Here is a 72089-nt window from a genome sequence, read left to right on the forward strand (position 1 = left end):
ATATTAATAACTAACCTTGTATTGTGGATGAATGATCTCAGTTGTTCTCCTGACTGAAGTTTGCCCTGTGTATAGCATCCTGCTATGCGATTGCATTTGTCCCTGACCACCAGGATCCCTCACGTTAACTTTTATCGAGTGGGAAAAAAAGTTGGCGTTCATCCTCCAGCTTCACTGTGCTAATGTTATGCTAACATTGCTGTGTCGCTAGCAATCACATAGCACAACATTATATACCAGGTAGTCCAACTTCAGTAACCCTGCAAACACCACTGCTGTTTAGTTTCCTGTATGGCCTAAAATTCATATATATATATATATATATATATATATATATATATATATATGAATATATATATTTGAAGCATGTGCGGTAACGATATATATCGTGATATATTATTTTCTTCTGTATAATGTATTTTCCACACTATAAGGCACACTTAAAATCCTTTGATTTTCTCAAAAATCGAGAGTGTGCCTTATGTATGAATTCTGGTTGTGCTTACTGACCTCGAACCGATTTGGGCGTGCAGAAATCTGTTAAAAAATGTTTTAGTACAACTTTGTTAAGCCGCACTGCTTGATGGATTGTCAGAGCATTACGGCTGCCGTAGTGAGGAGCTTCGCGGAGTACTCTGGGTCCAAAACTCTGTCAACTTCAGGTCCCAAAGTCAAATGAACACACGAGTTAAAAACTTACTAAATTCTTTAATCTTTAATAAAATCATCAGCGTTGCTGCTTTACCAGGTGTAACAATTAAGTTTAACATCAAGGCATCCATGAAAACAGAAGTTATTAAATTTAATGGAGTTAGAAGTTAGCAGGAAGTTAGCTCGCTAGTTTACACCTAAACATGACATACCATATCCTGACTGAGAGATTTTTGAAACTAATTAAAACATACAGCTCTGCTACCACTTCCGACATAAATGAAGACAGAAAACTAAACAGCAGTAGCGTTTGCAGGGTTACTGAAGTTGGACTACCTGGTATATAATGTGCTACGTGATTACTAGCGACACAGTTATGTTAGCATAACAGCACAGTGAAGCTGGAGGATGAACGCCAACTTTTTTTTCCCACTCGATAAAAGTTAACGTGAGGGATTCTGGTGGTCAGGGACAAATGCAATCACATAGCAGGATGCTATACACAGGGCAAACTTCAGTCAGGAGAACAACTGAGATCATTCATCCATAATACGAGGTTAGTTATTAATATACTGCAACAACATGGGAATAGAGCAGCTGCGAGAAAATTCACCATTAATGTATCAATGTTACGGAAGTGGAGGAAGCGCAGTTTTTGGCTTTCCCCATATTTCAAAAGTGCTTCAACTCTTTGCTATGACTGTCAGCATAATTTACAGATGATAACGGTTGTAGCCACTGCGACGCTTTCGACCAAAACAGGCGCAGCTTGATGACATCATCAACATGCGCTATCGCGATAGAGCGCTAAAATCTCTATCGTTGGCCAAATTTATATCGTTTCTATCGTATATCGGTCATATCGCCCACCCCTAGTTAATAGATCTCTCTGCGTTGAATCATACCTGTTATTAATCTCTGTCTCTCTTCCACAGCATGTATTTATCCTGTTTTCCTTCTCTCACCCCAACCGGTAGCAGCAGAGGGCCGCCCCTCCCTGAGTCCAGAGTAACCGCACATAGCAGCTATAGCATCACACCTAGCATCGGCAGTAACATCTGTAGCTTAGAACATTCAACACTTATACCACACTGTAAGGAACAACAAGATAAGTAAAACAACACACTACATTCTCACAGTTCCCGACTGTATTGGTGTTTTGTTCAGTTTTTTTCAAATGTTTCTGAGCTTAATCGGCGGGAAAAATACATTGTCTAAACTTAACAGGTAGCTAACGAAAGCGAGTGACTCACCGGGACAAACTCCAACACAAATAACTCGACAGACATTATTCCCTTTGTGGTCAGACTTCGTGGCCTAATAAAAGAGTAGCTTATTAGCATTGATATGTAAAAAAACAATTTGGTCTCATTATCTAGTTTGCAGCACTACTTTGTTGAAAAAACACTTCACCGCCATTATTGCGAAGCTCTCATAGGAAGAGACAGCCAATGCTTCCTGCGCACGAGACGCAAGGTCGTAACGCAGCAAGACTGCATCAAAGCGCCCCCTTGTGACAATAATAGGCAATAGTTTTAGATGACAAGAGGGGAATCTGCAGCCCTGTATTTCGCATGGGTTAGACCAGGGGTCGGCAATCTCCTCCTGCCACACAGCTGGCACGCGAAGGGTTAACTGATGGCACGACACCCAGTGAATTCATCTGAGAAGGTGTATTAAAAAATTAATGGCCGTGCCAGCGGAGCACATCGCAAATTAACTCGTATAGACACATTAGTTGTGCTGCTTCTTAATGTCGGTATCTAAGCTAACAACCCCATGTACCAGATTCAACTTGTAATTGGTTAAAAATAACGTAGCCTACCAGTGAGAGGGACGTTGCTAGCTGGTAGTTTTTTCAAGCGATGTTGAAATTTCCACATTCCGACTCTTCAGGAGCTGTCCGCTCAGCGCAGCATACACGGATACATCCGTAGACTCGAGACAGAATTCACAATGCGTTTTCGGGACTTTTAGGTGTATGGACCAATGTTTTCTTTTATGATCAAACCAGAAAGCTTTAATGAGCAAGTGGATTTGGATATGGAATCTGGCTGGACACAGCATCGAAATGCAGCTGACTGAACTGAAAAGCTCGACTCTGTGGGGGTGAAAGTTTGCAGAACTACGAACACAGCTGGAACCCACAGCTGTGCGTGTTCATGGAGCTTGCATTTTCACCTGCTGGACATCCCTACCTGACAAGTTTAACTGTCTTCAGAATATTGCAGAGGCCTTATTGACAGTATTTGGCTCTACATATCTGTGTGAGCAGATTTTCTCTCACACGAAGAGTGTCCTCAGGTAGCCGTCTGAATGCTGGACACTCTAAGACCTGTGTCTCTTATCATTGTTTTGAGGAGACCATAAATGGCATTTGCATTTTCTGTTGTACAGTTCATTTGCTGTTATGGAGTTCTTGTTATTAATAAAAAGTGTCTTTTTTTTTTTTTTCAAAATAGCTGATCTGTTCAAATATAATTCTGTAAAGTTGGTCTATATAGTGTGTAACTGTTAATAATATAGAGCGTTATTTAATTTATTGCTAATGCAATCATATGGCACACTGACTTCTGAGGAAATTTTAGATGGCACTCATCATCAGAAAGGTTGCCGACTCCTGGCATAGGCTGTTTATAAAAGTTGGATGTAAACCAGTATAAAAGGGGCCTTAATGGTTTGATACCACACAGTAAAACACTCCTGAGTTCACAGCCTAGTTTGAAGTGTTATTTAATGCAAAATGATGTTCACTGTGTAAATTATAGACAGTGAAGCCGAGTATACTGTAGGGTGAGTATACCTCGACAGCTTGCTTCCCTGCCTGAGTTTCTTAGTAAGATGCCTCTCTCATCACATCCAGTTCCACAGCTCCAATGTTTGTGGCATCAAAACAGGGTGTCATAAACTATTTCCGAGATATTTCCATCTACATATCCACCCTTAAATGTTTATTTATTTAAAATTTGACAAAAAAAGTTGGTTTCCTTCATCAGGAGATCTCGAGTATATAATGGTACATGGTGAATCACAAGTGGACTACATGGATCCGGCCATAGATCACCTTTCTGGAGCTTTTATTCTAGGCTTCCTCCTTGGACTGTCACTCAAATGCTTTCAGGGCCTGAACTCAATAACTATCTTCAACTGAAATGTATGGACTCTGTTTCACCAGTGAATAGAAAGCTTCCAGTAGCCATTTTATGTGCAATATGAAGTGGTTCTGTCGTCTGTTTGAAGGGAAAACATTTCTCAGAAAACCTTTTTGTAATCCTAGTTGTGCTGCTGAGTACTGCAGCGGCATGCCTCGAGTGTATTGATCATATGAAACACCCAGTCTCTATTGAGATGAGATGAGATAGCCTTTATTTGTCAGTTGCAGGTCTTTTGCCCACAATCGAGATGACAGACCTTGCCGACCGTACATACAATACACAAACATCACATTGGGGAGACAGGTCAGGCTAGGTAGCGAGGAAAAAAAACATCAAAATGTGTAACATAAAAGGATAATACAGGAATGCACAGATATCAACACACCATAGCACAATAAACACAGACAGCAACATGGGAAAGAATTCCAGTGTGTACATCTGATCTGGGACCACTGCAATCTTTTGACTGCGCCTCTATGGGCTCAAAATGTGGTCATAAATATTTTGTACTTGTAAATCGGTTTTGTACTTGTAAATCAGGATTTGTATGTGTAAAAAAAATTTGTGTGTGTGTAAAAAAGATTTGTATGTGTAAAAAAAATTTGTGTGTGCGTATAAAAGATTTGTATGTGTAAAAAAAATTTGTGTGTGCGTAAAAAAGATTTGTATGTGTAAAAAAGATTTGTGCGTGTGTAAAAAAGATTTGTGTGTGGACTTAGCCAAAAAAACCCTGCAAGTTACAAGTACGAATTTTGACCCTATTTTTCTTCCTTTCATCTGATTGGTCAATGTCATGTCAATCACAAATGTAACAATCCAACCAGAGAACAGATGGGTTTGGCTGTCGGAGGGGCGCTTTTTTGAACTGCAGGTCCTTGAAGGGTAATACAGGTTGAAGCTGGAGCTGGAGGATTTCTATATAAATATCCGATAGCAGCTAGGTCCCCTAACTTTCAGTTGTTGTTGAAAGGATAAAGTTGTGGTATATCAGTGGTTAGAAATACCATTATTACTTTAGGATTAGTTTAACATAAAGTCAGGGCTGACCCGGGACCATTGCTGTGAGTCACAGTGCGCAGCATAAAAGTCCTTTCACATCCGACGCAGGATGTGCTGCTAATGCTAACTGCTAACTAAAAGCAAAGGATCCAGAATTTGTTGCTGGCTGCTGAGCTCTGTGGGTTTTTGCAGCAGCTCTACCTGTACTAGCTGCACCTGCTCCTTGTCTTTTCTATCTCTGACTTTATGTCCTCTACAAGAGTTTCTGGTTTTTTTTGCTAGTTCTTCAAATGTTCAATAAAAACATCTATGCTAATTCATAACGAAGAAAGCTTTGTAATGAAGACTGTCATTTCCAAAACACTGCCCGCCCTCACCCCGCGGTCCGCAGCGCTGTTGAAAAGGCTGTGGAAGTCCCTATATTAAACACGTAGACCTGTGACACAAAAATCACCAAACTCGGACGACCACAGACTGTTTTCCTTCGTGGTGATGAAGGAAAACGCTGGGTTGGCATGTAAAAGGGCATTTATTCCCTTCAAAGACCTGCAGTTCAAAAAAGCGCCCCTCCGACAGCCAAACCCATCTGTTCTCTGGTTGGATTGTTACATTTGTGATTGACATGACATTGACTAATCAGATGAAAGGAAGAAAAATAGGGTCAAAATTCGTACTTGTAACTTGCAGGGTTTTTTTGGCTAAGTCCACACACAAATCTTTTTTACACACGCACAAATCTTTTTTACACATACAAATCTTTTTTACGCACACACAAATTTTTTTTACACATACAAATCTTTTTTACGCACACACAAATCTTTTTTACACACACACAAAATTTTTTTACACATACAAATCCTGATTTACAAGTACAAATCCTGATTTACAAGTACAAAACCGATTTACAAGTACAAAATATTTATGACCACATTTTGAGCCCATACCGCCTCCAACTGACCCGATGTCCACATCAGAGGGGAGGTAAGCGTTGGAGGTGGCGTTGGATCCGGGGTAGGGAGGGTGATGCGTCAGTGCACTGTAATCCCTAACAGTTGTTCTAGCTCATAACTAATAAGCTCATAACACTCAAATGTCGTTTTGTAGTTGAGCAAACTATAAAGTATTGAGCTCTGTTGGCTTTTATGCAACTTTAATTGAATAGGGCTCAATATTTTTTAGCTAATTTGTTTGGAACGCTCAAAAAGTTTAAGAAGCATATATTAGTGACGTTCTGGTGGGTGGAGTCTTGTCGCTCCCTCAGGAAAGCTGAGTCAGCCATCTTGAATTTACCTTGATGCGGGGAAGATTTGGCCAGCCCGTGTGGATTAAGAGTCCGCAACTTCAACCCACCACGACCACCACCTTATTTTTTTTCATCAACTGCCCTAAATTTGGTAAGTCTAACGTGTTTTTGTTTTGTTTAAACTTAATTTCGATAAACATTCTTTTTTATTTTTTACTGGAAATATATTCGTACTTTGTGCACAGTGAATGTTTGTTATAAATAAATTCGAATCCAAGTAATTGTAATTTTATAAGTTTTCGAATGTGACAAATACGTAATGTTATTTCAAATTAGTACGGTGTAACGTTTTGGCGGTTTTCCGTGGGGGGCAACATTTCCCATAATGCATTGTATTCTTGCCCGGGAAGTTGACGGTGGCAGTTCTAGCTCCATGCGTTTGAACTTTCTACTGTCCGTTTCTACCGGTTGTCGTATCCGCCGGTAATGCACGTGCGTATTGTGAGTATACTTATTTCAATAAGTGTCCCTGTTACACAGTCAGTAGTTTACGCTGTTGAGCTATGTGTGTGTGCTAGCATGAAGCGAACAATAATAAACAACATGAGTGTGTTAGCATGATGGTAATTAGGCACATGTTTATATTTTTTCGTAGTCTCAAATGTGTGGTTGTGAGATAATCTCGAAATCCCTTTAACAGTTTAGAGGGGTATTCCACTAAGCGAGCTCTACAAGTCAAGGCTTGCTGAAAAATGCATCGCCTGATTCAGCCTAACATTACACACTCGTCGAACTCGGTGCTACGAACGAAGTTCAGCTAAATTGTTCGCGCTAATTCGACAAGGCTCAACCAGCCAGACTGAGGCGCCTCCTTGACACCTTTAAGCCAGACCCTATCGATCTTTGCTAGATAAATTGAAATGAAATGAAAATAAAGAGCCGCGTTCTGCTCCCAGGCTAAGAAAGAATCATTGATGCAGACTGTGCGGATCACAAATACTCCCTAACCTGTAATGAGGATTTCAAACCTGTTTGAAATCCTCGCGGCCGTCGTGAGGGTGTCACCGCAGTTTCTCACACTGCGCACGCGCAAACACAAAGCACAGAGAAAAAACAAAGGGGAAAATAGGACGGGTAAATTTCAAGTTTTTTAGTTAAGTTAGTAAGCTTAGCAACACACCTATTAACATTAGTTTGAAACGGTTAACATTAACAGACTGAACTGGACTTAATAACAGGAGTGCATATAATCTTAGTAAATTATTGTGGTGAGTATCAGCTGTGCTGGGTATGTAAATCGGGCCATCCAGCTGCGGTGCTGATTCGACGTCACTGGTGCCAAAAATCCGGACAAATGTCACTTGATCAAGGAGCAGATCTGCATCAGATGAGATCAGCTGACTACGTGTGTGCTGTGCAAAAAATGTTTTTGAACATTAATAAGTCGTCTTTGTGCACATATTGTTTACAGATATCAGACTGCAAAGAGCGCTACAGAGAGTCAACATTTCACCAGTTGTCAGTGGGTGAGTTTTATAATTTGTGTCCTAATTTAAATAAAAAATAAATACAAAGAAACTAGAGAATTTTGCCCTGAATTATTCAAAATTTTTAGATTTTTTTTGCAACAGAACAGACAAAATTAAATTACTGTGTGAACTTGTTGGCATAATTATGTTCCACCTAATTAAAAAATTTACACGCATTTTAAGTACAATGCGTGTAAACAGTGCATTTTGAAAAGCCAAAAGTGCAAACAGGGGTGAAATGGTTTTGACTTTAATTGCAAATATTTTAATTGCAGGGGTGAAGTTGGGCCAATGGAGTGGAAATGCAAGTTGTGTTCTGCAACTTCAAATACTCGGGGACAATTATTTTGGCACTACACTGTATTGCATACCCAATATTCACGAGTGTCCCCCCTGCCATGTCTCTATGACAGTTGCATTTGTACTTTTCCATCATTCGAGGCAATGAAAGCTCATCTGTCAAGATCACATAATGATTCACATAGAGTTGATGCAACTAAAGGAGCATGTGGTTGTTTTATATGTCCTTTGTGTAACTTCACACAGCCAACACACATGGTAAATAACAAAAACAAATATCTTGGCATATATTTATTATTGAAAACATTTATTTAAACATATGTTTTGAAACCAAACCCAAAATAAGAATATTGTAATGCATCATGATGTATCGCCATATCAAATTAAATCGTTGACATTATAATCCTAAAAGAAACGTGCAACTTATGAAGATTCACACCTCTAATCAATAGCATGATTGTGGGGCTGAACTCATTCTTGTATTATTTTTGTTTTGCAGTCAGCAGATGGTCCAGACCTCACTGACACTCCTGTGGCTCTGCTGACAATTGTCACGGATGACACTACTGATTCGGCCCTCTTCAGTCTCGAAAGCATCTGCATTGTCGTTGAGGATGAAATACTTGTGAATGGTCCCACAAATCTGGCTGAGTCATTTCTCCTGCTCTTTGGGTACATCTATGCACTAGACCTACAATACCCAAAGAAACTTGAGCTTACATTCACATTTATCCAGAAGGTTGTGATGTGCCTTGAGGACAACAAACCACTGAAAGGGCGTCTACTGACGCTGAAGAATGATTTGTTCAATGAGTGAATCACTCAGAATGGACTACTTGTTGAGCTGAGTATTGAGGAAGCTTTTTTTGTTTGTTTTTTTCCTAATCATTTGGCTTTTCTACCTCACATTTAAGATGAATGACTGTTCAGTTCATGCATAATTCATGTTTAATGTTCTGTTGCCTAATACATAAATGCACTGCCTTGATGTTTGTTCCCTATAAGTACAGCAGTGGAAACCAGTACTGTTTTTTATGTATTTTTAAACAAGAAAGTGAGCTGCAGCTGTCAAGGTACAGTAAGTGTTAAATGCCTCAATGTTCTAATAGCTGCAATTGCTGTTAATACTGAAAATGTTATTGAATTTTAGAATTGAGATGGAGACCCTTGAAGTCTTTTTCTCTTGTTTTATTTATGAAGCACTTTTTTATGAGTGAGCTCTGTTGTTTGTGCCTTTTTAAAAGCACATTGTGTTTAATAAAAAGTTGTTAAATTGTTAGTGTTGTTACTTTCATGTTTTCTAACACTTTTAGCTGATTATAATTTACTGGGCAAACAGTTTAAAATTATTTGTAAGTGTATTTCCCACAGTATTTTAAAAATATTGAAGATTTTAAGTGTTATTTCGCATATTATAAGTTAGAAAATATGAAAAAGTTTGAGTTTATTTCCCACATCGTATGAGTTGCAATATGTAAAATATTTTGAGTGTATTTCACACCTTAATTAAGTTGAATAATATTGAACATTTTGAGTTTATTACTCCCTAATTATAAGTTGAGGAATATCAACATTTATGAGTTAACATTGAGGTAATTTAAGGCAACTGCAAATATAATTTTTATTTTAGTTAAACTTAAAACTTTTAAAAACATCACTCAAAAATTGTTGTGTAATCTGTTACACAACAATTTTTGAGTTCTGTGAACTTATTAGGTTTTACAGTGTGAGTGCTTATCAGTATCAGTATATGTATGTGTTTGCGTGTCCATAGTTCAGCTGAGACAGTGTCCTTTGTCCTGCCAGGCTAAGTAAACAGTCTTCCAGCCAACCCATGTGGCCTTGCATGGAATGGGAAGGAACAGACTCAACACAGTCGTTATCAGGGAGTTTTTGTTCAGCTCCGGCCTTGAGCCCACAGCTGTCGCCGAAGGGGTAGCCGGATTATGATGGTAATCTTTCTTTCTTTGCCAACTCATGAGAATTTCAAAGCTGTTCTTTAAAACTCCGACACTGGTCTCTCAATCTCCTGTTGGAGAACCGCGAGCTTCCCGATGATGGTATCAAACTGGTGTTTTCATTCTTTTGCCCAAACAGCCGATTCTGAGAACTGCAGTGAGCCGTTCCGCGATGCAATCCAACTTTCACCCAAGGGTGTTATTTTGAGCAGGCCTCTCCTTGATGTATCCCAATATACGTTCAGAAGTGTTATTCTGAGTATTTACGGCAGCTGTAAGCATCTCCAAGGTCTTAACCATTCTGCTTTCGAGCCCGTTCTGAGAAGTCGCGCCTCGTCCCATCGTTTCAATCCCAGCGAACAGCCGGTTCCGCTGTCTTAATTCTCAGATAAGTCAGGGTCAAGCCAGCTCCGATCAGCAAGAACCCTGTTATCATGGTTCCAAATAGGTAGATATCTTTAGCGTCCTCGATCGACAGTCCCACCAGGCACACGACCCTCCATTTCTGCCACCCGTCCATCGTGTATCCGGCAGGGAAAGTCCCTCCAGGGCACTCGGGCTCTCCCGAGCCCAGACTTCTCGTTGAGAAAAGGGTGTCAATAGCATTCAGAGACCAGTTGATCAAATCCATAATTCTCTTTAGGTTTTAGAAACAGACTGTGAGAGTGTGTTTCAGGGAAAAGTAATACAAAAAAAAACACGAGACTAGACAAGGACATAAGCAGGGAAGATAAGGGAGAGGAGAAAAAGTGTGTCCGCCTCCTCCGAGAGCCAAAGAAGAGAGGCTCTCGGATTATTATTTTTGAAGATGCATTTTATCTAAATTGCCTTTTTCCGACACTGCATGCAATACAATCATAATCCGAGCCGCTGTTTTATTAAACGGAGGACCCAAATGAAGGAAACAGGAGGCTGGAACACTGAATGCTTTAATGCTGAGCTGATGAAACTCGTAAATCCAGGGAAAACACGAAAAACTGAAAGGTAAAGGTGGGAGGGAGACACAATAACAAACAAGCAAGGAATAAACAGAGCAATAAAACACAGATAGTGATGTCAAAACATAAAAATAAGAACCAATACTGTGAAAAACAAAAGCCATGACAGTTTTTCTTGCCTTTTTCCAAAAATGAAAACAAGAACACCCAGAGAGCACAACACAAAGTGCAAGCGCTATCCTAAAGCTTTGATGTTTTGTGCTGATTTTAGCACTGGTAATATGGAAATGTAGTATATATTCATCTTTTTGTGTCATTATAAAGTTGTATTGAAAACATAATGTTTTCAAGAGCTCAAACGCAGAAAGTGCTCATTTTCTCTTAATGACTAATATATTATTTTAAAGTTTGGAGATGATAGACTGGAAACTAAAGCTTTTACCTAACTCCTGTGACTGTGATCTGTGATCTATGATCATGAAGCATTACATACTAAATTTGTGTATTTTATTATCTTTACCCATATGACTGGAGAAGAATTAGTTGAAATCTTTGGCTTCTATAAGTTGTGAAAAGTTGAGATTTTAAGATACATTCATGCAGTGTTTTAATTTTAAAAACTTTAAGGTGTCAATGTGACATCAGTGAGACATACTGAGACATAAAGTGTTGCACAGCTCTCTGCATGCCCTTTCATATGATATCTTGCATGATTTTTCAAGGTTAACTTTGACCATGGATGCTAACAATGAAAGTCAATGTCAAACGCTTAGCCAAACTAGTAGGTACCCATGTCCCTCAAGTGAAGATGGTCCAAATTTTTACTGATCTTCACATTTGGCTTAGCCTTGACCTGATTTTCACCTAAATTCACCTCAGTTCAAACCGTTATTGATATCTACCATCACTCAAATGTTTAAAAATGATATCTTGAAAACGGCGAATGGACAGACAGACGAACAAATGGAAACGATTACACAGAACCTCCCTTCCGGGATAGAAAAAAATCAATCTGAATCTTCAGTGTCAAGTTTAATTGTGCGTGTTTAATATACAGTATTTTATGTCATGGAGGCCACACTTTTACAGAGGACAGCCAAATAAACAGCAAATCCATGCCCCACGTTCCTGAAACATTCGGACAAAATAACAAAACATTATTAATACAGACAGAATACAGTGGCTTGCAAAAGTATTCGGCCCCCTTGAACTTTCCCACAATTTGTCACATTACAACCACAAACATGAATTAATTTTATTGGAATTCCACGTGAAAGACCAATACAAAGTGGTGTACACGTGAGAAGTGGAACGAAAATCATACATGATTCCAAACATTTTGTACAAATAAATAACTGCAAAGTGGGGTGTGCGTAATTATTCAGCCCCCTTTGGTCTGAGTGCAGTCAGTTTCCCATAGACATTGCCTGATGAGTGCTAATGACTAAATAGAGTGCACCTGTGTGTAATCTAATGTCAGTACAAATAGAAGAGGTTGTCAGAGGTTGTCTAAGAGAATACTGGGAGCAACAACACCATGAAGTCCAAAGAACACACCAGACAGGTCAGGGATAAAGTTATTGAGAAATTTAAAGCAGGCTTAGGCTACAAGAAGATTTCCCAAGCCTTGAACATCCCACGGAGCACTGTTCAAGCGATCATTTAGAAACGGAAGGAGCATGGCACACCTGTAAACCTACCAAGACAAGGCCGTCCACCTAAACTCACAGGCCGAACAAGGAGAGCACTGATCAGAAATGCAGCCAAGAGGCCCATGGTGACTCTAGACGAGCTGCAGAGATCTACAGCTCAGGTGGGGGAATCTGTCCAAAGGACAACTATTAGTCGTGCACTGCACAAAGTTGGCCTTTATGGAAGAGTGGCAAGAAGAAAGCCATTGTTAACAGAAAACCATAAGAAGTCCTGTTTGCAGTTTGCCACAAGCTATGTGGGGGACACAGCAAACGTGTGGAAGAAGCTGCTTTGGTCAGATGAGACCAAAATGGAACTTTTTGGCCAAAATGCAAAACGCTATGTGTGGTGGAAAACTAACACTGCACATCACTCTGAACACACCATCCCCACTGTCAAATATGGTGGTGGCGGCAGCATCATGCTCTGGGGGGGGCTTCTCTTCAGCAGGGACAGGGAAGCTGGTCAGAGTTGATGGGAAGATGGATGGAGACAAATACAGGGCAATCTTGGAAGAAAACCTCTTGGAGTCTGCAAAAGACTTGAGACTGGGGCGGAGGTTCACCTTCCAGCAGGACAACGACTCTAAACATAAAGCCAGGGCAACAATGGATTCGTTTAAAACAAAACATATCCATGTGTTAGAATGGCCCAGTCAAAGTCCACATCTAAATCCAATCGAGAATCTGTGGCAAGATCTGAAAACTACTGTTCACAAACGCTGTCCATCTAATCTGACTGAGCTGGAGCTGTTTTGCAAAGAAGAATGGGCAACAATTTCAGTCTCTAGATGTGCAAAGCTGGTAGAGACATACCCTAAAAGACTGGCAGCTGTAATTGCAGCAAAATGTGGTTCTACAAAGTATTGACTCAGGGGGCTGAATAATTATGCACAGCCCACTTTTCAGTTATTTATTTGTAAAAAATGTTTGGAATCATGTATGATTTTCGTTCCACTTCTCACGTGTAAGCTACTTTGTATTGGTCTTTCACGTGGAATTCCAATAAAACTGATTCATGTTTGTGGCTTTAATGTGACAAAATGTGGAAAAGTTCAAGGGGGCCGAATACTTTTGCAAGCCACTGTACATTTCTGCCTGCGAGGCAGCAAACAAACCACAACAAAGCTCATTCAAATCAAGCAACAGGCCACAGTTTTTCTTTTGCATACAATAACACCCAACATCAACTGTACACACGTTACTATTTTCACCTACTGGAACATTAAAAAAACGAGGGAGCACAATATTTATGTTAACGCTGAACACAAAGGTTTTTTGGCCGCCTGTGCTGACGCCGAAATGTCACATCAGGCAGAGTCTCAGAGTGCCCGAGAGTAACACTAAACCGTTTCACTCAGCAACGCTGGTGCACAATGTTATACCATTCAAAGCTGAAAGCATGACACATATAATCTCACTCAAAATACTTTGTTTCACCTGTGATTGCCATGACAACATAGCACAAAATGTCTATGCAATGTTGTGGTGCTGCAATAACATGCTCTCAGCATGTGTGTAGATGATGGAGATTAGGTTTAATAGGAGACGATGAATCTAAATACAAAGCTGAACAGCTGGTGAGGATGCGTGACCACCACATATTATAATTAATGTGCACAGTTTGCCTCCTTTCATTGCCAGAGTAACGCTAATACCTACCAAAGGTGCAGACATGAATTATGGCTGTGAATGCATCAGAAAGTAAGTATATGGGTAAGTTCAATACAACATTGAGAATATTCAAGGTTGATGTGAGTTTTTCAGATTGTATGACTGTCTTTGAATGTGCATCACTGAGATTATTGGTGTCTTTTAACCTAGTCTCCATACTTTCTACCTGTCTACCTGAGATTAGCAAGTGATTTCTTTCTCTTTTTTCACAATTTCAGTGCATATGTTGACTTAAACATGTAAGCAATACAAAAGGAAGGAGATTTCTTGTTTAGACAAAAGTGGGTATAAATATTGGCAGGGAAAATGGCGAGCTTTAAAGAAGACGGCTGACACAAAAACACATCAAGATAAAATCAAGTTAAAAATAAATCCAAAGCACAACCAAAGGAGCAAAAACTAAAGGGAACACAGAACAAAAAAAACAGGTAAGAATCACAGGAGAGAAATGAAGTCAGGGACCACAGAAAAGAACGAGGGAGAGGCTGTGGTTGCATTTGAATGATCACTTTTGCTTCTGAAAGTTCCTGAGTTTAGTGGCCCAAAAACATCTAAATGCCATCTATAAAAAGAGCTGATCCAATTCTCTACTAACCAAAGGCTGTCCAGTGCTTTTTTGTTAGCTATTTTAGCATACGATCCACTGGACCTACTTTTGTTTACATGACTCATGTAAACAAATGATCAGTGTGATCAATTAGGAATGCCCATTATCATGTAAACTGGCTGCGTGTTTTCCATCTTGTGCCAAAACTTGCTGATATGCTGATACAGTTATCTGTGTGTTCACAGGACTCTATGCAGTGCTGTGAAAAATTAAGTACAGCCTCACTGCTTCCATAAGAATTAGAAGGGTAAGAACAGCCAGGCATCGCTAGCAAGTGTGATCACCTTTATTAAAGCAGCAGTTTTGGCAGTTTGTTTTTCTGGAGGATTCAGGTGAGGTCAGACAGTGCAATGCTTAAGGAAAAAACAAAAACAAGAACTACATCTCATGTTGATAGGTTAAATGTACAATTGTACAAGTGCAATCAGAAAAAGACTTTTAGAGAGAAGAGGTTTAAAATGAACATGACAGCACAGCTTAGGTTTACAAAATTGCATCTGAACAAACCATAAAACGTTTGTTCAGATGCATAAAAGAACATAAAAGAACAATGTCTTTGGATAGATGAGACCAAAGTGGAGATATTTGACTATGGTGTGCAGCACCATGTTTGGAGAAAGCCAAACACAGCATAACAACTAGAAGAGTAATGTTTTAGGCTTCTTCTGCAACCACAGGACCTGGGAGTATTGCAGTCACTGAGATAAACCATGGAGCAAAGTAAAGCTAACTTGATAATATATTTATTATAATGTCTAAATGAACAATGAAAACGTCTGAAATTGTTACCATTTGTTCCAGAAGAGTGTTTCGTACACACAAATGATTTGTTTGTGTTCCTCGACCTGATTGAAACGCTTATATATGAGGTATTGGATCCGAGGAACAACAAAGATGAGAAAAAGACATAAAGTAAAGGCAACGTGAAAGAACCCATTAACAAAAAGACGGGAAATTGAATAAACCAAGAGAAAGAGAAGCAAAGACAGACAGAAGAACACACACATGTAAGAAAACACAGATGAGAAGCATTAACAACATCCTGCAAAGTGTTTTGCTTGTGCTGTTCACAACTGTCACCCTATTGGGACGACCGTGGCTCAGGGGGGTGGGGAGCAAATCTGTAACCGGAAGGTCGCCGGTTCAATCCCTGGTCATTGTGTCCTTGGGCAAGACACTTTACCCAAGACACTTTACCCTACCGCCTACTGGTGTTGGCCAGAGGGGCCGATGGCGCGATGTGGCAGCCTCGCTTCTGTCAGTCTGCCCCAGGGCAGCTGTGGCTACAACTGTAGCTTGCCTCCACCAGTGTGTGAATGTGAGAGTGAATGAATAGTGGAATTGTAAAGCGCTTTGGGTGCCTTGAAAAGCACTATATAAATCCAATCCATTATTATTATTGCACAACATTTTTTATACGAAAAGCATGAAAAATGCCAACAAAAAGTGATGTCGCAATTTCCATATTTCAGTTCGCCTGCGCCCCCCCTGCTTTCAGTCCAAATAGATAGTTGGTGTCTAGTGGACATCCCAGGCTCCGGTTGCATAGATAACCCTCACGTGCATGCATCTCTTCTCATCAGTCTGTGGCATCCTTCAATTTCTACAAGGCTTTGTCAGCATTAACTGTTACAGTTGTTTCCCAGCCATCGCTTCAATTCGCCCATGGTTTCTGGTCACCGCGCCGCTGCCATATTCATCATTATTTGTCCCCACCCCGACCCCCCACCTACACTGAATACACCTCCTGCTGCATGAGATGGATTTAATCATCGTCATCATCGGCCTCACACTGTGCGGTGTCTACTGGAGCATTGCAGTGAATATGAAAGAAAAAGAAATATGGGATGAGAAGTCTTCTAGTTTGAAAATTTAAGAAATCAATCAAAAGGTTATTAATGATAACTTTTTTCATTTCCTGTTTTGACCTGTGTATGCATGAGACAAACATAACATCAATTTCTCGTCATGTCACAGTGCTATTTAGATCTTTGATAGTTTGTTTTTAATGTTTTCACCTCTCACAACCCAAAATCACTTTTGGATTAATTCAATTTCGGGTGTAAGAAAGATAAAAATTGTTTATTTTTTCCCCTCTGTGCATATTCTACAAATGCTCTGGCTAGATGACAGCAAATCAAAGGAAAACCAAGGAAAAATACTGCAGCAGGATGGATTTCAGGTGGTCTGCGGATAAATATGAGGATATTTTCACGCTAAGGTGGGTTCGGTTTCCCTCTGAGAATCCATCCTTGTGTCCTGAATGGTAAACCAAGATTGTTAAGACATATCTTACAGCAACTGATCCTGTTAAACTTGAACATTGTTTTTCTTTTTTCACAGAGACTGAACTTCATTGCTACCCTGCCAGCCAGTCTGTGAAGGTTTTCTTGTTTTTTTCCATCACAATACAATATAAAAAGACGTTTAAGTAACGTGATGAATGTTTTATCCATTTGTCAAGGCTCGGGGACATTGTTTTTTAACAAACATCAGGAAGGGAAATTTTCACTGGCGTGAAAAGAGAAAAAGCGTGTGTGAATGTGGAGCGGTTGCTTTATAAGCTTCAGGGGAGAAAAAGGGTCACATCTTTCAGCAATTCACAGTCACCACAAAAGCCTCTCCACACCCTGCTGCTTTTGAAATTACTGGCCCAGACATACAGATCTGAGATTACCAGATGTTCTGCCCTATTTGATGAAGCCCTAGAAGAGATTTAACCTCAAAAGGCAGGACATCAGTTAGGCTTGGGGCTTAAGAGGTTAAACAACTCAGTTCAGTCCAGGATTGTCTCCAGTCAGCTCACAGCAACAATGGGCTCCACTGAGAGGATGTCGGTCCTCCCTGTGAGCGCCTGCCGGGCAGTGAAAAGCACATGTGCATCTTTCAGGTTGTGGGACTGACTTGAAGAAGGGTGACTCTGCTGTGAGGAAGCTTGGACCGGGTGTGACCAAACGTTCCTTGGCCTCGAGGAGTCCTGGTTGTCGGGCCAGGCAGTTCTGTGACATGGAGCGTGAGGTACTGCAGGGCGAAGCTCCGGGTCCAAGCCGACCACTGCCCGTCGTCTCTTCCTGCACCTGTCAACGAGGAGCTGGAGCTCCTGGCGGAAAGTGGGGTTCAGACAGCAGTAGATGAAAGGGTTGTAGCAGGTGGAGCTCATAGCTAGCCAGTGAAAGCAGAAGTAAAGGGCATTAGAAGAATGGATGGCCTGGCTGGACAGCAGCACCACATAGCAGTTGAGGGGAAACCAGCAAACGGCAAACACTCCGACCACCAGAAGCAGCATCGCCAGTGTTCTCCGGCGCTTCCTTCTCTGTGTGGCATGCTGAGCAGTTGTGGTGTCACCGATGGCATTGTGGCGCCACAGTCTACGGGCCACTATGGTGTAGGAGGCAGTGATGATGAGGAGGGGCAGCAAGTAAAGCAATATGAAGGTCAACAGGTCAATGTACTGCCAATAGACATCTGATGGCTCTGGGAAGTCTGGGACACACAGGCTTCGCTCTTTCTCCTTACTGTCAGGAGAAAGACAGAAAAGACAGAAAATACTACAGTACTGTGCAGAAATCTTTATATTTTGTCAGGAAAAATGGGAAATAAGTACAATGATTTATCAACATGTGCAAACATAAATGGAAATACAGATTATATATGGCAAAAAAAAACCCTGAAGCTGTAAAATTCTAACCAGCTTCTAAGTCAATGATTGACTGTATGACCACCTTTCATTAACCCAGCCTGAACTCTCTGGGCAAGGTTTTTCTCATTTCAATAAGTAGTCTTCAGGAATAGTTCTCTGGGCTTCTTGAAGGACATTCAAAACACCTCTTTGGATGTTGGCTGTTCTGTCACCGTGATCCCACCCTGCTTCAATAATGTGGATGCCTGGGCTCTGGAGAGGCCAATCCATGACTTACAGTGTTTTTCTATAAGTCATCGATTTGAACCCAACATTTCTGATTGGGTTTCTTGATTTTCAGTCCAGGTCTGGTGTAATGTGGCATACCAAATCACCCTTATCCTTTCAGTAAGAATGGCTTCTTGACAGCCACCCTTCCATTTTCTTATGAGGTTTCAGTGAACTTCAGTGAAACTGAAAGGGACACATGCATCTCTCTGGTCATGAACAGTAAAGCAGCAGGTCTTTGTTAGAGATTTTCCTATTTCTTAAGGACTTGACACTCATCTGCTGTAGATGGGTTTTTTTTTAGGCCTGCCACTTTTATTTTTAACTCTTATCCAGTTTCCACATTTTTTTAAGGACACACCATGAATCACATTACTAGTTCAAAAATAGTCGTTTATGTCTGTCAAATATTATTATTTTTGCCATTTTTAACTAATTCAATTAAAGAAAATAAAACACACGATGCACTTATGTGACAGGGTGCTGGTTAAAATAAAATAAAATAAAGTTCCTAAAATTTCAATTGAAAATTGGTTCTTTGTTTTTAATGTCTCTCATGTATAGATACACTTCTGGGTCATCTGTTGAGTAAGGTTCCTTTATATGTTTGAATGATTCATAGTACAGTGTTAAGTAACAAGTACAAAAACATTCCTCTGAAAATGGTCAGGTTCAAGGACTGGACTGAGTGAAAAATCAGCCAGAGTCAGAACCAGACACGGAGAAGCTGCATTCAGCTTTTATGCTCCATATATCTGGAACAAACTCCTGGAAAGCCTCAGATCAGCTGAAACACTCGGTTTATTTAAATCCAGGTTGAAGACTCACCTGTTCTCAGCTGCATTTGAATAAAAATAATAATAATAATAATTTTTTGTTTGTTTTTGTTTTTTAATGTCTCTGTAAAGCACTTTGAATCACCTTGCTGTTGAATTGTGCTATATAAATAAACTTGCCTTGCCAATATCCAAATAAAAACTCTGAAGGACCTTCAGAAACCCTGGAGAGCTATTGCTCAAAACCACTTTAAATTTACAAGAAAGTCTGACTGGTGGTGCAGCTCGAGCCTTTACCCAGTACTGTATATTAATAATCATTGGCTATTGTTATTTCATAGAGAAGTATGAATTTTAAAAAAACAACAACATTTGTCTCTGATCCACTGAGTTTATTAGTTCATAGTTATTTTAAAGTTATTCTAGTTCTTCATTTTTCATTGTAATCTGATGTTTTTTTAAACCAAAGAGTTATTCATCATATTGTGTATGACTTTTTAATTTTATACTATAATTATGGATGAACATTAATCAGAGCAGGAAATATAGGGTACAAGTGCATATATTAGTAATACTTAAGCCACTTCCTCCCCTTTAATCAGACATGAGTGCAGGGGGAAGGGACCTCTGACAAATATCTGCAAACATTTCTTTGGTTTTATCCACATTAATTTGGAGGAAAAACTGGTCACACCAGTTAATGAATTCATTAAGAACTCAGCCGTGATCTTGCTTCACACCCTACAGAAGGCTCACAACCACAAAGTATTTGGTATATTTAAGGGCAAATCTTCATCTATGTTTGCTCTGAATCTCACTAGTATGTAACTCAAAGCCCAGTGGAATTTGATGCTCTTTGTTAAAAGGTCAGAGAGCAACCACACTGTGTGTAAAATGCATATAAAAATTCGATAAGAGCCTAAAACTGGGTGAAAAGGGAAAGTGCACAGATAAATACATTTTCACAGAGTAAAATACTAAGAGATAAAAAAAGAAATTCTTTGTATACGATTAATTTCTGCTTGTACACACTTTGAATTCTGAACTCTGGGAACGTGTGACTTGTTCTCAATTAACTAATCAGTCTCCTTTGTAGATATGACTCCTGTGTAGCTCTTCCAATTTGCCAGACTGCTTTTGTGCTACCAAGTTGAGCATTTCAGTTTTCATTTTGCTTCTTTGACTTTGTTGTGTCGACTTTTGGCCACTGTTTTCGCCTACTTTCTGTAACTCTTGTGACTAAGTTCGTTCTTTTTAAATCGTTTTTGGGTTTTTTCCCTTTAAATCTGACACAGAGCAAACCTGTTCCACATCCATCAGCATATAAAGTAAAGAACCTCCATCTCCATAGCTAACCTCACTGAATTGTGCCTCTACATAATGACTGTGATTCATTTTACCTGTATGTAAAGGTCAGGAGTTTTTGGTAGATTGCATGTGGGAGGGAGAAGCAGCTGGCCATTATCCAGATGACGGCGACCCAAACACCACCTTGTGTAGGAGACATGCGAGGCCTCAAAGGATGCAAGATCACCTGAGAATCACCACACACAGATCAAAGTCAGTGCAAATGCATACACTCCAGATCAATATCAATCACCAGTCTGTGCCCAGGGAAGTAGAAAGAAAGATTAGAGTATGTTTTTTTACAAGCGTGGCTCCAACTAGTCGAAAACAGCGTAGTATTGCAGTATAACCAACTGCTGTTTCTCAGCCTCTGGCTGTTTTTGTTTGTGCCATACTACAAGCCAACTACAGTGTGGAACATAATAAAATGTCACAAGAGGAAGGTCTCGGTGTGTATTTAGTGATGAGTGATGTGTGAGTGAGGAGGCAAAATGTCCCTGATACACAGATTAGTCAGGAGAGCAAGGGAAAAGGGAAGGAAACAAAAGCTTTTTGTTCACTTCAGTTCAATATTAAAAATACTGGCCAGAGACTGTGCCTTCTCCACAACAAAAAGCATGACATAACTGTTGAAATACACTTTTTTTCCTCCTTGAATTAAAGTTTTATTTTGGTCAAGTTAGGCAGTCACACTGCCTCTTGGTCAAAAAGTCCTTGCAAAGTGTACAGAGATGGTTTGGCTCATTAAGCTGCTGCAAACACAAATACAGTCCCACTCAAAATAAGGATCGTGTCCTTCTTGCTTTATCTTGGGACCCATATTATGGAGATTCAATGTGTTTCATAAAGACATGCCAGCTGGGAGCAAATCTCTAATTTTGGCTCATCAAACTAAAGTTGTTCGTGTTTCTCGGCCCGAGCAGTTATAATTGTCCTGTTCTCCCCCGGCGCTGGTTTCCGTGCGGCAATTCAACAATGAAGGCCTGATTTTTACAATCGCCTCTGAACACCTTACGTTTGGATGTGCCAGCTAATTAAACTCTGGGAAGTATTTATGTGAGCTCTACTCTGTGGTGATTGGCAATTTCTGAGCCTGGTAGCTCTGATGAAGTCCTTCTCTGCAGCAGAGGTAATTGTTGGTATTCGTATCTCTAATATCACTCCCTTTTATTTGATGTTTTTTCGGACCACACCCAAAGAAACTTTCATAACTGACTTTTTCCACACTCACTGACTGTTACGTCTTAAAATACCAATCAACTGTCTATAGTCTTTGCATATTTTAAAGGCTCTTTTTAACTACTGTGGTTAAGCAGAGCTTAAATGTGCTGTATACCCAGGAGTTATGGCATAACTAATGGATCCTCTGCACCACTTACTGGACATACAACTGAACACTTTCTCTAATATATGCTTCAGCTCCACTGCTGCAAGGATACATAGAGAAAATCTACACCATCTAACACAATAATGCCTGTATTCATTTTAGACCCAAGCTCTTCATTATGTCATATTTAAATTTCGGTTTGTTTTGTCACTTTTTCAACAAATGATTTTTTACCCAATTACACCATCCTTCCTCTTATCCAATTCCATTGAAGCCTTTCCCCGCTGTCATAGGGCGAGATGAGAGGTACACCAATCTGCCAGGGCTAACTCAGAGACATGCAACCATTCACACTCACATTCACGCCTACGGCCAATTTAGAATTGCTGATTAAGCTAAACCCCACTCTCCAGTTTCTCCAGCTCCAACTGTGCAAGCAGCAAGTGCACAGTACCGTGCAAACTGGATTTGAACCTAAGACCTTGCTGTGAGGCAAAAAGGTCTTCTTACCCCCAAACTACATCTTCAGTGTAATTTGTTTACCTTTCTTAGCTTTTTTTACTCTGCGATGCATTAATTTTTTATTGCCACAGTAACTTTCTAGATTTTTGGATAAATAAGCCATTTTAGTATCATTAATGTGGACTGAGACCTTCTGAAATAGTATTCAAACACCTTCAGTTTTTGACTAATAAAATCTTACAGGCAGTTTAATACAATAAAAAATGCCGTCAGTCAGTTCACTTTTCATCTACTGCTGCCTGCTAGTCCTTCCAGATGATTCATCAGTGAAAGTAAAGTCATCCCATGGTGCCACCTGCAGACTCTGCAAGCATCCTTTTTTTTTTGTCATCACTCTCATGCATACAGATGTCAATAAAGTTGCAGTATTTGTACTTCAGCATTTAGCGAGTACCACTGAAGGGGTGTGAGTAAAGACTTATGTAACGAATGCAAACGTGCATGGGACAGTAAGCACAGGTCTTACTGGCTGTTGTGCAGCATTGTGGTAACGTTGACACAGATGTGGTTACTTAAAGATGAGGTCATGAGTAGCAGTAGAGACATAAGAAGTAGAAAAAAAGTTTAAAACTATATTTTGGGCAAAGTCTGCATTTAATATTATATTTTTTTAAATCAGGTTTTACTGGGTAGTCTGTACACGTGTTTCCACTTTCTTTTGACCACTGAAATTAAAGTTAATTTAGATAATGTCTCAAAATAGCTTCCAGAATAAGTGCCTATTTCATCATGGCTAATGAGTGCCAGGACAAATTCTACCTTTGCACTAATTTTATTAGTGCTTGAAAAGATGGCAACTTCTTTAGGTTCACCAAGGCATTTCACCTTTCATCCATGAGCCAGAGCAATAACTGTTGGAGAGTCCTGGGTATTTGAAGCCCAGTGAGGATTATCCCCCCATCTTATTAACACAGGGGACAGACTCAAAATACAGTCTTAGCTCACAAAGGTTTATTGGACAAATCACTAAGCTGTTCTGATTCTCTTAAGAATCTTTTGTCTTTAGAGTGAAGGTAAGATAAATAAGTCTTCGGATTTTTGAGATGTGAATTGTGGATGGTCTGATGGAACAGCAAGCAGGCACCCAGAGAGGCAAGGTGAGCAGCATGGAGCATGGCTATGCAGGTGAGTGTGGCTGGGGTCTTGAGTGAAACTTGGAGGGGATGCAGGTAAGTAAGAAATCAGGTTCACGGAGTTAACTCCAAACAGGCAACCAGAAGGCAGAGGGAGAAATGAAATTAATAAATGTAAATAACTCTGATGGAAAGCAAACATGGATAGCCTAATTATCACCATGGGAGGTGTAATGATCTGACAAAGATCTGCCATACTTCCAGCTATTAAATACTCTGGATGATGAGGAGACTCAGAACAAGGAATCAGAGAGAGGACCATGCCTGATGACCCATGGAAGCATTTTCCCACCACTTCGCCTGTGTGGAGAAAAAAAACTAAAAAAATCAAGTGAGAGGAAAAGGAAGACAAACATAAAAACCCTGAGGCTTCCCAGACAATGACACTCTCTGGAGGTGGTCCATCACACGAGCCGAGGTTTCACTAGGGCTAAAGTGTACAGCCTCATTAGGAAACTTGCCTCATTCGACAATCATTTTAGCTACCGAGGTCAACCGAGGCAGATGTGAGTAAGGGTTGAAATGCCTGGAAACAGATCTCAAAACTGCACTGTAGGTGTCAGAAGTCACCAGTTCAACTATGATCATTCACAGTGGTCATAGATTGCCACCTTAACTCCTCTCTGTCATCGTGGTCCAAAATTTGAGCACTGACATCCTTGAAAGAGTATCCTTTCTCCTTTGAACTGAAGAAGCCTCTTGGATGAGAGGAGAAATGTCTATATGGACATACAGAGGTCCAGTCTTTTTAAGCACTGACTTAATAGCACTCAGCCATGACAGTTTATGTAACATACAACATGATGCAACTGACTAAACCCACAAAATGCAGTAAACCTTAGAACCAGTAGCAGCACAGGTCAGTCAGTGGAAAACTAATTTACCAGAGTTCACAATATAAAAATATTATGTCACTTATTTCCAAGTGAGTCATTCCCCCTCTCCACTGTAAAACCGGGACTTCACACACCTGCCACGTCTCACTGCTGGTTATATGCCACTGTATCCCAGCAGTACCACTGAACTCACTTGTTAACTGAAAGTAAATACTAGTCACAGTCTTATAAAACTGGTTGAGACATTGTCACATGGTGGCTATTTTAGGCAATCCAAAAATATTTTGCGTTGTTTAAAGAGAACCTGTTACATCGAACTCCACATGTTTATTCTCACGCTGTACTGCAGTAGCGCTGCATGATTCACAGGTCAAGATAATCTTTATTTATGTCATACTGGGCCTTCATTCAGCTGCCCTCCATCTAAGTCAGCAATCTCCTGATTTGACGAACATCAGAAATAGAAACAGCATTTGAACAGCAGGCGTATAGGGCACATAGCTTTCAAGTCTTTAGTACTGCTCTACCATGTGGGTACTAAATTAAAAAGTCTGAATAACCCTTGAACTAACAGGCATACTCAAACTTATGACTGCACAGCTCCTATCTTTCCACAGCTGGGAGCAAAGTTGGTGACAAAGAGAATGGCATATAAATTAATGATTGAATTGGGCAGCACGGTGGCACGGTGGTTAGCACTGTTGCCGCACAGCAAGAAGGTCCTGAGTTCAATTCCACCATCAGGCCGGGGTCGTTCTGTGTGGAGTTTGCATGTTCTCCCCGTGTTTGCGTGGGTTCCCTCCGGGTACTCCGGCTTCCTCCCACCGTCCAAAGACATGCAGCTTGTGGGGATAGGTTAATTGGATAATCCAAATTGCCACTAGGTGTGAATGTGCGAGTGAATGACAGTGCGAATGGTTGTCTGTCCCTGTGTGTTAGCCCTGCGACAGACTGGCGACCTGTCCAGGGTGTACCCCGCCTCTCGCTCTATGACAGCTGGGATAGGCTCCAGCGCCCCCCGCGACCCTGAAAAGGATAAGCGGAAGCGAATGGATGGATGGAATATTGCAATTAGAATGATAAAGCACTGTTGAGATCTAATAAAAGTTGAAATACTACATTCATTTAAGTGCATTTAAAGCAAAAACAAGAACCACAAGAAGCTTGTGGTTTTGTTAATTAAGAAGAATATTACAGAGGGTAATTTTTAGACTCCCTCAGCTTCATCAGTGAGATATATAGAGTCACGATTCAGAGAAAAAATATACTTCAGAATCATTTCACTAGCAGCATATGTCACATTTTTTATCAGAGCTGTTTTTAATAATGTGCCCTAAAGTTACTAAGATGCTGTTTATACTTTTCATGATGTAGAGGGTCAATATACATGTCCAGTGGTTGTTATGGAAGCTTAACTGGATTTCAGGTGGTAAAAGTCCATAAACAAAATGTATATAAACAGATAACTCCAAGTTTTAGCACTGTGATGATTCACTGCATCGTAAGCAGGTCTGTTGGCCCTGTATACACACTTTTAGGGGTCCATTAGCGGAGCTGATCAGGTTTTCAGGTATGCAAGTGTGATCCTTGAATGACTCAGTGACCACAGATGTTAGAACTGCTGGTTTGAAGTCATTAATGCAGGGTCACATGTATGTTAATGGATTCTTTGAGGCAGTAAGCTGCAGAGCACAGAGACAGAGAGAAGCTGAATATGTTAAATAACTCATGAGCCAGTTCAGCAGCACAGTCTGATCTGCTGCTTTGTTTTTAGACAGTAGTCCAAAAGTGGCCCTTGCTGTCACGTTCCTGGGTCTGTTGACCCAGCGTTTTGAGTTTTAGTTTATTTGGATGATATGTTTGAGTTCTTTAGGGTAGCTAAGTTGTTTATTAGTTTCCCTTTGTGTTTTCTACCGCTGTATTTAAGTTTCCCTCTCCCTTTGCCCTTTATGTGTTTCATGCTGCGTGTCTTATGTTGTCAAGGTTATATTGTCTTGTCTGTGTCTCATGTTTCCTGTTATATTTTGAAGGTCTGTGTCCTATGTCAGTGTAGTCAGCTTTGCTTCCTTTGTCTCGTTATGTCAGACCAGTGCCAGCTGTTTCCCCATGTGTTTCCACTTCCCCTAATCACCCTTGTGTGTATTTAGTCTGTGTGTTTCTGTTCATTCCTTGTCAGGTCGTCTGTTGTTCACGCCAAGGTTTCCATGTCATGTTTCATGTCTAGGTTTTTCTTCTTGTTTATTTAGTTCTCCCAGTTTAGGTTGATGTTAGTTTACTTCAGTTTGCCTTGCCCTTTCTTTGTACCCTTTTACCAGCCTTATTAAACGGCTCGCTTTTTGTTAATACTCAAGCTTTGGTCCAAGTTCCTTCGTGTCTGCATTTTGGGTCCACTCTTCACAATTAATACAGTCTGCCACCGCCAGACTGTGACACCTTGCTGTCTCTTCATGCCTAAAAATAAGAGACAGAGTGAGCATGGAGTGTGTTATCTTTGTCCTGGATTGGTGAGTGAACATTGGTCCTTTAGATCTTTTCTCTCCAAGTTATTCTTGTGCCGACTGCTGCAATAAATAAAAAGCACGAAGACATGTCTCTATTCTGTGTTAACATAAAAATTCAAGGCTAACACTGCTCTTAGACATACTCCAGTCACAGCCTTGTCCTTTGCAGGTTTTTTTAAAAAAAAATGTCTTAGAATTGGCCCAAAGTGTAAGGAAAAACGCTTTAACCATTTAAAGCTATGACACTTCTACTGGCTGTAATCAACAGGTATACACACTTCTGTGATTTCACAGAATGCTTGATGTCTCTGCCATCAAATTCTAACAGGCCTTTAGTATGATACCTACCAATAAATCACGTTTCCCTGAAAAGAACAGGTAAAGCGGATAGTGTGTTTTCACCTCTCGCCTCTGCCAAGTCTTTCTTTATTCACATTCATGTGTTCCAAATGTACAGAAAGTGCCTCTTGGAGTTAATCTTTCACATTACCAAAATCCGAATGAAGTGGAATATAAACTCAAATAATATAAACAACAATTTGTTACTCAGAGCCAATAACTAAACATTTTCCACATAGGTTGACAGGATTACAGTAATGCTGATTTGCACTTTGATAAAAGCACATTTGTGTCGTGGGAAACCCTGCAGAAATATGGCAGAGATAGTCACTGTAATCTTATTTCTGCTAACTTTAAATAATTATTGGAGACACCTGCAAAATAGTCTGAACTCGTCAACTTATTTATATGTACAGGATTGGTGCTGTAGAAACAAAACTGCTATTGCCTACTAGCACTGCTACTATTGACAAGTCAAGCATAGAGTGGGTCTGGGAGATGCCAAGGCAAAAACTAGATCCAGGTTCAGCAGGTTCAGACTTCCCTCTCACTGGCTACCTCCAAGGCATTTCCAAGCCAGCCGAGAGATGTACGCTCTTTAGCTTATCCTGGGTGTGCCCCAGGGCTTCCTTGCAGCATAACATGATGAAAACAACTCAAATAGGAGGCACCTTGGAGGCATCCTTGTCAGATGCCCAAACCACTTAAACTGACTCCTTTCAATGTAGAGGAATAGAGGCTCCACTCTGACTTGTTCACAAATACCAAGCTCCTCGGCCTATATTTTGCCATTTCAGTTTGTCAATCTTGCGCTCATCTCTCTCTTCACTCATGAACAAAACCTCAAACGGTCCACCTGGGATACCATGACCTCAGAATTTGAGATGCTAACTCTCATCCCATTTGATTCACCTCCAGCTTGCAAACCTCCCCAGTGTGACCTGGAGTTTGCTGCTTATTGAAGCCAGCAAAACCACACCCCCAACAGGATACCAAGAATGACACGGTCAAATGCCTTCTCCTTGATGTGGCAGTGACAAGTGTGAAAAGTGACTCTACATTTACACTTGACTCAGTAAGTAGGATTTTGAGACTGAACAACCTCATTGATAATATCTTATACCTCTAGCATACCTCTAGAAAGTTTTTGCTGTACATGAAAGTGTGTGGATATGATCAAAGCACCCCTTAACATCTCCACCAATAAGCTGTGCAGTATTACTGACAGAAACAGGCACAATATTGGAAGGAATCTGGAAAAGCCTGTTAGATGACGGGGGAAGCGGGCTCTTCCTCTTGCAGTCTGCCATGACAACAACTTCCTCGCTCCTTTGCAGCCGTTTACTTTCAGGTACATCTCGTCTTCTTTGTTTAGTCCCAGCTTGCTTCCCACAAACAGCTCATCTCCTCATGCTACACTGCACCACCAATTCTATTAGTCGCATGTCTTGTAGACTGTGGATTAGCTCATGACCAACAAGGAGAGCAGATCCTGGACAAGTCCAAAAGAATCTGTACCAGGCCCCTAACGTAAGGTCTGCGAACAGGTTACATTTTGCCCCGAAAAGAACAAGTAAGGTATATAGTGTGCTTTCCTTTTTTGGCTTCTGCCAAAGTCTGAAGACAAAAGCTAATACCACACTAAACTGTTGTACTCAGGAGGAGGTGGTGCCCCCTTGTGGTGTAACTTGGGATATCACTCCATGAAGGATCTGTGAGTACAAGAAAATAATTATTAGAATATAATGTGTTAAATTTGCTTAGATGAGAGGGTCCAGCAATAGATCAGAGGAATAGGAAAGGATTTGTTTGTGTGTTTTAGTTTGGTTTAGCTGTAGGCTTGAGTGTGTGTGTAATTGTGTACAGGGAAAGGAATTTATGGACACTGGGGGTCTGCCTGTCATAAAAGGAGACAGGAAGCTACAGTTGGGGATTGCTGATGCTGATGCTTGTACCTTTAATAAAAACTCAGAATTGTTATAACTTAGAAGCAGGTTTGCAGGAGACTCTCCGCATGCTTATCTGTAAATTTAAGACAATAAGAGGCCAATGACCCAGTGGATGCAGAGTGGGGGTCTCAGTGTTTGTAATATGTTAACTCTGTTTTGTATGTTGTCTAAAGGAATTTGGTGTAGCTTGGGTGAGGAGATTACTTTTATGACCGGCAGGAAGTCACGTACACACACACACACACACACACACACACACACACACACACACAGTGCTTTGACTATTACACTCACACACCCACATGCACACTCACTCACGTGCACTCACACATACACACGGGTACGCGCACACAGTCACTCACGTGCACTCACATAGACACACGGTACGCACACACACAGGCACTCACGTGCTCGTGCATACACACACAAACACAGAGTTTGCAGTACACCATGGGGGTTTTATGATGGGGTCGCTTCTATAAAGCTGATTGTAACAAACAAAGAAGTGGAAGATTTGCAGAGGGACACCGGCCTTGCACATCTCCCCTTCTAGAAGATGCATGCTTAACTGAAGATGAATAAAGGTTTTGTGAAAATGACTACTGAGTCCGGTGCCGTCTCTGGATGCCTCGAGGAATAAAAAAGAACCGGGGTGAAACTGATTTTGTAACAGATCTATCACTGAATCCAGGAGTTAGGACCCTTATTTAACAACATTACAAATGAAAAAAATTTAAAGCATTTAAAAAATAAGTAAAGCGCATAATGTGACCACATATTACTCTGAGTTATAAAATTCACCAGCACTGACAGCACACTGAGAGACGCACACTGTAGCTGTGTCCCACCCTCATATTTAATATTCATTCTAATCAGGTTTTGAATGTTTGATGTGTTCACACAGGAAAATGAAAAAAATAAAATGTCCTTAGGGCACTCACTGTGCGTGCATGCTAAGTACTCTTTTAATTTAACTTTTTGAGATGGCTTTGATGGACACTAGGCTCCCATAATGCACTACATAAAGGAAACTAGATGTCTGATGTTTGAAAAGCTCCAGTAACAAACATTGCAGCCATTGCCCATTTTTACAGGGAGTGACATTTTAAATCCTATCTGACAGTGAAAGCAGACATTTTTATTTCATTCTTCCTTTTTTCAAGAATAAACAGAATAAGAAACCTGTTGGTTGTGCCTCAGGACACACACTCAGCAAATTGTTTATTTGTTTGCATTCATTTCGCATTCATGGACACGAACTGTCACATTTTTCGGTGAGAGTGGGCACAAGTTTGTAAGTATGCATTTCCACAGGAAGCAGAAAAAGCAGGGGCCATCACCATGGAAACTAAGACAGCAGAGCTTTAAAAAAAAAAAAAAAAAAAAAAAAAAAAAAAAAAGCAACAACTGTTTTTTAATCCAAACCATGATCTTTTAACTAATAATTTGTTTTTATTGCTTAACTCTTTAAAGCATGAATCATGACATAATTGTCAGAAAATTTTAATATTTTGAACCATCTGAGAAATTTCCATGAATGACTTTTCATTTGCATTGTATTTGCTACATCTGGATTATTTTTTTTTAATTCTTTAAAAATGTATTACGCAATTTATTTTGGTTTTTCAGGAGGGGGAAAAAAAAAATCACACTGATGATGAAGTCTCAAAAACTCACGAAAAAAACTGTATGTATCAAATATGGTACACTAAGTGTTAAGGAGTTAAATCAAACAAGTCAACAAAAAACAGTATGTCTTTTGTTTATTTACCACTTAATAAAAATATAGGTAACATCTAATCATGAATCTTGAACTACTGACCTCAGATTTAATTAGAGGGCTACTTATTAGTCTAGTCAGCATCATGGCTGAACTTCACTGTACTTCTTAATGAAAGCAAATATGTAACCCCTGCAGCAGTTCTGTCAGGGCTCTGTGTGCGGGCAGCGTAGATGAGGACCCAAACGCAGGACTCGGAGACTGAATTGTAACTGAAAACCTCAGCTTTATTGCTGGCGAAGAAACAAAACATGAACTGAAACAATGAACACGAGGAACAGAAATACACAGGCACAATCTGAGGGTACGACACAACAGAGAGCAAAGGCAAACACAGGGGAGTAATCAGGGAATGGAAAACAGGAGGGAGACACAGCTGGGAGAGATTAGGGCTAATGAGACAGGGGGAGCGAACCTAGACACACTGACATAAGACATAATCCCTCAAAATAAAACAAGAAATAATTCACAAAGATGCAGACTAAGAAACACGGGCAGAGTTAAACCTAAACGAGAATAAGCTGGAACATACTAAATCATCATCATCGCCTGACAATAGATTAAGAAAATAACCAAAAATACAAAATCAAACCAAAACATGAGAACTCAAAATGCTGGATCAAAATGACCCAGAACCATGACAAGTTCCTTGTCATTTGACCACTGGGCTTTTTAGGCTGGGGTTTGTCCAATATAGCTTGAAATGCATTTCCTGAAAGTGACTCGTGACAAGCCTTTGAATGTCGGGTCCTTATTCTTCTGTGTTTGTATGAATGAAGTCTTCAGCAGGGTCTCTCTGATATTTCACTTTTGACAGCTTTCCTTTTGTTTCTAGAAAAAATTGGCATTTGTTGTTGTTCTTGTTGTTGGTTTTGCCTTGGAGACCCCTAGGGTTTTTTGTTATGCCTTTTCTTGTTTTTTTTTGTTTTCATATTTGTTCATGATCATTTTCTTACATGTTTTTGTTAATTGGCATTTTCTGAAATAAAACAATAACAGAGTTGGTGGTGAATTAGGATCTGTTATGTTACTTCCTGCAACACACTGGAATCCAAGTTAAGGACTTAATAGTCTGCTATACGGTGTCCTGTATGGGCCAGCTTTGACCCATGAGCCACAGTTGATACACTATTGATTTAAATTTGACTGAGCTGCGAGTAAATATTGTAGTAGGTAAGTTTGACTAATTGACTAATTGGTTGTTGTTTAAAATACCAGGATTTGCTGGAGAATTTTCAAGGTTCAGTCTGCGCTATAGAAACTAACAACGCTTATTGTGCTTAAAATTCCCAGAAATTACAGTTCAGTTTGTTCATTTCGACCTTTTGCAGCTATTTTGAGTCAACTGTGTAAACATTTTTAGTTACAAATGTTAAATGCTTGAGCACTATCATTAGGGATGCAACGATACCAATTTTTTCAAACTGATACGATACCGATCCTTGGATGTGAGTACTTGTCGATACCGAGTACAAAAAACGATACGTCTACCACACACACACAGAAAAATGCAATGAATTGGAAGACAGATTTTATTTTATTCTCTGTCAATAAAAAATATTAATAAAAATGACCACAAAAATTAAATTTCAAGCGAAAAATAAACACTTCTCTTAAATTATCGCAGTGTCCACATTGAAAACAAACAAAATAACAAAAGTGTTTTGGAGTCTCCAGCTTTCAGACATAACATTAATGAACCTATTGCAGAGTATCCACATTGTAATTAAAAAAAATAAAATAACTGAACTCTTTGGGTCTCTTTCCCGCTTTCAGATTGAAAAATAAACACTTTTCAGAATTCACTGTTCAGAATAAAACAAATAAAACTTAGGTTTCAGAATAAAATAAACACTTTTGTTAAATTATTGCACAATGTCCATATTATATCCAAACAAAAATAACAGTGAACTATGTGGCACTGTCTACAGCTTTCAGATTCACATAACATTAATGAACCACCTATTGCAGAGTGTCCACATTTTCATCAAACAAAAAAACCTCAGTCAGCAAGCAATGGTGTGACCTCCGAACTAAACTGTTTTTGGGAAAGTGAGAGGCAGGTTCTTTTTGATGAAAAGAATCATCTCTGCATGATCAGCTGTGAGCCTGCTGCTTTCATTCATGTGTGACACTGAGCTGAACAGCCTTTCACTATCTACACTTGTGCATGGTGCTGAAAGGTATCTGCCCGCCACTTTAGCCAGGTTTGGGAACCGCACTTTATTAACCATCCAGTATTGTAGAGGTTTGTCTTCTCGTAAAATTGCGGCCTCTCCAAGATATGTCTCTAACTCTACACTAGAACCTACCGCAGCTCTGCCCACCAATGCTGATTGCTGCTCATCTGCAATTTCATCAAACATGCTGTCCAGACTAGTTGTGGGCTGGTCACTGCGTGCTTTTCTTGAAGGTAGTTCATTCAGGTCATGATCCTCCTCTCCAGGCAACCTTAGCAGCTCAAGTTTTAGCATCTCCTTGGCATTTGCAGCAGTTGTGCTGCTGGAGAAGAAACGATTTTTATATCTAAAACAGAGAAAGAAAAAAGTTAGCTGACAATAGGTTTGCTTACCATTTTTTTTTTTTTGCAGTAACACAGTTACATACACAGTCACATTCACATACAGTCAAACAGTTACACACACAGGCACAACACTCACCTGGGATCGAGTAGCGTGGCGATGCTATAGAGTGGGTTTTCCTCCACGTCAGTGAACCGCATCCTGACAGTTGCAGCCAAGGTTCCCTTCATTACTTTGATCTCATAGTCCTCGTCAGTCTCCCTTGTTAGAAATCTGTGGAGCACAGTGACGGCTGGAATGACATCTGCAGCCGTGGCATCTGAAGAGCTGACTTTTCGAGTTAACTCCTCGAATGGACCCAGAACAGATATCACCTTCTCCAGCAGTGTCCACTGGTGAGTCGTGAGCATATCAGGGAGTCCATGTTCAGACACAAATATTCCCAGAGCCCGTTTCTGCTCGATCAATGACTGTATCATATAAAAGGAGCTGGAAGCCGCTTCGCGGGCTGGTTGATCTGTAATTGAATGTCCTCCAGACGGGAGCTGGCCAGAGCAGAATGTTTAAAATGTCCAACTATTTTGCAGCCAACTGCCACCGCATCAGCAACACTCTTCTGTGACAGAAGGCCCTCATGAACAACCAGCTGGAGAGTATGAGCAGTACAAGGTAGGCTGGGCAGCTCAGCATAACTCATGGCCTTTATCATATTTCTTGCGTTGTCCCGGAGCACTACGTGGACGGACGTCTTTGGTATGTCCCAGGTTTGAAGCATACTATCGAAAGCAGTTGCGATGGTTTGGCTGGTGTGCGAGCCCCTGAGTGACTGTTACTTGATGACAAACAAACTTCTCATCAATCCACTGCGCCGTTAAACTGAGGAGCGACATCGGGGACACACTGCTTGTCCAAATGTCGGTAGTGAAACTTAAGGCTGAAACCTCCTGCAAGAGGTTATGCACGTGTTTTTTTACCTCAAAAAGTTTTGGTAGCATTACGTCTGTGATGTATGGGCGGCTGGGAATCTCATATCGCGGCTCGAGTATGCTGAGAAGACGGCGAAATCCTACGTTTTCCACGACCAACAGTGGCTGGTCATCCAGAGCGATAAAATGAGTCAGAGCCTCTGTTATTTTAACTGCTCGTGGATTTTCTCTTGACTTTTTTCATTGCTTTTCCAAAACCTGAGTTAAAGTGGGCTGTTCTGGTCTTGCGTTAGCCTTAGCAAACTCTGTGTACTCCAGAGCATGATGTGTCCTCAGGTGTTTTATTAAATTGCTTTTATCGAACGATGTACTCTCCTTCCCTCCCCTGGACATCTTACTGGTACACAGTTTGCACTCGGCCTTGCTTCTGTCATCTTCACAAATTTTGAAGTAAGTCCACACTGATGACATTTTGTTTAGCGTAGCTACAAGAGCCGCCAGTCTCACTCGCCTAACCCCCTGGCGACACGTCCCCCTAGCGGCCAATCTAAAAAATTACAACAGAAAGTACAGGCCACCCTCTGATTCATGAAGTAAGTTGGTATCGATTCATGGTATCGGTTAACTTTTGCGAGTATGAGTACACGCACATTTTATGGTATCGGCCCCGATACCATAAAATGTGCATCAGTATTGCTGCATCCCTAACTATCATACATTTTCTTATGAAACAGCGAAGAGGTAGACTTAAAAATCTAAGAACTATTCCTCCAACGCTGGAAAATACTCAATCAAAATAGAGAAGGGAGGCAGAAAACACAGTTGTGAATCAGACTCCCATGGTACATCAGTAAGCTTAAGGTACAAGGTACTAAATCATGATTATCCAACACTAAAGCTGCAATATGTAAAATAACGATTGTTTTTGTTTTTGTTCTGGGAGCTGTTCAAGGTGTGTACTTTTTCTTGTTTTGAGTCGTGCAAGGTAATGTCAAGAAAGTTTGAAGCAATTCCAGACACATCTGTAAAGATTACAGTATAGAAGCTGCAAGGTTGTTGGATATATCAACTTCTTCATAGAAGTGTGTGGCAGCGTGTGGTTGGTGGCCCGGCTGCATGGGAGGAGTGGAGCAGCAGGTTCAGGGCGTGGTGTCAGGTGAGGCTGATCTTCATAGCCACCTGCACGACCCCACAGCCAGGTAACTACAGCCTGGCCCCACGCTGGGGGAGACTCGGCTGCTCAACACAGTGGTCCTTGAACAGTTTGTTGAGTGACTCCCGGTCAGGACAGTGGAATGGTTCCAATGTCACAAGCCGGCAAGCCTCAAAGTTGTATTGACACTGGCAGATGACCACCTGGTGGAGTGGCCACCAGCGGGTTACCGATTAGTCCTGGCTCCAGGACCAGAGCACTTGTGCTGAAAGTGCCTGTAAATGGAGCTGGGAAAGGTGTGGCGACTTGAATGTTCCAAGTCGCTAGACCTCCGAAACCCTTGCAAAGTCCAGGACACGCATAATGCATACCGGTAAGGTGCAAAGGGGGTGCACGTCAAGCTATGGTGGATTCAAGCTGTATGCAAACCCTGGTCCACCAAACCCTGCTTCATCCAGGGGCATTGCTGTAGGCAGAGTAGGTAGAGGTTTGATGCGTGCATGGGAACATCCACAAATATCTCTTGGTTCCACTGGAAATTAGGTGCATAGAGTGAAGGCTCTGGTTAGTTTGCGCCTGATACACCTCTTAATTTTGGGAACAGAATGGCCCAGGTATAGTAGGTTAATGGGACAGTGTGTCAGGGTGTGTTTACAGTGGGTAGGGACATGCAGGGTTGCTTTGTGTTATTTCTGGTGGATTATGCAACATGATATCCTGAAGAGGTGCCGCTGCACACCAGTTTTGGAAAGAGTGTGGCGCAGACACTGTTTCAGGCCATCTCCTGAGTCGGCATCCCGAAAGAGATACTGACTAACCAGGGCACATCGTTCATGTCTCACACAGTAAGGGAAATCAACAGTTACTGGGAATTAAATCTATTTGGACTGCCCTCAGACTGACAGGCTGGTAGAGCGGCTGAATAAGACGTTAAAATCCATGATTCGTAAGTTCAAGAAAGAGATTCAATATAAGTCCTGGACCTGAGAGCAAAGCTGCACACGTTGGGAAGGTTATCACAAGAAAGTTTTTGTTCCAGGCCCAGGAATGTCAGCAGCACCTGTACAATAGAGGGGCTAAAGTCACACAAATTTCACAGGGAGAAAAAGTGCTTGTATTACTCCCTTCTTCTAGCTCAAAGTTGCTCACCAAGTGGCAAGGACCCTTCGTGGTCACACGGCTAGTGGGGGATGTTGACTATGAAGTCGTACAGTGAGATAGGAAGGAGTCACACAAATATATCACCTCAACCTCCTTAAAGTATGTAGTGAGCCTGAAACTACTTCTTCAGTGAGCCTGGTTAAGGACGGTATGCTCACGGCCCAACATGTTAAGCAGGTTCTCTAGAGAAGCAGTTTCAGGCTTTCTCTATGTTTTAAGGAGGTTGAGGTGATATATCTGTGTGATTTGGGGCCGAAGGTGCCAAATTCCACCATTCCTGCCTCCCTCCATTGTGATGATCATTTCGTACAGGCCCAGAGAGTGGATGTTTCTGCATTACAACAGCGGTTTGCAGATGTGTTCTCCCCCTTGCCTTCTCTGTACAAATCACATAGAGCACCATTTTTAAACGCAAACCCTGGTGTGACAGTGCGTTCTCGGCACAACAGGTTACCTGAGCACAAAAGACAAATTGTGCAAAAGGAATTGGCTGAAATTCTAAAGCTAGGAGTAATAGAAGAGACACACAGTGCTTGGTGTAGCCCCATAGTTCTTGTGGTGAAGAAAGATGGGCCTATATGGTTCTGTGTTGACACTGCAAGGTGAACAAAGTGTCACAGCCGGCCTTCTCTACTCTGTATGGTTTGTACCAGTTCGACACACTTCCATTTGCCTTGCTCAGAGGTCCTGCCACCTTTCAGCGCCTCATGGACAGAGTCCTGTATCCACAGGCTACATATGCTGCTCCCTACCTGGATGACGTTACCATCCACAGTGACACCTGGGCGGAGCATATGAAGCGGTGGCTGCCGTCCTGGAGTTCCTGAGGCAGGCGGGGCTCACGGCCAAACCAAACAAGTGTGCAGTGGTACAGTATCTGGGGTACCACTTGGGGAGCGAGGAGGTGCGTCCACAGATGGAAAAAACAGGAACCATTGCATCCTGTCTGTGTCCCAAGACCAAAAAAGAGGTGATGCAGTTCCTAGGACTGGTTGGTTATGGTTTGTGCCCAGCTTTGTGGAGCTGACCAGCCCCTTGACCAACTTCACCTGGAAAGGTGCCCCAGATCTGGTCCAGCAGACGGAGCAGTCCCAGGCGGTGTTTGTGCAGGTGAAGAGGCCTGTCCATGGGGATCCTCTGCTCCACACACCTAACTTTTTCCTCCCTTTAATTCTGCTGAGCAACACCTCGAACAGAGGGCTCGGGGCCATTTTGTCCCAGCGTGTAAATGGGGTTGACCACCCAGTGGAGTACATCAGCTGGAAGACTGTCAGACTGGAAGGCCAGGTACAGCTCTGTGGAGAAGGAGTGCCTGGCCATCCGTTATTACCTCCGGTGCTGGCCTTCCAGCTCTGTTTGGATCACTCCCCACTGCAATGGATGACAATGCCTGGATCACACAGTGGCATCTGGCTCACCAGCCTTTTAAGTTCAAAGTGGTCCATAGGCCAGGGGCAGAGGTGGTCGTTTCCTCTCTCGCTGGTGGAGGGGGAGAATAGGCTAGGCCGGATCGGTCCGCAGCCTAAGTCAGGAAGTGGGGGGTGTGGTTGGTGGCTCGGCTGCAGGGAAGGAGTGGAGCAGTGGGTTCAGGGTATGGTGTCAGGGGAGGCTGATCTTTGTAGCTGGTGAGCTTCTTCAAATCATGCCTTTCCTATTTCGGTAGCAGCCAGGCTAGAGCCGGGCTTGGTTTGTGCAAAAAAAAAAAAAAGCTGCACAAACATCTGGGTCTGTCCGGGTCCTTTTTTTCCACAAGAAGCTCATAGCTTCTTTGAGTATTTCATAACGGTGAAAGGAGTAGCGGAGGGACATCGCAAGTGATTAAGCTAAGAAAACCGCCTACTGGTGTTGGCCAGAAGGGCCGATGGCGCAATATGGCAGCCTCGCTTCTGTCAGTCTGCCCCAGGGCAGCTGTGGCTACAACCGTAGCTGCCTCCACCAGTGTGTGAATGCGAGAGTGAATGAATAGTGGCATTGTAAAGCGCTTTGGGTGCCTTGAAAAGCGCTATATAAATCCAATCCATTATTATTATTATTATAAAACCTTTTTACTTCAGTCTCTCAGCAGACACCAACTTTCTGTTCATATCTGTATGCTCACAGAGTTTTTTAAGGTTTACTTTGCTTCTAAGTTATAATTCATATTTTCATATTTTGTAAGATGAAAAAAGATTACATTTTTAAATCAGTGTCTGTATGCTACTAATGAAACAACACCACAAAAAATAACTGGGCAGTAAAATCTCTGGTGAGCTTCAGACTAAAATCCTGGCATGAGAACTGCAGACTATTTTGTTGGATGAGGTTAATGTTCTGTCCTCTGTTCAGATATAGGTTTGAAAAAACGAGGGAGAAAAGTTGTAATAATAAGCAAACCAAATTCGATTGTATCCTTGGTTCCTTGGTTCCTCTGTCACAAAGCACTTGGATTTAGTCTTTTTTTCTGCAGTTTTCACTTAATAAGCTTTGCCTGGGGTGCTACACACTTCTTTTTTTCCTGTTTGTATTTGCACCGCCAATAGGACTGATAGCTAAACGCGACAGAGGAGGACATGGCAGGAACTGTGTGTTTGCTGTGTGTCATGGGTTTGCGTTTCTGACAGAAAAATTCAAAAAGTTAAGCCCAGTTGTTTCCTGCTGTCACAAGCCTGTCATATGTAAAATTATGGTTATTGCACTAACTTTGAGGCACTGACAGAGCAGTTGAGCTGATAATACACAAAATCAGAGTGGTATGACCATATTTAGTCTATTCCAGTAGTCATTGGGCAAGAGGCATGTACATACTGGACGAGTCACCAATCTTTTGCAGGAAAGACAGACAGCCATTCACACCTATAGTCAGCCAAACCCATGTGTGTCTCTGAACTGTGGCAGGAAGCTAAAGTACCAACCCACAGAGAAATGGGAGAACATGTAAACTCCGCACTGAAAGGTTTCAGACTGGATTTAAACCAAGGACCTTCTTGCTGTGCTAACCGCTCCACAACAACTAGTCACTTTGTGAATATTCTTCTCTCCTAGATATTCCACAATATCAATGTTTGTTTCCACAAACAAAAAGTGCCGTTATCAGCGTTTAGGAACCACAGAACGTCAGGTATGAATATCAGTAGATTTTTTTTTCTTTAGGACACACAAATAATAAACAGCTTTCTCTAATATTTGGCATGTGCAGTTATTTATGAATCCATAATAAAATGATATGACGGTGCAGTTTAAAAATAATCTAGTTGTAATGCCACAACAAGTTGTGAATGGCTTATTCGCGCTCCGCCCTCTCAGATCAGCTGGTTGTTGGTTCCAAACACCTGTTGCCAACAGGTTGCAGAGTGCTCTCTGCTGGACAAACTATGCAACCTTAACACTCCTGAGATGGTTAAAAGGTGTTTCTTCCACATCCTTACTTTTTTCAGTTTTTATTTGCGTCTGTTATAAATTCAGATACCTACTGAGCAGCTCCTGTAGGTGTAATGTGTAGGTGGCTAAGAACAATGGTAGTTTCTACAATTACAGATAAAAGAACTATATAAAAAAAAAGGCCTTGCTTGTTCTGTCTTCTGTATGATAGTTCTTATTGCTTATAAGCAACCTCGATGCTATATTCATTTAATTTTAAAGACTTCGCACTCATCATCCCTTTTCCTCCTCTTCTCCCACTGATGGCTCCGAATGTTGCAGCGGATCATTTTTGGTCAAGGGTGCCAATTTTAATCCTAATAAAAACTGCATTAAGAAAAACTTATTTCCGTCCTCGTGCTGCTGGTGAGAAAGCCACATTTAATTTTAACTTTCAACAGTCCATGTCACTGTTGAATAATCACACCGTGTAAAGCAGTTTGTCTAATGCAGGTCAGATGACGTCATTTATTTGACTGATTTCCCAGGTAAGCACCAAGAGGTGGCCAAAGCAACTGGACCTTTGAGAAACTGCATTATTGAAAATTGTGAGTCTTCAGAAGAAAAGATATGAACTCCCCTGTAGCCTGACATTTTCAAAAAGCTCCTCTCTGCATGTCTACTGCGTTACTGTGTTATTTATGACTAATCCAACAGTTTACAAGCGGGGCAGATGTATATAGGTGTCCACTGAGCAAAATTAACCAGGCAATTTAGATGTTTTCTTTGTCTTCATTGAGACATTCCTCTAAAACAAGAGGCTTGTTTTGCTTTCTTTAAATAAATTGACTAAATTCACTGCCTTATTGAAATTCAAACAAAACAAACCCCCTCTTAACACCAATGCTGCTATCAACAATGTATGCTCTTGCACAGCAACACCTCACTTTTCTTTTATTTTACTTCTGAAATACATTCTTTTAAATATGTTCTGAATATCAGAGATTTAACAACTTGCATCAAACTAAAAAAAATATTGATTTTTCTGCTCATGGCATCTCCACTCCCCCTTGCCTTTCTACCACAGTCAGTTGCTGAGGAGCTGAGATTCTCATTAATGCTGCTGCGCTGCCTGAGTATATGTCATTTTGCCGTGGATGCTTTACTTTATTTATGCCTTTGAATGCATAGTAGTATTTGGGATATTAAAAGTTTGGATAAAATCTTGTGTTGGGTCAAATACCAACCCAATCAAAAACTTGTGACTTGGAACAACAAAGAAAAAAAATTTGCATATCTGTAATTCAAATCAACACTGAATTGCATGATCACACCGACAACACAACATGTAACAATGCTGCGAACCTTCCCAGACCATAGAAAGTTGAAAAACTTCAAGTTACAAAGGGCAAAAGAACTACTAGTGACACAATGTGGGCAGGGCACAAGATAAACTTTTCCAGCTCCCAGGCAAGTGATTGAAACATCCACCAATGAGAGCACAGAATGCTGTTGAAATTTGACCTGGTAGTAAACACATTTGACTCACCTGGGCATTGTAAAGCCTTTGGATCACATCTGTCCATTTGGTTGTCCCATTGAGTGGAGGTCAATGGGAAATTAAAATTCAAATATAAATAAATATACACGTAAGAGTCTTTGATAAACTTCCCATCAGAGAATTACTATTTTTGCAATTTTTGTGGGAAATCATAAAACAGTTTATGTACGTACATGCGTGCAAATTAATTCAGCCTCACTATAAATGTGTTGGAACTGACATTTATGAGAGATGTGAGTTTGCTGGTCCTGAAAGATCTCAGCTCAGATTTAAAAAAATAAATATAGAGTTTTTAACAAGATATGGATTGTAATATATTTAAGCACTTAAGTCAGGAAGAGTGAGTGCCTACTTTGTAAAGAGCAGAGTGCTGTGTTTAAGCATTACAGTTTGAATTTGACTCTGATGCAGAGCGAAAACGCACATCTGACCATTTGCTAGCAATGCTGCAAGTGCAGCAAGGACTTTTCACCAAGCTTTACAAATCCAGGAATGGAGGAGTGGAGACCAGCTTTGTGATTTCCCACAAACCCACCGTAAGCCACAGTAAGACAAAAGAAGCATTTGATAATGTGCCCCTCTCCAGGTGAAACGTAACAAGTTTGATTGAGGATTTTATGGGAAATGTGGAGTGACTGTTGAAAAACAAAACGAACATTTTTTACTCTTTTTATACTGGGCTGTGACACAGTCCAGTTACTCGTCTTTGTACTTGGGATAACAGAAGAGTTTGGGATTATGGAAGAGCTGGCAGCAATGCATTGAATGTAAGGCACTAAAATCTGACAGGAAAAATAGCAGTAGCACTTTGTATAACAATAACCCTGCCAAGTACAGTGGGGCAAAAAAGTATTTAGTCAGCCACCGATTGTGCAAGTTCCCCCACTTAAAATGATGACAGAGGTCAGTAATTTGCACCAGAGGTACACTTCAACTGTGAGAGACAGAATGTGAAAAAAAAAATCCATGAATTCACATGGTAGGATTTGTAAAGAATTTATTCGTAAATCAGGGTGGAAAATAAGTATTTGGTCAATAACAAAAATACAACTCAATACTTTGTAACATAACCTTTGTTGCCAATAACAGAGGTCAAACGTTTACTATAGGTCTTTACCAGGTTTGCACACACAGTAGCTGGTATTTTGGCCCATTCCTCCATGCAGATCTTCTCAAGAGCAGTGATGTTTTGGGGCTGTCGCCGAGCAACACGGACTTTCAACTCCCGCCACAGATTTTCTATGGGGTTGAGGTCTGGAGACTGGCTAGGCCACTCCAGGACTTTCAAATGCTTCTTATGGAGCCACTCCTTTGTTGCCCGGGCGGTGTGTTTTGGATCATTGTCATGTTGGAAGACCCAGCCTCGTTTCATCTTCAAAGTTCTCACTGATGGAAGGAGGTTTTGGCTCAAAATCTCACGATACTTGGCCCCATTCATTCTGTCCTTAACACGGATCAGTCGTCCTGTCCCCTTGGCAGAAAAACAGCCCCATAGCATGATGTTTCCACCCCCATGCTTCACAGTAGGTATGGTGTTCTTGGGATGCAACTCAGTATTCTTCTTCCTCCAAACACGACGAGTTGAGTTTATACCAAAAAGTTCTACTTTGGTTTCATCTGACCACATGACATTCTCCCAATCCTCTGCTGTATCATCCATGTGCTCTCTGGCAAACTTCAGACGGGCCTGGACATGCACTGGCTTCAGCAGCGGAACACGTCTGGCACTGCGGGATTTGATTCCCTGCCGTTGTAGTGTGTTACTGATGGTGACCTTTGTTACTTTGGTCCCAGCTCTCTGCAGGTCATTCACCAGGTCCCCCCGTGTGGTTCTGGGATCTTTGCTCACCGTTCTCATGATCATTTTGACCCCACGGGATGAGATCTTGCGTGGAGCCCCAGATCGAGGGAGATTATCAGTGGTCTTGTATGTCTTCCATTTTCTGATGATTGCTCCCACAGTTGATTTTTTCACACCAAGCTGCTTGCCTATTGTAGATTCACTCTTCCCAGTCTGGTGCAGGTCTACAATTCTTTTCCTGGTGTCCTTCGAAAGCTCTTTGGTCTTGGCCATGGCGGAGTTTGGAGTCTGACTGGTTGAGGCTGTGGACAGGTGTCTTTTATACAGATGATGAGGTCAAACAGGTGCCATTCATACAGGTAACGAGTGGGGGACAGAAAAGCTTCTTACAGAAGACGTTACAGGTCTGTGAGAGCCAGGGATTTTCCTTGTTTGAGGTGACCAAATACTTATTTTCCACCCTGATTTACGAATAAATTCTTTACAAATCCTACCATGTGAATTCATGGATTTTTTTTTCACATTCTGTCTCTCACAGTTGAAGTGTACCTCTGGTGCAAATTACTGACCTCTGTCATCATTTTAAGTGGGGGAACTTGCACAATCGGTGGCTGACTAAATACTTTTTTGCCCCACTGTATATAAAATTTGATACATTTCTTTTTGTAAGCTTTCAAGACCTCTATATCGTCAGTGTGATTTTTTTTCCCCCAAAAAAACCTTAATAATTGCACCAAAATTCCAAACATAGCAAGGACAGTACAAAATAAAAATCATATATGTAAAATGACTTTTTTTATTCAGAAAGTTCAATAAACATTACAGTTTGAAAAAATAGAAATACCACACACACACACACACACACACACAAATTGCCCTTTATAGATAAACCTTATTGTCTGCTTCTTTGATTTATTATAGCAAGTAAAATAAAAATAAAATAAAAACAAATAAAAATAAAGACTGAGACACAAACTGAGCCTCATGGGGTCACAAACTAGTGTACTCTTAGTGTTGATTCCAGAAACATTTGAAGGTTTTGTGAAGAAGGCCATTCAGCAGGAAGTCTGTTCCAAATCAAATATGCAAATCCATCGACTGTGGTTACCACTTGGGGAATAGGGGAGCACCCTAAAGTACCATTCATAATAAAAGTGGAGTAATTATCTCATGTGCTGACAATATGAAAATGGTGACTTCCCAGCATATCCTTTTCTGTCTTTACTATGCTTTATACTCAAATACTTTTCACCAACTGCTGCTGTTTTACCATTGCTTTTGTGCATCATAGAACTCACACAGACTCTCTGAAGCTCCTAAGTATCCTTAAAATTTGAAAAATTGCACAGATTCATCCCCCCAACTCCCTTATAGACAAACCTGTCGTCGGTCCAGTGCGATGGCAGTGAGCGTGAGGGTGGAGACGTGCAGTGAGCAGTACTGTACAAAGCGACTGATGTGGCACATAGTTCTTCCAAACACCCAGGTGCTGTTCACAAAGCGGACCTAAAGGAGTGCACAAACACAGGGCAGGCCAAAATGAGAAATGTCAACGGTTACCCACTCTCATCAGGTAGACACACTGGGAGGAACGTCAACTTTTAAAACTGCAAAAATGAGAAGTACTCTAAGAGCAGCCATGTTATATGATTATAATGATTAGCAGCCACTAAACAGACATGAGCTAACTATGTTCATACTCTAGTTCCCACAGCAACAATAAGCCTTAACTCTAAGTAACAGCTCTGCAATACTAGTGCACCAAGGAGACAAATCAGAATTATTAGTAATTTGCTTGCAGTTCAGTGTAGACCCCTAAAAATAGTGTATGTCATGTGGGGAACATTTTGCTTTGTTATAGATTTTTTCCATTGGAGGTTTTCATAGCATAGCAACCCTTTACACTGTTCTGATTCAGGTGAGGAAATGTCAGCAAAGATGAGAGAAATTTTAGACGCAGCTGTAACACAAGATTACAGTTATAGCCTGCACTGTCAGACATCCCCACTTGAGGTGTGCTCCTGCTTCTTCTAGTCTTTATTATCACAGTTACAGTGACACATGCTGTGCAGGTCATGCAGGATACAGCCATCGTGTTAGATTTTTCGGCACACATGATCAAATGTTCTAAATAGCCTAAGTGCTCTATTTCAAAAAGTGCTGAAAGAAACTCTGTCTGAAAGAGAGAGAGAGAGAAGGTGGGGTGAGGGTGTGTGAGGCAGGAGTTGTTTAGTGATCCTTGGGGTAGGTAAGAATGGAGAGTGATATTAAGTTGCCTGGCATGCCACAGAGGGCTCTTTCAAGGTGAAGCTTTTTTTTTTTCTTTTTTTTTTTTAAATCTCCGTAATAACACATGCCAGTCCTCAAACTGGAGCTTCTGGCTCCAGCCCCACTAATGTACAAACACCAAGCTTTCTCTTTCTCTGTCATTTGCAGCTACAGTGCCTTGAAAGATTATTTGTCCCATTCGTGATCTCTTTGATAATCTGATCTCAGATTATCAAGTAAATTTTAACATTAGAAAAAGATAATCTGAGTAAATACAAAACACCATTATTAAACAGTGATTTCATTTATTAAGGAAAAGGGGTTTTCCAAACCTGACCAGCCCTGTGTGAATAGGTCATTGATATCTATCAATCTGAAATATCTATCAGTCTGAAAAAAGCCATTTCTAGGGGTTTGTCGCAGAGAACCATTATCCACAAATGGAGAAAACCTGGAACAGTGCTGAAGTGGCAGGTGCACCAAAATTACTCCAGGAACACATCAAAGACTCATCCAGGAGGTCACAAAAGAACCAGGAAAAACATCTAAAGAACTGCCAGCCTCACCTGTCTCAGTTTAGGTGAGGGGTCATCCATGGGAGAGTTACGAAGAAAAAAACCCCACTGTTGACCAAAACTAACACAAGGGTTCAAAAATCCTGAAGGAGAATGTCCAGCTATCAGTTTGTGCCCTGAAGCTTAAGTGCACTTGAGTAATGCAGCAAGACAATGATTCAAAACACTCTGGCACACACTTGGAGTGGGCTGGTCAAAGTCTGGAGTTACATCCAACTGAGATACTTTGGTATGACCTTTAACAGGCTGTTTATGCTTGAAAGTCCTCCAGTGTGACCGAATTAAAACAATTCTGCAAAGAAGAGTGGGCCAAAATTCCTCTACAGCAATGAGTGAAGTCTCATTGCCAGTTTTTGCAGATGCTTGACTGCAGTTCTTGCTGCCAAGAGCGGCACAACCAGTTATTAGGTTTAGGGGGCAATTACTTTTCACACATTTTGTGTTTACTCTGGTTATCTGTATATAATATTAATATTATTGTTTGATTATTTAAATTTGTAAGTGTGACAAATATGCGTGGCACTTTACTGCTGAACAATATAAGGAGTGTGAAGGGAAAAATACTCCATGTGGTCGGGGTTTCACTATACAAATGTCAAAAACACAAGTCCAAACTGAAAAAAATGCTAAGTAGGTTAGGTTGTTAGAAAAAAAATCCTTTGCATGGAGAGACTCAATTAGCATATATTCACGTGCCCACGTCTGATTAAAGCATATAGCATTTTTAATAAATACATTTCATGCATTCAGAGTAAGTCCCAAACTCAATGTCAGCTGTGAGTTTGCAGGCTCGAGGATGATTCAAAGCAGGAGTGACACATTTTCAACCTATTAAATGCTCATTTTTCTAAACAGTTTTCTACCTCACGGGACGGTTTAGCTCCCAACTAAAAACACATTCAACTATGAAGCGGTTTTTTAAAGTAACTACCCCACTCACACATGAGATAATAATACAACACAGCCACCCAAAGAGAGGCATCGCGATGACACCACTAGCGCCATCTTTTGGTAGCAGTTTAATACAGTACTTGGAGCAGTGCTCGGAGTGTTGAGCAGGTTCCCCTAATTTGACTTAGTTTAATTATTGCAGGACATTACAAATGTTGTTATTAAAAAACATTTATGTGTAAAGATAAGAGCTGCCATACCCATCACACACACGCGCACACACACACACACACAGACACAGTGGTCTTACCAGAGTAAAGGGTGTATTGAGGACTGTGATGAAGATATCAGCCACCGCCAGGTTTAGGATAAATAAACTGGTGGCGGACAAGGTGCGCTTGTTTTTGACCACCACGTGACACACAAGGGTGTTCCCGAACAGGGAGATCACGATTATGAGGGAATAGGCTGCCACAAGCAGCGCCTTGATGCCCCCGTCCTGAGACTCCCCGCCGCTGCTGGCCAGAGAGCGCCAGCCCTCCAGCAGACCCTCATCAAAGTCCAGGAGAAACAATCCGGAACTGGCGTTCCCTCTCTGTCCCGAAACGTTCATGAAACGCTCCGCGAAAGAAAGTATCTCCTCTCCCGAAAGTGAAGAGTCGTTAGTTCTCTGTCCCGCTGCTGCCCTGCTCATCCAGAGGACCACGGAGAGCCAAACACACACTGCTGTCATTTTTATTATTATTATTATCAGTGTTATTATCGCATCCCCCTGCCTGTAGTTTTAATGAGAGAATGAGAGGTTTGCAGCTGCTTCTCTGTCATTCGTGTCACTAGAGTAAAGGAGAGAGGCTGAAGCGTGGGCAACAAGTTGTGTGAAGCGACTCAGCAGCAGGAGAGGCTGCTGTTTATAAAGCTTCAGACTGTCGCGTGTGTCTCTGTGTGTGTGTAGCAGAGAGAGAGGGAGGGAGAGAGACTCCTTCCTTCTGTCGCTCTTATTGATTCGTTCTTAGTGAGATGTTTACCTGCAGGGTGATGCAGGATGAAGCTGGCTGATTTGCAAGTCAAAGGCTGCTTCGGCTTCAATTAAACCGCCTGGTGGTTTATAATTGAATTGTTTTGGCAACAGACATTTAAGCTGATGACCTATAAACGTATCGACCATTTAGAGCATTCTGTTAAATACTTGGAAATCCGTAATTTAAACCCCAGTGTGTTCTTAGATGATATTAAAGGACGTTGCTTTTTTTTTATTTGTATAAGCTTTTTTCGAAGATTTTTCAGGTTTATGTTTCCAGTCAAGGTCAGTGAAGTCACCAAATATGGTTCCTTGTTCATTTAGAGCAGGGGTGTCCAAACTCCGGCCATTTTAATTGGCCCGCAAGTAATTTTATAAATAGAATAGAATATGGCACGCACTTCAACTTTTGCTCGAGTGTATTGCATTTCTTAGTTTTAACACCAGGGGGGGCCGCTGTTGATCAAGGCAGTTGCTCCACCAAAAAGGACAATCACAGAAGAAATTTACCCCCAAGTTACTAAACATGGCAGAACCAAAGAAGTGAAAGGTAGAAAGTGAGTGCAGAAAATTTCAGACACGGTGGGAGAGTGAATATTTCTTCAAATAATTCAAGGGGAAGTGTGTCTGTTTGATCTGCACCGAAACTGTGGCAATTATGAAAGAGTATAATGTACCACATCATTATGAAACCAAACATCAGGCCTATGCATCCTACACTGGTGCTGAGCGAGAGCAGAAATTAAAGCAAAGGGTAGCTCTCCTGCAGGGTCAGCAACAGTATTTTTTTCGTGCTCAAATTGTCCAGGAAAAGGCTCCAATAGCCAGCTATGAGGTCGCCCAACTCATCGCAAGACATGGCAACCCTTTTTCAGATGGAGACCTCATAAAACACGGCCTCGTTAAAGTCACCGAAATAATGTGCCCGGAAAAAGTGCAGGACTTCAACAACGTCAGCGTGTCCAGAAATCCAGTTGTACGACGCATTGAAGACTCGTCAGCCAACATTAAACTGCAACTGTCTGATAAAGCTGTGCTTTTGATTTTTACTCCATCGCATGAGATGAGAGCACAATATATATTCCACAGTACCCGTGTGTTAATAAGCATGCATGTGCAGGTACACTTCAAATATCAATAATGCGCATCAATTCTGTCACTACCCTGCTTTTGCGCACCACTTTCTTATAAGCGTTTTTTTTTTGTTAACACACAGAGTACACACCGCTGTGCACAGCGCACGCACACGTAGTCAGCTGATCTCATCTGATGCAGATTTGCTCCTTGATCAAGTGACATTTGTCCGGATTTTTGCCACAAATGGCGATCAGCACCGCAGCTGGATGGCCCGATTTACATACCCAGCGCAGCTGATACTCACCAGAATAATTTACTAAAATTATATGCACTACTGTTATTAAGTCCAGTTCAGTCTGTTAATGTTGATTATCGTTTCAAACGAACGTAGATGTTTTGCTAAGCCTAATAACTTAAACAACAAACTTGAAATGTACCCGTCCCATTTTCCCCTTCATTGTTTTTTTCTCTGTGCTGTAAATCTTCTGTCTAAGAAGAAATCTGAGGCTGCTGTTCTGAGAATGAGCTACCAAAGCTTTTTCTGAATAAATCAATAAAGATCCATTTATGGAAAGCTGTGATGAAGGCAGTTTTGTCTTTAATTATATTCAACAATATAACACATTTGACCAATTTTAAGTGATTTTTCTAACTTTAATACAGTAAAGTTAAGGTTATATGAGTGGCCCAGCCCCTCCTATATTTCTATGTATGTGGCCCTTAGTGAAAAAAGTTTGGGCACCCCTGATTTAGGGTAAACGTCTTTCTAAAAAACGAATAAATAAATTATAAGAGAGGGGAAAGTACTGAATAAAATTATTATATTATTAAATCTGTTTCTGACATCTTACAGTTACTTTTGCTAAGGTATTCATGAAGATTATTATTATTTTTGCTTGTTGCTAATTTTTGTCGCCGGTTCCTACCCCTGTGTGGATTTGGTGTGTGTGCTACTAACTACAGTTCCACTGATTGGGCTGCTGTCTGTCTTGGCCAGGACACTCTTGTGAAAAAGATTTTGACCCGCTCTCTTGGAGCCGCTGGTCCGGGGTGGCCTGAACCTCTTCCTTGTCGGGGGAGCTCCCACTGGTGCCGGGTGGTTCATGGGTGTCTGGGGCCATGGTGGCCGGCCTCTGGCGGGGTTGGCTGCTTCAGGTTGACTGGGACTCTCCCCCTTTGGCTGTGGGCACCCCATCTGGGCCCTTCGTTCTTGTCCTGATGGGATGATGACACGCCCAGATGTGTGGCCTCAGGTCTTGACGGCGCTTTTCTCCTGGATACATCTCTGTCTGCCTCTGGCTAAATTGTAGATGTATAACTCAAAGCATTAAAAAGCTTTATAATTACTTATGATACCACTTTTTTCTTATAAATCAGTAAAAACTAAAATCAGAAATATTGAATTACCAAACCAATTATAGTTCTAATAAGACCCACAGTAAAAACAAACACTGACATCTGCGATTTAAGTATATTAAAAACTGCTATAAGGCCATAAAACTGAGCAAAACAGTTGCGCACACATTTCATTATTTACAGGACAAAAACGTCTATAGATGGGTTAATTTCTCACTGGGTTACTTTATAATGATACACAAACCTGTCACAATATCCTATGGACCACTGAGTACTACTCTCCTAAGTCATAATGTGTGATTTCTTAATAAAAAATAAAGAATCCTAAAGCCTGGTTTACTTGTTGCATCTGCTGTATGACTAAAAAAATGGTTGCATCACTTGTGCTAGTTTTACTTGAGCAAGCTGTGTGATCTAAAATTCCTATACAAACACGTATCTCAACATTTATAGTTTGAAATACTCAGGCCATCTGCTGATTGGTCAGATGCGGTTTTGTCACTGTCATGGTCCGGGTGTGTGCTAGTGTGTCTCCCTCCGAGCCGGCATCTCCACCCCTGGGAGGGGCCTCGGTGTTCTGCTGATTGCTCGCACCTGTGGGTGATTTAGCCGGGGACTCATAAGGCCAGCGCACCTCAACCTCTCTTTGCCAGATTCTCAGCTAACCCTTCCACGCACCAAGCTGCCGGACGCAAATCTCTGCCGAAGAGCTCCCATCCGGACGCTGGACCACCTGCCAGTCCCACGGGTTGTTCACCCCGTTCACCTGCCTGCCTCAACGCCAGGAATTTCGGACCACACACCTGGACCACTCACCCCTCCACGCCACTACAGACCACCCGCGGCAAGTAAGCAGTACTCAGGAAGATTCAAAACTCACAGCTTGCCCATATTCCTCCCGATCCCTACCTGAATGTCTATACTCTATTTTCAGTCACTCTGACCCTTTCCCCAGACCCAGGTTGACTCCAGTCCAAACCTCGGAGCAGCTGTTTTCCACTGACGAATGACCAGATTGCTCACTTAGCTTGGGCTACATAAACCACTTCGGTTTAGTTGTTGTATTTTGCATTTGTGAAACTCAAATTCCAGTTGTGAGCACTTGTGGTGAAAATAAAAGTTGTCACTGAAACTACTTACGTACTGTTCGGCGTCCAGAAATTGAGTCCTTTTCCTTTTGAGACTGCCTCGGTTGTGACAGTCACTGTCTCTCACATAACCTGGGCTTTGCTGATTGAATGGGAGACAGCCGTGTGGTCCCTACACAATCGCAGAGGGGAAAACAATAGTTACCAAATAGGGTTCGTCGCTCGATAAAGGCTTAAGAACAGCCCTAACAAAAACCTCAGTCTTGCACCACCTCTGCCTATAATGCAGTATTTTTTATTTCCTAGGAGATTCCTTCCTAGGTGAGTCAACCCCACGTTTTCCCTGGATTTCTACAGCAACATAATTGAGGTTAATGATTTCTAAAAATAGATAAATACATGTCTGAAACGTTCTGACTGTGCAACTAGTTTTGAGCATAATCAGAAATTTAAATGGCCTGTATTTGTATAGCGCTTTTACTAGTCCCCCCGAGGGACCCCAAAGTGCTTTACACACCCAGTCATTCACACACTGGTGGAGGCAAGCTACAGTTGTAGCCACAGCTGCCCTGGGGCAGACTGACAGAAGCGAGGCTGCCATATCGTGCCATCGGCCCTTCTGGCCAATACCAGTAGGCGGTAGGTGAAGTGTCTTGCCCAAGGACACAACGACCAAGACTGTCCGACCCCGGGGCTCGAACCAGCAACCTTCCGATTACAAGGTGAACTCCCAACTCTTGAGCCACGATTACCCCAATTTAGAGAAGTGTATCCCACCTCTCGCCCTATAATAACTGGGATAGGCTCCAGTTTTACTATAGTTTTACGCATTTATCACATTGAACTACTGAGACATGCTCTTGAACTTGCACATCTTTATCTTTCCTTAAGACAGAGATTAAATGTGTAGTTAAACAAACTGTCAATTGGACTGAGATCTGGGCTTGGACTTGGCCCCATCTGAACCATTTCTGTGTGGCGTTTCCTGTATGCTTGGGGTCATTGCCTTGCTGGAAAATAAATCTTTTCCTGATAATTTTCTTAGTTCATTATCCCCTCTACGTGTACAGGCCTTCAAAGGCCTGTTCCTCTGATGCAAGGCCAGACGATTATGCTGCCACCGTCATGCTTCACAGTAGAGATGGTGTGCTTGTGGTGATATGTGGAGATTGTCTCATCAGACCAAATAACCATCTTCTAGTTGACCTTGGAGTCACCCACATGGCTTTGGGTGAGTTCCAAGTGAGATTTCATGGCAGCTTTTTTTCAGCAGTGGCTTCTTCTTTGCTCCTCTCCCATACAGCTTTCCCTGATGAAAGAACCCAGGCAACAGTAGTTGTATGTACAGTCTCTTCTATCTATGCCCCTGAAGCTTTTAAATCCTTCAGAGTGGACACCTGGTGGCCTCCATCACTGGTGTTTTTCTTCCCCAGTCACTCTGTTTGCGAGGATGACCAGCTCTAGGCAAATTTAGACAACTGCCATACTTCTTCCATTTCTTAATGATGGACTTACCTGAACTCTGTGGGATATCCAGTGAGTTGGAAATCGTTTTGTAGCCAACTCCCAACTTTCAAGGACTCTGAGTTTTCTGAGTTCTTTTATGTTTTCTTTTTGCAGCACTTTTAATTAATTGGCATTATTTTATAAACATGAAAGAAGCTTGACCATTGTTTTGACCATGATCTTATGTATTAAAGCATTGAAGGGGTGAATACCTTTTATAAGCATTGTATATGCAGTCAAATATACCTGGCTCATAAAGTAGTATCAGTCTCAGATTAGCAAATAACACAGCCCCCTGCTGAGAGCGATAATAGCAGTGAAATCAGCCATGAAGAGGCTTGGACTGCTGGGAGGAGAAATAGGATACCAGCATAAATTATATATGTAAATTAAGGAAAAGACAAACACATGTAACACAGGTGATAAATAGAATCCAGTGCTCACAAGACTCAGATTTTTACACTATAGATGCAAACAGTTTTGTTTTATTTGTACTGGTTAAGCTCAGTGTGCTGACTCTCAGAAAAATAGATTAAAATTAAAGTATCAAATAAATAAACTGTTAATGCTATTCAATCAACAGCTGTTCTGACAGTCTGCTTCCATGCAATTACAGTGTCTGCTGCAGTGTTTTTAAATGTCACTCAGTACAGATGAGTCGGAGGCTGAAAGGATGGGAAAAGTGAGAGAAACACTGGCGAGAGCAGTAAGAAAAGCCACAAACAGATGTCAGAGACGAAAGGATAAGACACACGTTAATGATCAAAAATACAGGAGAGTAAGAGCTGAACTGTTGCTTCACTTATCTAAATTCCTCTACCATGAAAAGAAGTTAGCTTGTCTTGAGCAGAGGATACCAAGGCATTAAATTGGCTTCACTCTGTGCCTGTATGTGGTAGATGGATTGCAAGACGCGGGAGCCTCAAGTTCAGCATGTGCCCCTGGTAATTAGAACTGCACTTAAATGAAAGTAATGGACGGATAGTTTTAAAAATTGGATTTAAATCGATGCGGCAGAACCAGAGATAGCTAATCTCGTTCAGTGTCTGGGGTCCTGCAGCATTCATTTCTGCCCCGTGGCCCCAGAGGCTTGAACCAGCCCTTGTAGAAAGCAGATAGGCTGCAGAATGTTTTGGAAAGCAATTGCAAAATCCTGATTAAATGTCTCCGTCTCGCAACTCCTCACCATTAGGCCAAATTTAATGAGCACAGAATCAGACTGTAAAAAGCTAAAAAGCTGTTTTAACACTCCTCAACATAAAGCTTTGGGAAACCAGTTTGCACTGCATATAGAACGTTTTGGTGTGCAGTGTGATGATTTTCACATGCATTACAGAGAACAAAAGTCCCTCTTTGAAAGGATAAATATGAGCCAGCAGGCTGGTGGGTCTCTTGTAGAAAACAACATAGAAAATTATAGAGAGAGAAATATTTCTAATATTATAATACTAAATGAACCATGAAAGGATTTTTCTTGATTTTCTACTGATAGTGTGAATGGCACAAGGAAATGTTATTTAAACCAAGTTTCAAGGAAGGTCATTATAAATATATATCGAATGAATACAGTCACAACCCACACTAAGCAAACTGAGCTCCACTCTTCCAGTCTACACAGTGTCTGCCTGCAGGTATTTTGATCATCAAGCAGAAGCGATTATCTAGTTCAAAGGTTTGCCTGATCGTTAAATGCTGCAAAATATTAGTTCTGCAAAGCTGCTACGCTGTAATCTGGTATGATTGTCTCAGATATAAACATGATGTGGATAATAAAATTCATTGCAGTGTTTAGGCTTACTTAGGAGTCACAGACTCGTCATTCATTTGCATTATGGGCCACCATTTGAGTCATGTTTCAAGTGAACAAGTAATAATTTGTGTGGGGAAAAAAAAAATCATACAAGAGCAGTAGTGGCGTGAGATTCATTCACACGTCCATTCATTCCCACAAATATTTGTTATCTTAATGTGGAAGTGATGAATGATGATAAAAGGAAGCGTTGAAAATGGGAGGACATGGGGCCGGATGTTCACTATTAATTCAATCATTCTTTTTTTTTTTTTTTATTTATGCAAAACATTTGCATGTTCTTTTTCACTATCCACTTAGATTGAACATTATGCTCTTAGCATTTTTATTCAATCAACATTCAATCAAAGATGATGGTCAAAGAGAGCCTGCAAATGGCTTGCATGTGTAATATTTTAAGAGTGTTAAGAGCGTGGTAGTGTGGAAGTAAGAGCTGTCGCCTGCTGAGTTTGAATGCACCTGCTAGCATCTTTGCATTTCAGAGTACTCAGGCTTCCTCTCACAGTCCAGAGACATGTATGTTAGGTTAACTCCATCCAGCCATTTTCTACAGCTTATACAGAGTCAGACTTCCCTCTCCCTGCCTACTTCAAAGCCAGCCAAGACATGTATCCTCTCCAGCGTATCCTGGGCCTGCCGCGGGGCTTCCTCACAGCATAACATACCTAAAACACTTCAACTGGCTCCTTTTGATGTGGAAGAGTACTGGCTCTACTGATCAACATAACGCTCAGCTCTCTCTTCAGCACAACAGATCAGTACAGTACTTCATCCATATCACTGTAGATGCTGCATCAATCTGTCTGTCAATCTCCTGGTACTTAAGGTACTTAAATTAAACTTAAAGTTGGGGCCACCACCTTTTTCTGGTCGAAAACAATGGCTTCACAGCTGCATGTGTCAGTTGTCGTATCTGATTCAGATCCTTGAGGCCACCACCTGATTAAACTAAAAGAACCACATCATCCACCGTCCCAGCGAAAATAAAGAGTTTGATTCCCTAATTCTGGAGCACATCTTCCAGGAAGGAAGTCAAGGTGAATCTCATCCAATCCAGTGAATGAGGTTAATTGATGAGTGCAAATAGGTATTAATGCATGTGTAATTGGTTGTCTGTCTCTGTGTGTCAGCTATGCAACACACTGGCAGCCTATGCAGGGTGTAGCCTGCTTCTCACCCAGCAGGAATAGGCTCCTATGCCTGCTCCCAGCCACCCTGAAAGGATCAGCAGAAATGGGTGGATGAATGGATGACTGTGCACCACAGTGACTGACTAGAGGCAATGAAAATTATTACATGAGCTCCACCACAGTGAGTACCTCTCAAGGATGCTCACTCTCTGGATATTTATCACTGGTAATAAAGTGAATTATCAAACGCTTTAGTGAACCAGACCAAGGTGAGCATTAATAAGACTTTACTGATTCCTTAAAAGGTTCTTTGCAACATCACGTCTTGATCTATATATGAAGAGCCTTAATAGTAAAGGACCAAAGAGACTCACTAAATGGCTTTTTTTTAAGTTGGAATTTTGCTGATAGCCATTTTAATATCTGTCATTGTTTTTGTAAAACAACAGTTCAAAAGTGTTGGTAAATGTATGCATTTTCTGGCAAAGAGTTAAGAGAGAAGAAGGCTACCACTCCTTTCTCATTTGTACTGTTAGGATGCCTGGGTCGTTGACCCAGGGTTTTGAATTTATTATATTATTTATCATTTCTAGTCTTTGGTTTCTTTGTTAGAGTTCTGTCTTATGGTTTATGTCTCTGTGTTCTCTAGTTGCTCTGTCTCCCCTGTCAGCTGTATCCCCTTGTCAAGTTTGCGTCTCTGTGTTATGTTTCCTGTTTTACTTTGAAAGTCCGTGTCTCATGTAAATGTGTCTGGTTGTGCTTCCTTTGTCTCGTTAGGCCTGATTTGCCCCAGCTTTGTTTCCCTCCTGTTACACATTCCCTGATTGCTCTCTCTGTGTATTTAAGCCCTGTGTTTCTCTGTGTCCGTATTGTGATCTACTCTCACCCATGTTGTGTGTTTTGGTTTTCCCTGCCTGCATTAATGTTTGTATTTTGGAAGTTTGTTACTTTGAGTTTAGCATTAAAGCTGTTTTTTGAGTTCACGTCTGTCTCCGGAGTCTGCACACAGCCGTTCCATAACATGTACACTGAATATAAAGTGGCAACAACCGTCTGTTATCTTACTTCAAACACGGGGAAAGACTAACCTGGCTCTACACGAAGCCAACTAAATCTGCCAAGCAACATCTTTAAAGGGCTTCCTCCTCCTGCGGCATGAAAAAAAAACAAGATGACAGTGCCAAACTGAATTTTTAAAATCCTCTTTTGGCGACATCCCACCCAAAAATAAATTATGCATGTTTTTTCTCTATCCATCTGTTTTTGGTTAGAATTGGTCTGTTTTGGCGAGAGCGGACTGTTTATCTCCCTGGCCAACTAATTGTACTGGCCTTGTGGTTCTCTCAGCAAAAATGCTAAAAAATGTGATGCTCACATTCTCAAATGCAACTTGCTCAATGGAAAAGGAAGGCCATTATTGTATACATGCTGTATTTGGGATTAGGGGAATGTGAGATTTCTCTCTTTATAAACTAACATTGCTGACATGTACACCTGACATGTTACCCAGTAACAGCTATAAAACTGTAAGGCCAAAATCAGTGGTCTTGGGCTCCTTGAATAAGAGACAGGTTTTAGAATATTTTCTCTTCCTTATCATAAATCCAGAGTAAAACATAAACTCTGCCTCTGCCTGAAAACCAGAAAAAAAACTGAGAATAAATAACAACCAGTGAGTCACTAACAGCTATTGTACCTGTTCTAAAAGATTCTCAAGTGTAGCTTGACCAAATTTTATCTAACAGAAATGCAACGCAACAGTTTATTACCTTCTGAAGTGAATCTGCCATGTTTGATACCCTTTTAAAAAAAATGTTTATTTCCTCTTTATGCCAGACCTGGTAGAGGGACCTTCAGAGTGAGAGGGAAGGATCAAGAGTTGAATTTATTTTTATTTTGCCCAATTAATGGCATTTTAACTTTTAAAGTTCTCATTTTCAACTCGAGTCACAAGAGAAGGGATACAGACTCACCTGTGTTTACAGGGACCTCTCAGCAAACTGAAGGATGTTGAGTAACGTCAGTAAACATCTCATTTCTGAAGTGCTGCACAGAGGGCACATTGTCATCATATAATGCATACAGTAGCGTCTGGGTTTTTGCTCTGGCTCTGCTTTGAGCAGAGGCAAGCAGTAACAGACTGCTTTAATAAGGGATCAACAGCATCATTACAGCTGCACAAAGACATTTCCTCTACTGCTGCGGCGCTTTGTGGAAGTTTCCCAGCCAAAGCACAAGCAAACATCAGATCACCAATAACGCAGGTTCCCAAAGTGTGTGTGTGTGTGTATATATATGTATGTATTTGTGTATGTATATATATGTATATGTGTGTGTACAAAAACATATTTGTCAGCACAGTTCCCCACACACACTTTTTTGCATGATTAGATCAAAACTATGCAAAAAGTATGAAAAACACATGCAGTATTTTGCATGTAGGTGTACTTACCAACACCTGCAGTGTTGCAAACCACATATTTTGTACCCGTCACTCTGAGGTTTCTTGTTTGTTTGATTTTCATGTCTAAAAAAATTCCAGGGTGATGCCATCCTGAGTGCACCTGTTGCTAATGCACTCACTCTGTTGACTAATTAGAGCCCAGGCCTATTTCTATTATCTTGCTGTCTAGCCATCTGATTGATTCACGACTCTCGGTGCAAATGCCCTCAGAAAAAGTTTAACAGGGTGGAAAAAAAGTCTTTTATATTTTAGCTTTCCAGCTGTGTTGACATGTGTCAAAAAATGGGAATAAATTCTTGTGACATTGCTTTGAATGGCTTAATTTCATTACTTTTCAAATGAGCTCCAAAAGATGTGTTGTTTTTTGCAGAATGGCTGGATGAACAACCTTTGCCTCGGAGAGAGTGTTGGGGAGATAACAAGGCAGCTGCTGAACATTAATCCTTGGCTGAGGTTTAAATGCTATAAAGGCTCCAGAGGAAATACTTGTAATGCCCTGGTGCTGCAGAGATATTATACTGTGACAGAAACTTTATATAATCCCTTATAAATAAAAAAAAAAACTATGGAAATAGTATGACTTTAAAACTAATATTCCATAAAGAGCTTTATGTTTATATCATAGCTCCTTGTTGTTCCACACAATGTGTGTCTTTTGCAAGGATTTTTTTTAATATCATAATAAAAAGCAGAAAAATATTTAGGACAGTTTGCTAAGGTGATTTATTACGGAGCCCCGCAGGGGACATGGGAGAAAAAAAATATTAAGACGGACTTTTGCGAGATCTCGCAAAACTAACTCGGGATCTCGCAAAACTTTTTTAGCCACCAGCTTGAAGCCGACCGGGAGGTCGAGGCACAATGTGCCGGGAAAGCAGTGTTCCTCCCGGCTGTAGTAGGTCTCGACCTCCCGTTAGCTTCGAGATGGTGGGTGTCAGATCTCCGAAAACGTCGGAGCACTTTTGCAAATATGTGATGTCTTGTAAACCGAGCAGATATCTGACATTTACACAACTACATTCACGCCTCAAAATATCTTAAAAGTTTATTTTGTGACCCAGAAAGAGTAATATTACCACTAAGTAGCTGCCGCCATTGTTGGAATTCAACTTTTGCAAGATCTCGCAAAGGTTTTGCGAGATCCCGAGTTAGTCCGTCTTAAAAAAAATTTCTCCCATGTCCCCTGCGGGGCTCCTTAATTTATAGCTATTCGAAATTAAAGTTATTCCAGCAGGTATTATGAAAAGCAGGACTACACTGTGTTTCAGGGATAACAGCGGCCTCTGTGGCCACAAGTGGAAATTACATCATTTTGGCACCGCTTACCATGTGCCCGCGAACCCAAAACAAAATCTCATCTCATTACAAAACAGCAATTTTACAGTTCACAGTCATTTAATTTAATTTAACTTAACGGGAGCTCAGTGTAAAATGTGGTGGATAAAACATGCCAGTTTATGCAATGTTAGTTTATTTTATATCTTTCACCCTCCTAATGTGAAATTTTTGAATCATGACTACAAGCAGCAATTATGAAATAACAACGTGATTCCAGCATTAAACACTCCCACTTCAAAATGATACCATCACAGCTGATATCTGCACATTCACATTTTGTTCTGTTTTAAAAGTAAAAAACATGTTTATTGGTTTGAAAGGCATGCCTCAAAAGCTAGAGTATGTTAGGGGTCAGGGTGAGATGATGGTAGATGACCCCTACAGGGAGCAGCTGAAAGAAGAAGAGACATGAAAAAGAATAACTAAGTGCTGAAAACTTTGATGGTTTGGCCTACAGCAAATTGCCAGACATTCATTCAGTGATAGTTTCAGCCTGGCCATTTTACCGCTGCCCCAAAACAAAAATGCAGGAACAACAAATAATAACTACCACAATCTGTTTTTTGTCTGAAATGTAAACTCTCTTAAGAAAGCTTTCTTGTTATTTCTTTAAATAGTCTTCAGGAATAGTGTCCAGGCTCTTTGAAGGACATTCAGAGCTATTCAACGCTTCACTAAAACCGAGGTCGGAGATCTGGAGAGGCCAACCCGTGACAGACAGTTTGTTATTGTGTGTTTTTCTATTCATGTATGCTTTTATTGCATACCTGGATAGAAATGTTTTTATTGATTTTTTTTTTTTATATTATTATTATTACATTGGCAGTGTGTTTGGGGTCACTATAAAAAATTAAGCTGCTGTTAATCAGATGCTTTCCAGATGGTATTACATGGTGGATCAATATCTAACAGTACTTTTCTGTGTTCATAATTCCATCATTTTGATGAGAGCTCCAATAATACTGCCTGAAATGCAGCCAATGGACAACTTAGTTTTGAGTTGTGGGAAAAAAAAACATGACAGAGCCTCTACTGTTGCTCTGCTGTGTTGGCTGTAGACTCTCACTTTTGTACCTCTCCTCACCCTCTCCTTACATACTCACTCAAAAGACTTAAAACAAATGTTTCAAATTTAGATTCATCACTCCATCAGACCTGTTGCTAGTGGTTTTTAGTTTGGTTCTTGTGTAATTTAACACAGCGGCCCCCAACCTTTTTTGCGCCCTGGACCAGTTTATGTCGGACAATATTTTCGCGACCTTTAAGGTGTCACGGATAAATACGTTAAAATAAAACCAGTGCTGGTAACAAAAAAAAGAAAGATTTATTCATAACACATGGGGAAAAAAAAAAAGAGTTAATGATAAATATGATTTTTTAGAAATAACTCTAAAAATCAATAAAAAACCCTGAAAACCATGAATTTCACACCAAACCTTGAACTCTCACGGCCCGGGGGTTGGGGACCACTGATCTAAGATACCTTAGCCTTTTCTTTCTTTTTCCTTTCATTACGAATGGCTTCTTGACAGCCACCACCTTGATACCACGTCAACTGAGACCATTTCTGATGATTAGACGGATTAGCTGAAGGGCCAGATGCATCTCTCAGGGTCTGTGTCAGATTTTTTTCTGAATTTTTTACTCATTGTGAAAGACATGACTTTCAGATACTGTTCATCTGGTGTAGATACTTTGTTAGGCCTGCCACTTTTTCTTTTATCCTCCACTTTGTCCAATTTCCTCAACTTTTTTTTAGGACACCTTGCACATAATATGTCAAGTTTTCAGTTAACAGGTCTTGGGAATCATCTTGTTGGTGCAAAAATAAAATTTCATGCCTGTCAAATTATGTTTACTTTGACATTTCTCATGGATCCAACCAAAGAAACTAGAACAAATGATTATTTTTTCCCACAACTTAAAACTAAGTTGTCCGTTTTATACAGACACAACTAGTGGCGGTCCTAGCTTGTTTGGCGCCCTGGGCGAAAACTCGCTCCCTTATTTCTGGGATTTCGCACAACCTAGGATTCAAATCATGAATACATAATGGGCTTGGATTTACAACATTATGAATGAAGTGTGCTCTATTTGGAAGCAGCCGCCCCCCTCCCCTTTCGATCGTTTGTGTGTGAGACTTTAAATCATCAAACTGTAAATTATACATTTTAAATTGTTATTGATCCCTTTACCCCTAGTCCTAAAGTGTATATTTATTTTCTTACTCTTCTTATATTTATTGTTTGTTTAATTGTACTGCTTTAACTGGAGCTTCGTCATCTCGTCTCTCTATATACTGGACTGTATGTAGCGGAGATGACAATAAAGTTTACTTTATTTCAGCAGCGAGCAGGCGCACTGAGGGCTCTCATGCTCACTTTTCGGGTATACAATTTCGAAAAAACATCGGTGCAAATTATAAGTCTGTATCATAATGTCTGGTGTTTTCGTGTTTGTTGGTTTGTTTTTATTTTGTTTCATTTTGCGAGTTGGTTATTAAATGCCGCTCCAGCCAGCCAGAGAATCCCCCGCCACCCCGACCTCTCCTCCCTGTGCCGCAAGCAGCAGGTGCACCTCGCAAACGGAGGGCGCCTTTACTCCCAGCAAATTGACCCTGTGCACGAGAAAATGCTAACTTCCTGGTTTGAGACCGGATGTGGGGTTGTACATTTCCGGTAGCTTTACTTTGCGGTCAATCGCTACTGCGAAGATATACTCCAAAATCATGTCCAAAACTCGAAAACGGAAAGATCGCGTTAAGTTACAAAGAGCAGAAGGTGGGAACACTCACCACTGTTGTGTCATAAAAAATCTAATGATCAATTTTGACGTTTAAAGAGTTTAGATCGATCAGTTGTTTACATCACTCAACACAAGCAGAACTGCATCACTGCAGCAGAAGACACATCGTCCACATTCAGAAGCACATCTCTGTATAGTGACTGGTCTTATGATTTAAACAGGCAAATGTTCAGCATTCAAACTACAGGTGAAGAATAGTCCTACACAGCATGTTAACAAACCGTGAAAAAAAGCCACACAAAAATGAATGATTGCTGGTAAGGGTTTCTATACATTAGTATTTACGTAGGGTATGTTGTGACTTACCTTAAAAATTACAGTGGTCCCTCGCTATAACGCGGTTCACCTTTCACCTCGCTGTTTCGCAGCTTTTTTAGTGCGTGGGACCAGGGCAGACACAGACACTGACTGGATACGGAGATATAGCAGACAGGGGAGACAGCAACTAAGGAATATACAGAGACATAAACCATATGACAGAACACAGACAAAGAAACCAAAGACTAGAAATGATCAATAATATAATAAACTCAAAACCTCTGGATCAACGACCCAGGCATCCTAACAATAATCTGCCCATTAGGATTAAACAGCTGATTCACTAAAACAATCCGTTTCTCAACCCACCTAGAAAAAAATAATGATTTATTTTTATACACTATGTTCCTATTATTCCAAATTGAATATGTATGGGGTGTAAAGTTGTGTTTATATATAAGGGACCAAGCTAATAGAACTTGTTTGTGAAACATCGAAAGGTTTTCTGGAAGCGTATCTATATTATAATCACAACCTAAGATAAAACTTAGACCACCAAACTTAGAAAAAATGTAGTGAGGAATAAAATTCCAAATGGATACCGGATTTTTAAGAAAATGTTTAGTCCAATTAATCTTAAATGTATTGTTTAGAGTAGTAAAATCCAAAACATTGAGACCACCGTGTTCATAGTCATTCATCAATACACTTTTTCTGATGTAATGTGTCCCTCGTTTTTCCAGAGGAAGTTGAAGAGCATTCGGTTAATATCCTTACAAGTTTTGCCGTCCACATGCAGAGAAATTGCTGCATAAGTCAGTCGAGACAGACCTTCCGCTTTTGAGAGCAATACCCTTCCTCTTAAACTTAAATCTCTCTGCAACCATTGATTTAATTTGGTTTGAGATTTTTTAATAATTGGGGGAAAATTTAGTAAAATTCTGTCTTTTGGATCTTTGCAGATAATCAGACCTAAATATGTTGCTTCATTTTTAACTGTTATATTACAAATACTCTGAACATTACACTCTTTGACAGGTAATAATTAACATTTATTTAAGTTTAGGACCAATCCAGACCCTTTTGAGAAATCCTCTATTACATGTAAAGCAATTGGCACTTGGCTGGCATTTTTAAGAAAAATTGTGGTATCATCTGCTAATTGACTGATGACAATCTCTCTGTTTGCAATATTTATACCTTTCACAGTGCTATTCGAAATATGAGAGGCAAGAATTTGGGTGCAAAGTAAAAAAGATAAGGGCTAATCGGGCAACCCTGGCGTACCCCTCGATTAAGACTAAAACGAGAAGTGGTGCCATTTTTCATTCTAATAGAACTATTAGTATTGGAATACAGAGTTTTGATAGCTCTGCAGAAGATATCACCAAAACCAAATTTCTGAAGTGTAAGAAATATAAATTCATGTCCAATTGAGTCAAAGGCTTTATAGAAGTCCAGGAGAAGGATAAATGAGTCATCAGATATTAATGCTGAGTAGTCCAGAATATCCAAGACGAGTCTAATATTATTGGAGATGTGCCTGTTTGTCATAAAACCAGACTATTATATAAATATATTTAATTCGTCTAGCTAGCAATAGAGCTAATATTTTATAATCATTATTTAGGAGGCTTATTGGTCTCCAGTTGTCTATAAAAAGTAGGTCCTTCTTAGGTTTGGGAATTAAAGTAATAAGTCCTTGAGTAAGGCTGGGAGGAAGAGTGCCCCTTTCAATACTTTCATTATAAACCTGCAACAAAAACGGTGCAAGCTGAGAAGAAAATGATTTTTAGAATTCAGCCACCAGCCCATCTGTGCCTGGAGATTTGTTGTTTTTAAGAAATTCAATAGATGTCAATATCTCTTTTTCAGTAATTGGACTGTCACAAAAAAGCCTATCAGCACTTTTAATCATTTCAACATTGTTTACAGAGTCAATAAATTGGGTAGCGACCTTTGCGTTATAATTGGATTCATACAACTTTGAGTAGAAATTACAACAAAATTGAAAGATAATTTTTGCATCATCACTGACCGTACCATTTATATTCAATTTATGAATAGTATTGGCTTTGGATCTATGTTTTTCTAAGTGGAAAAAATAAGCAGAATTCTGCTCTCCCTCCTCTATCCATCTTTTTCTTGAACGAACGAAAGCTCCTTCAGCTTTCCGGCGGTCAATCTCATCCAGTTTAGATTAAGATGTAATCTATCCTCCTCCGAGACCTCGTCTGGTGGGAGGTGATATATTGCGGAAATGCGAACAATTAGATTTTCTTCTTCTGCTGCCCTTGACTTAGCTATTTTTGCCCCATACTGTCTGATAGAAAACCAATCGGTGCCCATTCCCAATATGCGCTGGCATGACGTCGGGGCAGCATGAGTAGGCTACAAGCATTTTTTAAAAAAATAATTTTTGCCGATGCCCGTGATGCCGCCCCCCACAAGGCAACCGTATCAACCCGTATCAAAAACCGCTACTGGACACAACACCAGTTCACCCCTTTAATCAGGTGCATTTTTATGTTTGAATGGTTCACAGGTCCGTGTTAAAACATTCCTATGAAAAAGTTCACGTACAAGGACTGGACTGAAAATGAGTGGAAAAAGCAGGCAGTGTCCAAAGAAAAACTTCCAAAAGCCTTCAGAAAGCCAGTTCAAGATCACTTTAGAAGATTACCAGAAAGTCTCACTCCTTAAAAAAAAAAAAACACACACACAAAGATGTCAGGAGGCTCAATCCGATCACTCTACACCAGCGGTCCCCAACCTTTTTTGCGCCACGAACCGGTTTATGCCCGACAATATTTTTATGGACCGGCCTTTAAGGTGTCGCGGATAAATACAACAAAATAAAACTAGTACCGGTACCGAAAAAAAGAAAATTTATTCATAACACACGTGAAAAGACCAAGGAAAACCGAGTAAATGATAAAATCTATAACAAAATAACGCTGAAAACCGATAGAAACCCTGAAAACTATACATTTCACACCTGAGCCTCAACTCTCGCGGCCTGTACCAAACGACTCACGGACCGGTACCGGTCCGAGGCCCGGGGGTTGGGGACCGCTGCTCTACACTATAGATACAAATGCTGATATTGGTAAGTGCCAGCACGACTGGATCAATACTTTATTTCTATCCTCTAAGTTGGGTATGTAGCCCACTAAATTGTGTTAAAAAAAATAATTTTTTTAGTTGACTGCCATAAAATATATTTTCAAAATAAATCAAAAGCAGGTTTGTTTTTATTAGCAAATTATTGTGAAAACTAAAACTAAAAGTGATTTAGTGATCAGAATTTCCAAATTAATCATAATTCATCTCATAAATCATGACACACTGCTCTCCCCTACATTAGCTACCTTTTTAAGTTTAAAAGTATCGATATCGGTATGTTCAACACTTCCTCCGTGTTCACTACTAACTGTTTATTAAATCTGTATTTATAACACCGGCACCAATTTTTCTGCCAGACGGAAGCAGCAGTTTTACTACCAGATCTCATAAACTTGTTGTTTTATTTAACGAGTTTAATCTATGTTAAAAAAAAGAAACCTCCCTATTTTATAATCATGACTGCCCTTTTTTGTTCATGTTATTTTTTGCCTTTGGTTCAAATCCTTCAATGACTGTTCTTTCTTTTTGTGCTAACTCTTTTGGCTTTGTGTTTATTGTTTTTAATTTTTTTTTTTTTTTCCTTTCTTGCTATAATGCTCAACCGAGGATATTACATATTCGGATTAATGATGGTGCCTTGTATGTTATACTGTTGTTTGTAAATAAAGTTCTTTAAAAAAAAGCTTTATTACCAGATGTCGAATAAAAGAAGAAGTAACCCTCCGCGAGCGTTTGTGGGTAATGGAGTCTTTCAATTGCGTGTCTGCTTTGCGCTAACTAGGCGAAGAACTACATATCCCGCTTGTCTTCACTGCAGCGTGTTTTTATGTGGACGAGGTGAAACGTACTTCGCTTTGCTTTTCTATGCTAGCAGTTAGAGCAGTTACACTCTTGTCGGTGAGCGGTGTTTGAAGAGAGTTGCTTCACAGATAGTGGACGTCAAAACACGGCTACCATACGTCACGGTGCGGAATGTCAACAACGGTTTGAACAGCCTACGATCACAACGGCATCTGGCGGAACAGTTTCAGGTGTGTAAGTGTGATTTAAATGTCGTGAACTGCTTGTAAAATTAATCTAACTTCTCTGTGTCACTCATAGTCACTTGGATGAGTGACGAAACGTTTCTCCCACTGAAAACGCTCCGTCCAGATGAACAGAATCAACCTTTGGAGGTCTTCTAATAAAGCTGTCACGTTCATTTATAAGTGAACATTTCTCAAGAAATAGGGTCGTTGTCAGGTTATTTAGGACCCCTTAAAGATGTTTTATTTTCATTGACTTGCATTACAGCTCCAGTTCTAATCCCTACATTATTTTGCTTTACATTTGAGCATGAATAAAGACTTAATGCTGAAGAAGCATTGATGAAGATAATAAATTTTTAATGCACATGAGTCAGGTTAACAGGGCTTTTTTTCTTTAACATTTACAGTCAAGTGAAACAATGAGCAAATTTTAATACTATACAAATGTAACCCGAGTAAATACAAAATGCAGTATGTAAGTGGTGATTTCATTTATTGAGGGTAAAAGTTATAAAAACCGCACCGGCCACTGTCAAAATGTAATTTCCCACCTTGTTAAGTCACAAATTCAATGCCAATAATCACATTTTTTTTGGAAAGCTAGCCATGCAAAGACCTGGTTACCGTTGGACCTCTTCAATTATGAAATATGTAAATAGAACCTGTTTTTTCAAAGTGAAGTAGATTTAAAGATCTCTAAAAGCAACACATCATGCCACAATCTAAAGAAAGTTGAGAACTCCTGAGAAACAATTTCTCATCTATCAGTTTGGAAATTATTACAAAGATATTTCCAAGGTTTTGGACTCCAGCAAACTGCTGTGAGAGGTACTGTCTAGAAATGACCAGCTTAACCACTGAACTTTTCCAGGAGTGGCCAGCTTACCAAAATTCCTCCAAGAACACATCAACGACTTATCCAGGAGGTTGCAAAACAACAAACAGGCAAAAACCACTGCTGACCAAAAGGAACACGACGACTTGGTGGCGGTAGTGTAATGGTCTGGGGCTGCTTTGTGGCTTCAGGATCAGGATGACTTGTCGTAACTGATGCAACCATGAATTCTGCTTTCTACCAGAAAATTCTGAAGGAGAATGTCTGATTTGCAGTCCACTTCTTAATGGCTCCAAAACAAAAATGTTTGGAGTCAAAAAAAACCACACCTGATGCCTCTTAAAGTCACCTTTCTCTGCACCTCTGGACTGTTTCCAGTGCAGTTTTCAGGAAATCCCTTTCACTCTCCTCAATCCTGAGTGTCACTAATGATGACAGCGGAGCCTCACGCTACAACCGGGTGACCAAACAGAAGTTTCCCAGGATGAGTTCCCAACATCAAAGCCTAAAGAGAAGCCCCCTGAACAGGAACATGTTTGTTTTTGTTCTGACATTTACAGTATTCTGCACTGAGAGTCCACCCACAACAGTTACACTGTCAAACCAGGGTTGTGCTCTAACATCCTGAGTCACCCAAACTCATCAGATTTATTGTCCTAACCCTATTTTAATAGGCAGCAATCACTTAAAGCTTTACGATTCACGCCTTGTAAAATTAAACATTGTTTTTACTTTGATACAATTATAATTTTCATCACTTCCCTTTCAGTAAATTTTCAGTTAATTATTTTTTAACCACTGAGATTAGTCAGATTTGTCCTACCTAATAGATTTAATTTAGACTGACATAAAAGGGAGAAAGAAAAAAAAAATAGCTAAAAACCTGATGCGAGAATGTCTGATGATAACAAAAATGACGATAAAATGGTTTCTATTGTAAAGTCTGCCAGTCAATTAACCATTCTGATATTGCAAACTAGGAATAATGGAATGACAGCTCACATTTGAGAAACTTGAAAGGTCTGTATTTGACATTTTCCAGTTACCAAAATAGGTTTTAATTATTTTTCTACTCATTAATTCCCTCATTGTGTCAGTGCTGCAGCTAAGAAAGAATCTGACGGGAACAACAGATGTGATGGCTTATTATTTGTCTACTATAATACTATCTCTTTCTCGCCTCCAAGCTATACAAAACGCAGCAGCCAGACTACTGACTCGCTCTACCAAGCGTGTTCACATTACTCCCATCTTATATTCTTTACATTGGCTCCCAATAGAGTTTAGAATTCACTTTAAAATTCTTGTTTTAACATACAGAGCACTAAATGGCCAGGCTCCAGATTACTTATCCAAGCTTCTTATAAAATACACTGCTGCTCGTCATCTCCGCTCACAGACTCAGAGTCTCTTAGTTGTTCCCCGTACACGACTGAAGACAAAAGGGGACAGAGCCTTTCAGTCTGTTGCACCAAGGCTGTGGAACAGTTTGCCACTACAATTACGTTTGCTTGACTCTGTGGATTCTTTCAAAAAACAGTTAAAAACTCTTCTGTTCAAACAAGCCTTTTGTTGATCTACATATTTTATATTTTTACATTATTTACATTTGATCTTTTACATTGTATATAATGTTTATTGATTTTACTGTTTATTTTAATATTTGTGTACAGCGCTTTGTGATTGTCTGTCTGTGAAAAGCGCTTAATAAATAAAGTTTACTTACTTACTTACTTACTTACTTACTATTAAGGTGCAAATATCAAATTTAAGAAGCAACAGAACAAAAATAATTATGAAACCATCTGTGCATGCCAGATTCTTCTATAATGACTGTTTGTCAGCAGTGAGGTAGCCCGAGCACAGCAGCTGGATATGTTTCTGTAATCCTAATGATGCTGGACAGTTTTTATCCAATGCGGTCTATAAAGAACTGGGGGAAATAAATGAGCCACTAGGCTTTAGGTCGGTTGCACACTTACATTTTAAAGATCTGGTCGATCATATCTTACACAAACACTAGGTAGAAATTAATTGGTTCTTTGGGTGGCTCACTGGTGTTTGTGTCTACTTCAACCTTAACACGAGGAACAAACTAATAACTCTGACATGTCTTCTCTGTCCAAAGCAGCGACTGATGGAGTTTCCAGAAGATTTTAACCAGCTCGAGCTTCTTGACACACACGGACACCTGATCCCCCGAGGGTCTGGCAGCGTGTGGACCGGAAGCAAGGACGATGAAGAAGAGCCAGAGGAGAGGGAGCACAGTGAGGAGTGGTATCTGGAAAAGGAGGAAGCTCTCAAAGATGAACCCAACGAGCTCATTCTGTGGGCGGCAGAAAACAATCGCGTAAGTCCAGTTTTGTTTTCAGATTAGGGGTGAGCAGTAGAGCTTTAAAATAATATCATTATTATGATATTATGTATGGGGAAAAATGTTTTCCATCCTTGTTTTACAGTGAGCTACTGTCATTGCTGACAGGGTACCTAATTTAAAGTGTGAATCTATTGAAACAAAGTGCCAGTTTTTCCTGGTGCCAACTGGTACCAATTCCCTTCTGGCTTCGTCTTCGTTTTTGCAGCGTTTAAAAAAAAAAAAAAAAGAGAGAAAGAAAAGAGAAGTTTAGTTGTTTTCCTTCCTTCACCACGTGAACTACAGTAGAACCCAAAGGAAGGAGATAATATCCTCTCTTATATTGTAGCCTGAATAGTTAAACTTTGAGTTCAATCATGTATCAACATGAACATCTTGTGCTGCTGCAGTTTAGCTCACTTTTGTCAACTACTGTAGGTTTTTTTTTACATATATATATTTTTGCCACAGACCAGAATCTGTGGTAGTTTAAGATGAATTTTACCCGTTTTGATCCCAACTCTTTGTAGATGACCTTTACTTAACTAAAGATACCAAACTTATATAAAGTTCACCTAAATACGCTTCAGTCTCAGAAGTGACCAGGAAATGAGTTAACACTATTATTGTTCCGAGATTAAACGGCTGTCGCAGTACAGCTTCTTCTGCAAATGACTTTTTCCTGTCGTGAAAATGGCGACAGCAGCTTTCAGTGGTCTCAACATAATACCACAAAAATACATTTTTCCCTTTGCTGTCATCTTAAAAGCAGCACTTTGCTTCCCGCCACACACTCCTGCCCTCTTCCCCATCATCTTCCTCTTTGCAGTCAGCAGCTGCGAGCAGATCAGTCTGTTCTTTTTCCTTCTTTGTCACTGGTTTTCTCTGTAAGATACGGAGTTATCCAATGTAGCATCTGCTGCTGACTATTTGTTGACTGTTTTAAAACTGTAAAACTACGCCTCCGGAAACCTAAGTTATTTTAAAGCATGAGCTTTTTTTATTTTAAAGGTCACTGGGAAATGAAAACTGAAGGTATAGAGCCGCCGGTCTTTGCTGTTGCTGATGTCTCCCCTAAATTTTAGTTCAGGATACACTGACTGCCACGTCTATTTACTGCAATTTCTCAGCCAAGCATCCCTCTTGGTCAATTACTAGACACTATTTATTCAAGTTTGAATTTAAGTCCTGGGGGCACACACTGGGAAAAAAATCACAGCACAAGCTGATGCTTTATGAATTTCAAACCAGTCATGACCTTTGAGTCTTCATCTCAGGATGGAAATTAAAATTGACACAAATTAAAGTCGCTGCATTAAAGTCAAATGTTTGTCAAACAAATATTTTCCCCGACAGACCACACGGCATGTTCTTATATTCTCAGCAGCGGCACTAAGCACAGACGTGTATTGTAAAACCAAACATAAAAGACATTTTTTTTATGTAATGTTCTCTAAGTTTCACTGTCAAGTTTGCAAATTTGACAGTGAAACATTTCTCACATGAAATGTGTCCCTCTGATTTTGATCCGTTTCGACTGT

General features: G+C 40.6%; 3 protein-coding genes and 1 long non-coding RNA gene across 6 annotated transcripts in view; 2 read left to right on the top strand and 2 right to left on the bottom strand.

The window, feature by feature from the left end:
• Nucleotides 1-6109: 6109 nt before the first annotated feature.
• Nucleotides 6110-9072, top strand: LOC148102519 (uncharacterized). Of its 2 annotated transcripts, none has more exons than XR_015719187.1 (3): nucleotides 6110-6199; nucleotides 7520-7574; nucleotides 8377-9072. It is a non-coding gene; the product is annotated as an uncharacterized LOC148102519 (long non-coding RNA). The 2 variants fall into 2 exon arrangements; XR_015719186.1 differs by lacking the exon at nucleotides 6110-6199 and adding an exon at nucleotides 6491-6549.
• Nucleotides 9073-17217: 8145 nt separating this feature from the next.
• On the bottom strand, nucleotides 17218-48089 carry gpr83 (G protein-coupled receptor 83). Its single transcript, XM_006787202.3, has 4 exons — nucleotides 47667-48089; nucleotides 45003-45128; nucleotides 20829-20962; nucleotides 17218-18260 (listed from the first exon to the last, which is right to left on the bottom strand). The coding sequence occupies exons 1-4, from the start codon at nucleotides 48087-48089 to the stop codon at nucleotides 17543-17545; spliced, it is 1401 nt and encodes a 466-aa protein (XP_006787265.1). The 3' UTR covers nucleotides 17218-17542.
• LOC148102520 (zinc finger BED domain-containing protein 4-like) lies at nucleotides 33196-34163 on the bottom strand. Its single transcript, XM_087842374.1, has 2 exons — nucleotides 33823-34163; nucleotides 33196-33688 (listed from the first exon to the last, which is right to left on the bottom strand). Exons 1-2 carry the CDS (start codon nucleotides 34161-34163, stop codon nucleotides 33196-33198), a joined length of 834 nt encoding a protein of 277 aa, XP_087698500.1.
• An 18970-nt stretch (nucleotides 48090-67059) lies between the features above and the next one.
• ankrd49 (ankyrin repeat domain 49) overlaps nucleotides 67060-72089 on the top strand; it is a 10836-nt gene continuing 5806 nt past the window's right edge. Inside the window, exons 1-2 of one of the 2 annotated variants that reach the window (XM_006787203.3) lie at nucleotides 67060-67363; nucleotides 70324-70545. In XM_006787203.3, coding sequence (XP_006787266.3) covers nucleotides 70333-70545 — 213 coding nt within the window. In that variant the 5' untranslated portion in view covers nucleotides 67060-67363; nucleotides 70324-70332. The remainder of the gene's footprint in view (nucleotides 67364-70323; nucleotides 70546-72089) is intronic. The other variant, XM_035906382.2, reaches the window with a different exon arrangement.

Source organism: Neolamprologus brichardi, chromosome 6 (assembly GCF_056152115.1).
Source record: "Neolamprologus brichardi isolate AB-2024 chromosome 6, ASM5615211v1, whole genome shotgun sequence".
Lineage (NCBI taxonomy): Eukaryota > Metazoa > Chordata > Actinopteri > Cichliformes > Cichlidae > Neolamprologus > Neolamprologus brichardi.

What these genes read in the sequence shown, in the direction of transcription:
- LOC148102520 (XM_087842374.1), bottom strand. Translation starts at nt 34,163, where the DNA reads ATGATACAGTCATTGATCGAGCAGAAACGGGCTCTGGGAATATTTGTG. An exon ending in GCCACGCTACTCGATCCCAG is followed by an intron (nt 33,689 to 33,822) that starts GTGAGTGTTGTG and finishes TCTCTGTTTTAG; the next exon opens with ATATAAAAATCGTTTCTTCT.
- gpr83 (XM_006787202.3), bottom strand. Translation starts at nt 48,089, where the DNA reads ATGACAGCAGTGTGTGTTTGGCTCTCCGTGGTCCTCTGGATGAGCAGG. An exon ending in TCAATACACCCTTTACTCTG is followed by an intron (nt 45,129 to 47,666) that starts GTAAGACCACTG and finishes GCACTCCTTTAG; the next exon opens with GTCCGCTTTGTGAACAGCAC. An exon ending in CTCCTGACCTTTACATACAG is followed by an intron (nt 18,261 to 20,828) that starts GTAAAATGAATC and finishes TTCTCCTGACAG; the next exon opens with TAAGGAGAAAGAGCGAAGCC.